This window comes from Sturnira hondurensis, unplaced genomic scaffold (genome assembly GCF_014824575.4).
Source record: "Sturnira hondurensis isolate 20B ecotype Veracruz unplaced genomic scaffold, ASM1482457v3 Scaffold0007406, whole genome shotgun sequence".
Classification (NCBI taxonomy): Eukaryota; Metazoa; Chordata; class Mammalia; order Chiroptera; family Phyllostomidae; genus Sturnira; species Sturnira hondurensis.
Window position 1 is genome coordinate 4,694,568 of NW_028080037.1, and position 70,082 is coordinate 4,764,649.

General features: G+C 50.8%; 2 protein-coding genes across 3 annotated transcripts; one reads left to right on the plus strand and one right to left on the minus strand.

Moving 5' to 3' along the window:
• The first annotated feature begins 11,041 nt into the window (after positions 1-11,041).
• Positions 11,042-44,394, plus strand: CCDC63 (coiled-coil domain containing 63). Of its 2 annotated transcripts, XM_037052088.1 has the most exons (13): positions 11,042-11,438; positions 12,754-12,788; positions 14,876-14,972; positions 15,348-15,517; positions 21,806-21,995; positions 26,617-26,736; positions 29,096-29,277; positions 30,091-30,272; positions 30,971-31,191; positions 35,678-35,752; positions 39,371-39,563; positions 42,152-42,355; positions 44,279-44,394. In XM_037052088.1, exons 3-13 carry the CDS (start codon positions 14,964-14,966, stop codon positions 44,392-44,394), a joined length of 1,662 nt encoding a protein of 553 aa, XP_036907983.1. In that variant the 5' UTR covers positions 11,042-11,438; positions 12,754-12,788; positions 14,876-14,963. The 2 variants fall into 2 exon arrangements, with proteins under 2 accessions (XP_036907983.1, XP_036907984.1); XM_037052089.1 differs by lacking the exon at positions 11,042-11,438 and having other exon boundaries at positions 12,733-12,788.
• Positions 44,395-46,577: 2,183 nt separating this feature from the next.
• Positions 46,578-54,225, minus strand: MYL2 (myosin light chain 2). The gene is made up of 7 exons (XM_037052609.1): positions 54,167-54,225; positions 52,774-52,863; positions 50,482-50,557; positions 49,199-49,303; positions 48,583-48,661; positions 48,444-48,492; positions 46,578-46,922 (listed from the first exon to the last, which is right to left on the minus strand). The coding sequence occupies exons 1-7, from the start codon at positions 54,167-54,169 to the stop codon at positions 46,824-46,826; spliced, it is 501 nt and encodes a 166-aa protein (XP_036908504.1). The 5' UTR covers positions 54,170-54,225; the 3' UTR covers positions 46,578-46,823.
• Between the last annotated feature and the right edge of the window lie 15,857 nt (positions 54,226-70,082).

Sequence of the window (70,082 nt, forward strand, 5' to 3'; positions counted from 1 at the left end):
CCGTTCCATTTTGCAGATGTAGCCACTGAGGCTCAGAAAGGTACCGTCATCACTTATCCCTCTTCGCTTCAAAGGCTGAGCTGGCCTTTGAACCTAAGACTGTCTGACCGTTAGGACACCCCTCTCACCAGGGAACAATACACGGAGGCAACTCTCTGGTCCAAATGGGAATTCAAGAAATAGGCAGGCAGGAGTGGGTCAGCCCAACTCTGGTCTTGGGACCAGAAGCCGTTGGTGGCACTTCGTTTGCCTGGGTGGCAGGATGCCAGGTGCGTTGCTCTGACACGATGCCCAGGACCACGGGCTCCAGTCCCAGCTCAGCCACTTCGGAGCCTTGTCACCTTGGCAAGTCGCCTAACCTGTGTGTGCCTCGACCTTCCAGTCTGTGATACGGGCATAACCACATTACCTGCCTCGGAGGTTTGTTGTGAGGGTTGAGTTAACGTGGTAAAGTGCTCTCTCTGCGCAGCATCTGGTAAACAATGTGTGTTACGTTAATGTTCATTCTCATCACCAACTCGCTGTCTATTGCAAGCCCCTGGGTGTGTGGGGCTGAGAAATGGAGCACCTTTGGTGTGAATTCAGTGGTCTCCCCGCTGCCCGGGTCTGAGCTGGTCTCTGCTGACTCATTTTACTTCTTTGTCCTCATCTGCCAGATGGAGACCTTTCCCCCACTCTCTGGCCTTCAGACCCTCGCAGGAGAATGTTAACCTTGTCTGGCCTTGACATTCCGAGTCCTTATGTTTCAGGATGGACTCAAAAGCTCTTGTGAAACACCAGCATCTCCTGGAGGGCCAGCCTGGGTCAAGCTCACTGCCATAAGCTGCCCTAACACCCCAAGTTCTCATTCACTCATACACATACTCAATGCCTTTATTAGCACCTATAATGTAGCAAGGGAAATAGAAGACAAGGTCCCACCCTCATGAAACTCATATGCTGGGGGCAGGGAGGTGATAGGCAGCAGAGCTGTAAATAACAAAGAAATGAATATATAATAGCAAAGTGAAATAATGGCAGTGAAAACAAAAACAAGGAAAAGCACAGAAAGGAGTAAGAGCGTGATTGGGAGTGGGGAGAGACAGGTGGTGTTTGAGTATTTTAGGCTCACGTCAGTGCCTCTTCCTGGGACGCTCTGAGGTGTTCTGAGATACCTGGGACAGCCAGGTAAAAGTTCCTGCAAATTTGTTGCCGACACTGCTGTCCTTTCTAAGGAGTCTCCTCTCAGTGCTTTCTCCCCACTCCAATCCACCCATCCCACTACGGCCAACATGGTCTTTTCAGGTACGATACATTGCCCAGTTGCTTCTCATTGGCTAGGATGAGGACTAAAGTCCTTCCGGCAGACTGTCAAACCTCCTTTGTCCAGTCCCTGTGGCCTCCGGCCTCAGCGCCAGCTGTGTACCCTCCCCTGGTGTGGCCCAGCCAGTGGGGCTGTCCCACAGCTCCCTGCTAGGAATACCATTCCTGCTGTTTGCCTTGTTCACACCCATTCTTCATCTCAGGTCAAATGTCCCTTCTTCCAGGAAGCCTTCCAAAACTAGGTCTGATTCCAGTCATAAACTGCTACTGCCTTTGGGACTTGCGATCAATCTGGCACATAGTGAATGCCATATACGTATTTTTCTTTTGACAGTATTGAAAAAAATGATTCCTCTTTCCACTGTTCTGTGGATTTAGAACTCTTGGAGCTGATCTCTGCCACCTGTGTTTTTAACAAGCCTCCAGTGCCTGCTACGTCATGAGACCTGCCCCCCAACCGCCAACTCCAGGGTACTTTGGGTCCTGTTGGGTCCTTGCTAGTGGGTTGGCATCCAAGCCAATTTGCCACTTTTAAAATCAGAAGAGTAAATTGCCCTCTTCCAAGAAAAACTTGCTCAGCTCCCGAGAGGGGATTTCTTGCCCGGGTTCGGAGCCCCGGCACTGAAGGTCTCCCAAAAAGGCCCAGAGTCCAGTCCTGCCAGGGGTGTCCCCGTTGGCTGTTGAAGCTGTTGGGAACCCCACCCCTATTTACCATCATTGGACCCTGCCCTGTTTCAGGGGAGGTGAGGACAGGTTGGGGAAGCAAATGAATTGTGCAAGTGCATTCAAGGGCCACCTTTGGCCTCTTAGGAGCACAAATTGTTCTGAGCGTTTTGGCTCCCTTCCCAGAAGTGAAGGACGACACCAATTTTCCTCTGACTGCTTTCTGGGCATTACAGCAGGTCCTGATGTTCTTTCTGGGCAGCTCCTCGTCATTTACCCAATCAGTGAACCGGACTGAACCCGGGCACGTCCCACTTGGCATAGAAAACAGACTTCTCTTTCTTCCCTCTTATATGCTGCTGGGATGTTTTACCAGTCATTATACTAATCACTAGCATTTAGTGCCAATTTACTGGGCTTCGTCTACCCATCAGCTTAATTCTCCCAAGGACCTTAGAGGCAGAACTAGTGTTACCCCCAGTTCACAGAAGAGGAAATTGAGGCCGGGAGAGCTGTGGCTAAAACTGTTGTGGGTCCCCCAGTGACCATTCTAAAGCTTCCCTCTTCTAAAGTGAAAGAAACCCAATTTTTAGCAGGAAATGTTAGTAAGCTAAAAAGCATAGAATTGTACAGTTTAAATGGGCGAATTGTGTGATATGGAAACTATACGGCAGTAGAGCTGCTTGGAAAAAAGTCAGTAGTGTGGAGGTGGAGAAGTGCTGGATTAATAGGTGATTATTGATAGTTGGACAGAAGAAAATTGGGGACCAGTTTAGGGGACCAGGGCAGGCTAAGAGTTTGAACTTCATTACCACTGATGTGTGACAAGATCAGTAGATTCATCCCTGGATTAATAAAGGTCCATATTTCAAGATTCTTTGAACACCTACTGTGTGCTGGGCATTTTCATGGGCATCATCCCATGTAATCCTCACGATGACGGATCTGTTGTTAGGCCTGCCATCTATTGTGGAGATGAGTAACCTGCGGCTCAGACAGATTCACAGACTTGATTGAGGTGGCAAATTGTAGGGCTGGGGTCTGGATGCACTTGGATTTGTCCTAGTCCCCATGGGCTTTCTAGGCTGTGTAGTGACTCTCAGTGAGCTGTCTGCCCTGGCTCTCTCCTTTCACAGCCCTGCTGGGGGTGCCCCAGCAGGCCCTCCCCAGAATGCTAAGGCTCCTTCTGGGCTGCAGTTGGCAACTGGATGGGGGGGGCTGGTTGCTTAGCAACATGGATGCAGATTCTGCTCTGTTCCAAGGGAACCTTCTCTTCTGAATCTTGACTGTGGGAACTTCAAGGGGAACTTCCTCGGGAGGGCCTGAGGAAGCCAGAATAAGTGGGGAGAGCAGAACAGCTATGCCCCTGGTGGGGGTGGTTTCTGGAGATTGAAACCCTCACTAAGGGGAAGACTTAATTTTAGGGGACAGTGAATGGAGAGACTTGATTCAATCCTCTTGACATTATTACTTTTTAAGATTATTTATTTTTAGAGAGGGGAAGAGGGAGAGAAACGTGTGTGAGATTGATCTGTTACCACTCACACACCCTCAGTGGAGGACCTGGCCCGTAACCCAGGCATGTGCCATGACCAGGAGTCGAACCTGCAGCCTTCCAGTTTGCAGGCTCAATCCACTGAGCCACACCAGCCAGGGCTGACATTATTATTATAACCACAGCTATGTTTCCTGAGCACTGTCTATGAGCCAGGCACTGTGCTTAGTGCTTTATATTCTGTAATCCAGCCCTAAACCTATGCAATTAGTTATTATTCCCCCTTTTCAAACAAGGAGCTGAGGCTCAGAGGCTAATTGACTTGTCATGCTGCAGAAAGTGGGGGAGCTGGGATCGAATCCCAGGCCTCTCTGACACCCCCAGCCTGGCCCTCTTTGCAGCCCTGGCTGCGCACTTGGTGGAGAGAATTTACCGTGTGGCTTCATGACCCTGCGTGGCCCACCCCACTCTTTCTGCCACTCTGCTTGCCCCAGACATACTGTCCTTGCTTCATTGCCTCAAACACGTCAACCTTGTTCTAGCCACAGGACCTTTGTACTTGCTGCCTCCTCTACCTGGGAAACTTTTCCATTCACTCTGTTTACTTGGTTTACTCCTATTCCTCTTTCTGGCCTGCAGGGGAATGTTGCTCATTAGTCCATTGATCTACAGCCACTGAGTGCCTCCAGTGTCAGGTAAACATTAGTGAATAAAATATGGACGATCCTAGCCCTCTTCCAGCTTGTAAACTAGTGAAAGAGAAAAGCCGATGAAGACGATCACGGACTCCTGCTTCCACTGGGAAACAGTCCCTGACTCCCCTGCGGCAAGAAGAGAGCAGAGACCCCCTTTGGGTGCATTCGTGGTCTTTCATAGTGTTTGGCCCACTGATAATTAATTAACCAATTAATTATATAATTATTTATTTAACGCTAGTCTCCTCTGCTGGGCTGTAGATTTTGTGTGGCCAGGGACTATGAGGCTGTGCTGTGAGGGTTGTGACCACTGTCATCAGAGGAAACTGAGGTACAGAGAGTTTAAGCAGCTTGCCCAGGGTCACACAGCTGGTAAGTGGTAGAGCTGGGATTTGAACCCATGTTTTCAATCAGTAGGTTGTGAGTAGATGAGAGAGAGAGAGAGAGACAGAGAGGAAAGGAAAAGAAAAGAAAGAAGAAAAAAATAGGAAGAAAGGAAGAACTGAGATACACATCAGGGTAGCCCCTCAGTTGTCATGCCTTCCCTGGCCAGTCAGATCCCCCTGGAAGTTGTCCGTTTCAGAGCCAGGCTGGGCCAGCTGGGTCCCTGCCTTCCCCGCGGCTGCGTGGCAGCCTAGGGTTGCACCACAGGCCAGAAACTCCTTGTATGCCACCCACCAGCTTGCTTTGGGCTACAGGGAAGGAGAGGGAGAAGGCAGCTTTGAATGTCAGAAGTGCCTTTTGGGATCAACATTCCATACTCTGCTTCTTAGTCGAGCAAACTGAGGTCTCGGGAGTGTGATCTCATAGCACCTGAATCTGGCACAGGGTTCTAGAAAGCACTTGGTTACTCTGCTCCAGTGCTCTGGAGGGTGCATTTTCACAAGTCTGTGAGCCAGCACCCTGGGATTTCTGGGACCTTCTGTGTTCTCCTATCAAGGAAGGGCTCTGACCAGAGAGCCCTAGAGGACAATGTTATGCAAGGGCTGGGACCAGCGAACAGACGTCTGGCGTTGTGTGCCGAGCAGCGTGATAGGAATTTTACAGGGCCCCACATCTCCACTGGCATATAGTGAAGGAGATCCTATTGCCTCTGTTTGACATCATTTTGTTCCCTTTCTTATCAGTTTTGTGACCTTGGACTGCTCATGTTTCTGAGCTGCCATTTCTGTTTCACATTGGAAAGGGGGAAGGCGCTTGCCCAAACACATGCTAGTGAGAAAGAAAGCCAAAGCTGTCCATCCACAAATTCTCTGAGTCCTTAATATACTACTATTACTTGTTACTATTTCTGGGCAGGTTGAGGGCAGAGCTTATTATGACTCTACTTGTACTCTCAAGGAGATTACAGTCTTGGGAAGGAACAGCATATTCTTCCCCCGGATGGTTTGAATCATTTGGTAATAGCTGCCTGCTGGATTGCCGCATCTTAGGTCTGTGGGGGAAAGTGCCAGCATTGATTAGTAACGTTTGCCGTGCCATCAGACCTGGAGACTTCAGTATTCGCTGGGTCTTGGGAGGGAGAGAACAGACGTGTGTTTGGAAAGGCCTTTTAGGCGGCCAGACAGAGACTGATCAAGGCCAAGTGGGGCTTCTACCTCGAACCCTGCAGGAGTGAGAAAGGAGGGAGGGGAAGCAACCACCTGCACTCAGGGACAGCATCAGAAGTGTGTGCTGAGGGCGGGGAGTGGACCAGGGCTGAGAAGATGGGTGATGTAGCAGCCCTTCGTACTGGAGGTCTGGGGGGTGGGGGGCGGAGACTGTGGGTTACGAATGCACTGGTTCTGGAGGAAGAGAGACTCAATCTGAGTCCTGACTCAGTCACTTACTGAATATGTGACCTGGGACATATCATTTAGCCTCTCTGACCCTTGGGTTTCTCTTCTGTAGAGTGGGGGATGGTTGCTGGAGCAATTGCTGAGTGAAGCATGGCCACAATGACCCAGGGAGCTGGCGCTGTCACGCCACTCCTTGTGGGACACAGGGGTAACCTTCACTCAGAGGTCTGTGTAAGGGGCATCCCCTGGCGCTCCCACGTGAGTGGTGTCTCCTGGAGCTGTGGGCCGGCAGCCTGGGTAAGCAGACGGAGGCCCAGAGAGAGTAAGTTGCTGCCTAAGTCTCACGGCAGAGGCTGAATTTAAGCGGGGTCTGCCTGATTCCACATGCCCTCCTGCCAAATCCAGGAAGAGGTTTATCCACAACTAAATTTTGGGAGACTGCCGAAGCCCCGTAACTTCCCCACGTGGATTTCCCTTCAGGGACACGCAGCAAAGAAGTCATACCAGTGCAATCCCGAACACGAGGCCTGGTGCAGAGTGAATGGAATTCAGAACACTGAGGAAGGGGGTGGCTGGGAGATTGAACCCCACTCTGAAGCTGAGTGCGAGAAGGCCACCCTAACACAGAGAGGGTCACAGCAGCATTGCAATGAAGGAAAAGCAGGGGAGTCCTTGGACCCAGGATAAAGAGGTAAAGGGGGCTGAGAAAACAGATTTGGGGCCGAGAGGACTGATCAGCTCTTGCAAAGGGCTGCTGGGGTCTCCACCTCCAGGTGTATCGGTCAGTCAGGGTCCCTCTGGAGACATGAGGGGACTGATGAGCATTAATGCAGGGACTTGTGACAGAGCTGCAGGTAGGGGCAAGGGAGCCCGCTGGGGGAGCAGATGCTCCGGACCAGCAGGAGCAGGGACCCTGGTCCTGAAGGAGTGAGGGGAGAGGCTCTTCTGGAATCCAGCAAGAGCTGTAGCCTTGAGACAGAAGCTGGGCTGAAGGTAGAGGAATTCGACTCCTGTTGGCCAGGCTGCCTGCATCCCAACAGCACGGCGGGTGGGGGGGGGGGTGCCGGGGAGCCGCCAAAGCTCTCAGACTGAGAGTGGACCAGCCCTTCCCTCGTGAGAAGGCAGGGCCACTGGACAGACGTTTGTCACATGCCCCTGAGCATGTGAATGATTTCAGGACAATGAGCGAGGATGATTTCAGGACATCTGGCCACTCTCAAATTCTTTGACGACCATTGACTTGATCAGCTTTTATTTTCTGGGTCATTACATTATGTGGAATACGGTGGAACCTTCAAGTGATGCAAATTCAGGCCGGGGTGGGTAGCCGATGGTGGTGAGGGCAGGGTGGGGGGAAGAGGGTGGCGGCTGTGTTCAAGCCAGAGATATTCCCAGAAGGTGGAAAAACACGCCGTTCCCGAACTCCCTGCTGTTATTAATCATGCAATGTCTCAGGAGCAGGTGTGCAGGAGTGAATTTGGGGGTCACGGCAGGTAATCCGGTCTGGCCAGGCTGAAGCAGGTGACCCGACTGTCTGCCTGATCCTGAGCCACTGGATAAGGGGATTAATCTAAATCCCTCAGAGGAGAGGATGATTTCTGAGAAAGCCCAGGACCCCAGAAACGGCAGCTGGACTTGGCGACCTCAGGCACACTCACTGGGGTCACTCAGGAAAGCTGCCATTGTGGTTGAAACCCCCTAGAATGTGTGTGAGTGGCGGGGCGGGGGGAAGGGAACCCAAGGGGGCCTGGGAGGAACGGAAATGGAAACTCAGGGGGGCGGGCGTGGAAAAGTGGGCAGCTCATGCCCTTCTCAAGGGGGCAGTTAGGACCCAGTGCTGGCTGGTTGTCACCAAACAGAGCCAGCTGAGCTGCATCTGGGCCTGACTGCCTCTTACTGTTGTGACCTGGGCACATCACTCCCTCCCCACCCCCCCGCCCAAGCCTCAGTTTTCTCGCCTGTAAAATTGGACAGTACGAGAGCCCACCTCATGGAGACATTCTGAAGGAACTAATGTTTGCACATGCCCAGAAGAGTGCCTGAAATGTAATGAAAAGCACTGCATGTGAATATTTGCTGAATCAAAGGTAAATACAAATGTAGGTCCTCTGTGGCCAGATCTTCCCACCTTTCAAGGGAAGTAAATCTGGAAATCCAAGTTTTAATGATCATATTAATGGCAAATCCTCAGGCAGTTTAGAAACACCTTATAGATGGACACAGCTTTTCTGCTCATTCACACTGGACAGCTACTGTTGTGTTGGCTGTTGTCATTTTTGTATTTGACAATCTAAAGGAAAAGTGGTCAGTGGTCCTGACTAAACAGTCAGGTGTTGCGTGTTTTAAAAATTCTGTGGCACACCGGTTGAAAATCGCTGCCCTAGGCACGACCCACCATTAACTCCATTTCCAGTCCCTCTGAGGAAAATGGGGATAGGGTGGGGGGGACGCTGAAAATGCCAAGCTTCTAATCGTGGCTCGGTCTTCCTGGTGACTATCCCCAGTTACTTACTTATTCAAAAAGACGGAAGCGTTTGGCCCGGCTCCTGGTGCCAAATTGAAATTAATGCTGGCTGCACTCCCAGGCTGGCTCCCCGCTCCTCCGGAGGGCCCAGTGTCTGCCACACGGAATCCAGCAAGGTCACGGCTTGTCACATGGGAAGGTGGGGAGGGGCTGTGACAGTGAAAACCCCGGAAGAATACTGAATCCAGCTTAGATGGGCCAAGGGACTTAAAGATGTAAAGAACGACTTCTCTCAGAGGGTGGGCAGGGTTACAGGATCAGAAGGGAGGTTGAGGCACCAAGTAATTGGCAACAGAGGGAAGCCATTGCCACGGGAAAGGTAGGAAGAGGCAGGGGAGGGAATGAGTGTGACTGAAGCCCAGTGGGGGCAGGAGCGGGGCAGAGGGCCGTCGGGACAGGAGCAGTGGCTGTCGAGGTATGAGGGACACAGCTACCACCAGAGACCCCGTGCTGCAGCCAGGAACTCAAACCCCCCACTACGAGGCCCCAGTGCTTCTGCTCGTGGGTTCTGTGACTGGACAACCAGCCAGCACCTCCGCCCCCAAATTCTCCAGCAGACCTCTGCCCTCATCATGTCGGTCACTCCAAGACCTCAGATGGGCTCACTTTCTGTGCTCACTTTGTACAAGATTCAGTGTTTTCCACTCAGTTCTGGAACATGAATCAGGATTTTCCTAGCAAGGCAGGCATGAGGTAGGGCTTTGTGTGTGGACAACTTCTGAGCGGGGTGTACGGACACTGGGGGAAAATCTCTGCTCCAGCCCTGACTCCACGCCATCTCTTGGCTCCAATGCCCAACACCTATTAATCAGTCTTTTGTTTCCCAGGGAATTTTGTGTCCAAATTCCATTTCCTGAGAAAGAGATTCTGATTGGTCTAAACTGGATGAGGTACTCTCTTCTTGTCCAATCAACCATAGCAGGAGGGAGGCCCGGGCGACGTGACAGGCCGCCAGCATGGAGGTTGGGCCGCCTGGCAGGGCTGAAGGAGATGGAGCAGGGCTGGCACATGGGTGGCCTCCTTTGCCGAGTTCCCTAAATGCAAACTAAGCCGGTAAGTAGCAAGGGCACCAGTGAAGGAGAGACACCCCAAATTTTTTACCCCTTAATAATTTGTTATTTAATTTAGAAAGCATCATGGCAGAAGTTAGAAACCTGTCATACTGCCTGACCTTTGTCCGTGGGTCAGTACTGTTCTTATCTTGAACATAGGTGGGGTGAAATATTTTATAATCTTTCCAGGCTGTAAAGTTCTTAATTTCTGAAAACATTAAAGCTCAGAGAGGTCAATTTACTTTTTAAAGAGCACACAGCATATCAGTGGCAGAGTCAGGGCTAGAACCTGGATATCTGAATACTGTGTCCTGTGTTCTCTTCATTGCACCACTGTGTCCTCCCTGCCTGTGTCCCATTTTTTGAGAATAATTTTCACAGTCCCTGAAGAGGGGCTATTGTGCCACCTGATCATGGCCCCCTGGTGATGGGGCCAACAGTGGACATCGAATCCAGACTGGGTGAGTTGGATTCTCTTTCTTGGGAAGTTGAAATTAGGACACTGATCTTTAGAAACTGGGCTCCAAAATGGGAACTCATCAGAAGTAAGCTGATTGGGAGAAGGGAGAGCAGAGAAAATAGTTTTTAAAAATAAGAGGCCAGGTTGAGAGAGCAGGTGGTTCCAGAGAGAGAGCTGGAAAGAGGAGCTGCCTTGGTTTCTGACAGCCTTCTAGTTCTTGGTTCTTGTTTCTCAGGGGGATCTGTCTCCAGCTTACATTCAGTAACCTTAGTCTTCATATAATTTAGCATGCGCTGGGCTGCAAGTAATAGAAATTGCAATCCAGAGCATCTTAAACAAAAAGAAAACTTATTCATTCCTTTAACAAGTGTAGAACCAAGGTGGGCTTCAGGCATATATAATCAGAGTTCAAAGTGGGCTTCAGGCATGTATGATCAGAGTTCCAGCTACATTGTTCTGCAATTCTCTCTAGACTCTTCCCTCCATAATGTGTAGGCTTTGACCTTACATTGGCTTTCCTCATGCTTACAAGAGGGCTGCCAGCAACAACAGGGGAAACATAATTCCTTGTTTCCATCTGTGGAGCCAGAAAAAGCATCTTCCCTTCAATCCTGGACTGTAGGTCTTTTCTTTCTGTCTGATTAGGCCACTGTCACTTACATGCCCATTCCTGGACCAGTTGCAGTCTCTAGGAGAATGCTGTGCACAGATTGGCTTAAACTTAGGTCTAGATCCAACCATTGGCAAGGGATGGCTGCGATTGGCTAGGAGTAATTGAGATCTATCAATTCTCAGTCGTAAGGAGATGTGTGTGTGAAACTTCTGGTCATGTAGGCTGAATGGGGAGGGATGGTTACCTGAATAAATTGGGATCTTCTAGGAAGGAGGAGGGGAGAACAGATGCCGAGAGGGGAAAAAATCACTTTGAATTATTTCGAGTGAGTTTCTGATCTCTATAGTCACAGGGTCCTTGGACGATCAACTTCTTGGTCTGAGGCCAAACGCCTTTGCCCAGCACCTCTGCAGCTTTATTCTCATTTTCTCCTCCTTAGAGTCTCCATTCTGTAGACTCTGCTATCGCCAACGTTTCTCACTGCTAGCTCATCATTTTGGCAAGCTGACATCTCATTCTGCTCCAAGCCCCACTGATGGAGCTAAAGATCCCTTTAGCAGAATTGATTCTGGCGTGTTCTAATTTTAAAAGCCTTGCACTTCTCTGCATGTGGGATGCTGAGATCTATGCTCATAAAGGCAGAAAGAGTAAATTCTTCTGAGGAAATCCTATTTTTAACAAGTCCTGAACCTAATTGAACTTAATCATTTTTCAGTTGTTGACACTTGAAGTATGTGAGTCACTGGGCTATGTATGGAGCTGAGGGCTTGAGTGGCCCTTTAAATATCAGCAAGATGGTGCATATCAATCAGCTTCCAGGAGAGCTTCTGAGGTTTGGAGCTGCGGTTGCACTCAGGTTTGTGGGAAAGCATGGAGCTCTAGTGACGGAGAGCCGTGGGTTCGAATATTCACTCCTCCACTGACTGCAAACATCACTCTGTTTCTCTCAGCCTCGGTTTCCTCATCTGTAAAATGAGATGGCTTCCCTGAAATATCTGTGGACTTTGAGAAGAAAAGTCTCCTTGTGGTTAACTTGGTACAGACTCATAACCGGAGTCTACCAGCTGTTGCTGACAGAGGCCTCCCACCCATCCTCCATTTGGGGGAAAAGCCACAGACTGAGCTATCAGCCTCAGGGCCCTGTGTTCCTGCCGACTCATAAGGAAACTCCTGATGCCCTCTTTCAACCATTGGGCTGAGATGCACTCTTGACCATCAGAACTGCTCTGACCAATCAGGACAGTGCTATTTGGACCAATCAGACTGTGCAAATTTGGATTCCTCATTTGCATAGCACAGACCAATCAGGAAACAGGGTGGGAACTTTCTGTAAAAAGCAGGCTCCCCCTGGCCTGGAGAGAGCACACTTTTGGTTTCATCCTGAAGTGGTGACTCCCTGGGTTTCCAAACCCAAATAAAGGTCCTCCATTTCCACACCTCAGATTGGGAACTGTTGCTGACAACTTTGTGTGAGTCGTCAAGGCCTGAAATAAGGCTACTCATAATCTTTATTCTGTTGGCATTAATTGGTATACATGTCCTTGCAGAAATGTTAAAGTGTTTGATTTTTGACAAGTTGCCCAAACCCCGTAGGTAATAAATATACGTTCACACTAACATCCTTCATGGTCGTAATATGGCTGCCAGCAACACTGGAGGCAACAGCCTTCCTCCTGCACCATATTACCTTCCTGAAACCCCCAAACGTGGCAGTTCTAAGACATTTGTTCCGAGAGTTTAGGGGTAAGAGAATGCAGATCTTCATATGAGCGAACTACACAGTTCCCTCAAGGAGCTGGGAGGCAGGGTGGAAGTCACATGAAATCACAATTGCCCTAGGAAACCAGCCATTTCCCTCCAGCAGTGTGCTGGCTTCTTGAATTTAGCCCCAGAGGAAGCGGTCGGCTTGTATAATATTCCAGGGATGTTTGTATAAAAAAATGTTTATCTTTAAACTACTAAACTCAGACTGGGAGTCAGGTGACTTGGTTCAGACTGGGGTTCCCATTTCCTGCTCACAGAGAGCAGGGCGGGGCGGTGGGGGTGCCCCTGAGGAAAACCAATGGGCAGATTCCCCTGTACTGGTGAAATGCTCTTAACTTATTTCTCTTCCCACCCCAGCTCGCTCGCTCTCTCTCTCTCTCTCTCTCTCTCTCTCTCTCTTTTTGCAGGGCAAAAAGAATTGGGTTTCTTTGAGATAGTGCAGGTAAAGTACCACCTGGCAGGTGGGCACGAGTATGAGAGGGGGTGAGTGGGGGCGGGGTCAGGAGATGGTGAGTGGTGATGCCAGTGAATGGCAACCAAAAAGACGGTGCGATTCGAAGGGTCAGGGAAGCTGAACGTCCATTGAGTCAAGAAGTTAGTGCCATGAGGGTCGAGCTAGTTTTGGGGTCGCTGTGTCATCACCCCTTCAAACACACAAGGCAAAAAAAAAACACCTTTCCATTCACCAGATGTTTTATGATCCCCACCTAAGAGCCTTGTGCCTTCCCAGTGCGTTCCAGGGGAGAACGCCCCATCTGTCCGGGTCACAAAGGCGCCTGTTCCAGGGGTCCGAGAACACCAGGGCTTGCGGCGAGGGGGGAGGGGGGGTTGGTGCAGCGCGGGCGGCGAGACAGGGAGGCCTCCGGCGCGGTGGGACACGCCACCACAGCGCTTCTGCAGGCGCCCGGGTAAATTTCCCCGCCTGTACGGTTGCACCTGCTGCTCCACAGCGTCCCCTACTGGGAAAAAGCAAAGATGGGGCTGTCCGCAGCCCATCCCAAGTTTGGGCTCTCTAAGCTTGGAAAATACATGACCCCCTCAGTTAAACCCAAGAAAGTCCAGCAAACTTTCACTTCACCCCGTAAGGATCCCCCAGTTTTGTTTTTAACTTGTGGGTGTTACTGCATCCCTGCGAGGCCGGTGCCCCAAGCTTGGCATCCCACCAGGTTCTGCAGCCCTGGCCCTGTTTTCACAGGCGCCTCCTCTCCCAGAGCTGGCATTTATAATCTAGGCAGTGGCTTCTCCCAGGGCCCCCGCACGAGTCAGGCTCTTCTTTTAAAGGCAGATTGTTCAAATTTAGCAGCAGAGGAAGCACCGGCCTCCTCGACCCCAGCTAGTTAGATATTAGACAGTAAAGATTGGGGCGGACTTCATTCCTGCTCAGAGCTTCTTACATGCCCAACACTGCAGATACTGTAGTGGGTAGACTGAGGCGCAGGGAGTGAGAGGCACTTGGGTGATTCCCCTTGACCCGGACCTCTGGGTTTCTCAGCACGTTCCATCACACACAACCAGAAGTGGGCAGCTTTGAGATTCTTCCTTGGAACTGCAAACTCAGATTCCTGCTGGCTCCAGGCAGCTACAGGAAATGGGGGGGAAGGAGGAGTAAGTAGGGAGGAGTGGAGCCTGCAGCCAGGAGAGTGGGTGCATGGCCCTCATTCACATTTTAAAACATTGCCTGCTCAGTGCTAGGCCGAACTGAAGGCAGGCTGAATTTGCCCTGTAGGCCTTGGGTTTGAGACCCCTGAATGAGACAGGGGTGGGGTCCAGGACATTCTGGGGCCTTCTGAAGGTCTCGCTGTGAGAATGGGGGTGGATTTGTTTGCAGGGAGCAGAGTGGGCCCAGAGAACTGAAGTGGCTTGCCCAGGGTTATATGTGACTGAACAGGAATTTTTGCTGAGATCTGATGATTGACCCAACCAGTGCTCAAACCCCTGCACTGCAGAACCCCTCGGTGGGCAGCAAAGCCGAAAGTTCCTGCCTTAGGCATCTAGCCCCTGAGGTCCGGGAGCAGAGGTGCAGGGGGTCTCACGGCCCCGGAGGGTTTGTAGGGTTAAACATTGTGGTCCTCTCCTCTGGATACCCCCAGGCCAAACGAGTTTCAAGTTATAACCCAATAAAACACCTTTCAGTACCAATGGCTCCCACTTTAGAAGACAGGGTCCCACACAGCTGAGACTGGACGAATCTCACTTTAGCCCCATGGGTGGACACATTGCCCTGGCCCCATTCACTCACTCTTCTTGGGGAACGCAGGGAGCAGGAGGGTAATGGACATGTCGGAACCATCTGCCCGGCTCCTAATAATAAATCGCAAGAGGAACAGGTTTGAGGCAAATGTTGCCTAAAAAAAAAAAAAGAAGCCTATTTTCACACCCGGGCAGCCATCTGCCGTGTCCTCCTCATGTGCCAAGCTGTGGGAGGAGGAAGGGACTGTGGGGGGCAGGGAAGGGAGACTGCGCCCCTAGGTTCCTGCATCACCAGCAGGGATGGCTCACCAGTTCTCTCCCTTTTGCCACTGTGGACAGGGTGCTGCTGAGAGAGGAAGAAGTGGTCGCTGGGTTGAACCCCCCTGGGTCCGGTGTCTGAGCAGCGGGAGGGCACAGTTCCTTCAAGATGCCTATGGTAGGTAATAATAGCTCCCGTGTAGAGAGAGCTCACAGTGGGCCATCCAGTGTGCCCACGTCTGCCTGTTTAATCCCAACAGCCAATGTGTGGGAGCCCCTTTTGTAGGTGAGAGACTGGAGGCTCAGGGAGGTTAGTGACTCACCCGAGGTCGCACAGCAAGTCTGGGTTGTCAGGGTGCAAGGATGAGGCCCAGCAGCCTTTCCTTCCTGGCGTCCTCTGCTGGGAGGTAGCAGATAAGCAGCTGACGTCGCCCAAGCGTAGTCTTCCACCTTCAGCCTTGCCCCAGGCGCCCGCTCCTGTCCTCTGCCCTTGAGCTGAATTGGGGGCTTCTCTAGTCACCTGACCTGTTGCTCACACCCCCATCGCACGCAGTCGAAGAAGCACCGGAGAAAAAACTCCAACGGTCTCCAGGAACCTTCAGAGAAGGCCAAAGAGCAGCTAGCTGAGGCGGAGCTTCGAAAGCTGAGGCAGCAGTTCTGGAAGATGGTGGAAGGTCGGAAGTCCTTTAACTTTCGCTCTCAGCAGATGATTGCAAACCAGCAGTAAGTGGGGACCGGAGTTTTGTACCAAATGAACTTGGAGAAAAGACTGGTTTTGGTTCCCTGGGGCTGGCCTTCTTACATGGCCTCAGGCTGCGGACCTACTTCTGAACTCAGTCTGGGAACGACTTGGGATAACTTCAGTGGGGAGGGGACATTTATTCTCGGGGTGTCTCGGGGACGCCAAGAGGAGCAGGGCATCAGTGTCTCAGGCAAGGACCCTATTGAGAAAACCATTTCTGGGTCTTGTTTCTTTCCACACATGGGTTTTCTCCCTCTGAATGTCAGCTGCGGCTGGTTGGAGGTGGCTGCCTGAGCTCCCGAGGGCCACACAGAGAGACTGTGGTGAATCGGTTCCCCTTCCAATTTCCCGAGAGGGAGAGAAACTGATTGGGTCAGCTTGGGTCAGGTGTCCACTCCTGGAACAATCGGCTGTGCCCAGAGCTGGGGCTGGGGCACAGGGTGCACAGTGGCTGTGGGTATCCTCCCCATGGTTCTGGCAGTGGAGGTGGGAGTGCGGAGAGGAGGAGAAACCACCGGGCTACGGACACCCCAAAGGATGTTTCCAGCTTGTGCATCCTCATGGGACCTGCAAGAAAGAATATGTGAAATTGGGTTGCCCAATTTAGAATGATGGTGTGTAGAGTTTCTTTGGGCAGTAGGAAGGTGCTCCCCAGGGTTGAATAAACAAGCAAAACAAAACAAAACAAAACAGGTGCTCTTAGATTCCCTCCAAGGGAATGGACTTCCTTAGCTCCGCCCATAAGGTTTGCCCAGGCAGAGACCACTGTTGGAGAGAAGATCTTACCGTTAGATGATGCGTGACGTTCAGAGGACAGGAAAAAGGGGTCCTGTAGATTTTCCGTGGAGGTGACTCACTCACAGCCACTGCTAGTCCGTACAGGATCTTCCTGGCAGTTAGAAGGAGGCGGGGTACGCCTGGTCAAGGTGACAGTAAACACAGCTCGCCTTTTCGAACACCCACATCAAAATCACAGCTTAAACTGCAGAACAGCCATCCTTCAGAACCATCAGAAGTCGAGCTGAATGGAAGTCCTACAACAACGGAATTAAAGAACCCACTACATGGTGACTGGTAGGAGGGGCAGAGATGCGGAACGGGCTGGTCCCACACTCACCTGTGGTGGATAAACATCGGGAGGGATATCTCAGGATCAAAGGATCCCAGCCCCACAACAAGCCCCCCAGCCCAGGGTTCCAGTGCCAGGAAGAGAAGTTCTGGCTGTAAAAACGAGTGGGGATTGAGGCTTTGGAAGATAGAAACTGGTGGAATCCCTGGAGGTTCCTCTTAAAGGGCCCATGCACAGACTTAATCAGACTCACTCCGAGCTCCAGCGCAGGGGCAGCAAATTGAAAGGCACCACAGACACAGGGGGAGACAATGAATCGTCTGGCATCAGGGCAGGAGCTGGGGAGCAGCTTTCTCCCAGAGGGAAATGCCCGAAGAGACCACTGTTCGTTTTCCGAGCCCTCCCCCAATAGAGCCAGGGGCCCATCAGTCTGGCTCCACCAACCTGGCTCACACTGTTTGCCCCACCCTGCTGATTCCGTGTGGCCCTGCTCCACCCAACTTTCGGGCCAATCTAAGCTGTTTCCTGGGGCTTTTCTGTATGAATGGCTTGTCTTGGCCTATGCCTCACATTTTTCTAAATTCTCTCAGACAATCAGCATCTGGCCTCAGCGAGCCCCGTACCTCTTGCTAAGTTGCCTCAGGCCTGGCACTAGCAGCAGCCAGCCTTGGTAAACAGCTTGACCTTGCCTGAGTCCCTCCAAGCCCAGCACCAGTGGCAGCCATCCGTAGACCACTTTGTAGCTTATGCTGTGTGACCCTGGACAGAACACGGGTGGTGGCTGGCCTTGGACATGCCAGGAGCATCCGGGGCTCAACTACAAGAGGAAGGTGTACTCAGCCCACACAATGGGCACACCTAAAGTACCCAGCTTGCGTAGTAGGGGGGTCTGTGCTACTGTCCCTACAGGACACCTACTATATTAGGCCACACTAACAAGCTTGGGACACATAGCCGCTCTACCTAATACATAGAAACAAACACAGGGAGGCAGCCAAAATGAGGAGACAAAGAAACACAGCCCAGATGAAAGGGAAGAACAAAACTCCAGAAAAAGAACTGAACAAAATGAGACGAGCAATCTACTAGATGGAGAATTCAAAATACTGGTTATAAGGATGCTCAGTGAGCTTAGGGGAAGAGTAGGTGAACTCAAATAAACTTCAACAGTATAAAAAAAGACATGAAAACCATAACAAAGAACCAGTTAGAAATGAAAGATATACTAACTCAAGTGAGGGACAATTTACAGGGAATTAGCAGTAGAGTGAATGAAGCCAAGAATCAGATAAATGATTTGGAACATAAGGAAGCAAAAAACAACCAATCAGAACAGCAAGAAGAAAAAAGAATCCCCCCCCAAAATGAGGACAGTGTAAGGAGCCTCCGTGACAACTTCAAGCAATCCAACATTTGCATCACAGGGGTGCTGGAAAGAGAAGAGAAAGAATAAGAAATTGGAAACCTGTTTGAAAAAATAATTAAAGGAAACTTCCCTAACCTGGTAAAGGAAATAGATATACAAGTCCAGGAAGCACAGAGAGTCCTAAACAAGATGAACTTAAAAGGACCCACCCCAAGACACATCATAATTAAAATGCCAAATGTTAAAGAGAGAATATTAAAAGCAACAAGGGAAAAGCAGCTAGTTACCAACAAGGGATCCCCATAAGACTATCAGCTGATTTCTCAAAAGGAAAAATCTGTTTGCAGGCTAGAGGCGAGTGGCAAGAAATATTTAACATAATGAAAGGAAGGACTTACAACCCAATTACTCTACACAGCAAAGATATCATTTAGAATTGAAGGACAGATAAAGAACATCCCAGACAAGAAAAAACTAAAGGAGTTCATTATGACCAAACCAGCATAATATGAAATGTTATAGGGTCTTATTTAAGAAGAAGAAAATCAATGAACAACAAAATGTCAACAAAGACATATCTATCAACAAGTGAATCTAAACAATGACAACAACAACAAAAACAAGCAGAACACACACTGAACCACATAGATACAGAGAACATTTTGATAGTTGCCAGATGGGAGGGGTGAGGGGAGGTTGGACAAAAAGGGGAAGCAATTAAGAAGTACAAATTGGTAGTTACAGAATAGTCATGTGAAGTACAGCCTAGGAAACAGAGTAGCCAGAGAACATACAAGGTCTGTCCAGGAGGTATCCAGACATGCAATATGAAAACTAGAGACATTTATCAAAGAAGATACAAGATACGAGAGACATTTGTACATAGGACAATGACCCCTCAGTCCCCTTCAAAGTAGGCACCTTGAGATCTCACACAGTTCTCCCAGTCACCATCAGCTGCCCTGTTGTATTTTCCTGAATCTCATTGATGGTTTGAAATCTCTTCCTTTCAAGCTAGTTTTAGTTTTGGGAAAAGCCAGAAGTTGTAGGGTGCCCAATCTGAGCTGTGACAGGGCTGAGTCACCTGGGTGATTTGATGTTTTGCCTAAAAAACCCTGCAGGAGATACAATGCATGAGCAGGTGTGCTGTTGTGGTGAAGCTGCCAATCACCAGCTGCCCACAGCTGCAGCCTCTGAATCATCCCAGTAGTCTCCATGAAGGAATGTTCAAGCTTAATGTAAAATTTGGTGCAGATTAGTTGTTCTACTCTCAGTCATTTTGAATGCAGTGGCCACACAGTACACACGCTCACTCAATGGCACCTCCTGCCCCCACTGACTAGTACAATGAAGTCATCACTGTTCACCCACGCACATCCCAGGCCACTGTCCTTGGCTGCCAGATGACAGGGATGTCATGCAAACCGTTCTCATTATATTACCAATGGCTGGACTTTTTCCAGACTGACCTTGTATGTGCATGACCCATGAATGTGGACAACGGACTGGGGCCGACTGAGGCAGTAGGGGTGCTGGATGGAGGAGGCCAGAGGGGGAAAATCTGGGACAACTGTAACAGCATAATCAATAAAATATAATTAAAAAAAGAAAAGTAAAAGGCACCCTTTCTCAAGACACTTTATTGCCATCCGTTGGAAACATTGTCATTGCAGAGGGATTTTGTTAGAGCAAGGCAAAGTGTCTCCCAGAAAAGTGTAGTAAGTCAACAATGAGGTTTTTTCCCCCACAGACAGGGCTGCTCTGGGCTGTACCTGCACTTCGGAGCCTAGCGATCCTCATTCCCAGTGGACACCGGGAAACGCCTCTTTCCCGGCGTGTCTCGGGCAGTTTTTCTGGAGTCATTCTTTTGTGTCTCCAGACACAAGAGTGGGGTAGAGAGTCACCCCACCCTCCCCTGCCCCATCTGTTTGGTCTGGTGTCGCAGTGGTAGAGCCTAAAGGGAGAACATGGAAGAGCTGAGGTTTTCAGTTCTTCAGAGCGGAAACCCCCGTCCATAGAATTGGGGTGCGGTGAGTGAGGTGCCTCGGGGCGTAACAGTGAAGCAAGTGCTTTTTCTCATTGCGTCCCCCGCTCCTGAACCACCCGGAGAGTGACGACCTCCTCCAGCTTCTGTGTGCCTCCCATCCATCCCCTCACCCTGCCTATGGTTCAGACGGACCTTCCCCTGGCTGTGACCCCTCCCTCTGACCCTGAAAGCCCTGGTCGGAGAGACTCTTGTGCTCCCTCGGTCTTTTCTCTTCCCCTTTCCAAAGACCCCCTGCCAGGAGGGGCTTAAACGGGAGTCCCAGCGGCCGGGTTTGGAAGACTAGACAGTGTAGAACTGAGTGCGCCCTCTGGTGGTCCCAAGCCACATGCGGCTGTTTACGTTTGCAATGAATTAAATAAAATGTACAAATCAGCCCTGGCTGGTGTGACTCAGTGGACGGAGCGCAGGCCTCAGAACCAAAGGGTTACTGGTTCGGTCCAATTCCCAGTCAGGGCCCCTGCCTGGGTCGCGGGCCGGGTCCTGTGGTGGGGGGCGCGGGACAGGCAACCACATACCGATGCTTTTCTCCCTCTGCTTCTCCCTCCTTTCCCCTCTCTCTAAAAATAAATAAATAAAAATCTTAAAAAAAATAAAAATCAGTTCTTCAGTTGCACTGGGCACCTTTCAAGTGCTCAGAGGCACACTGCCTGGTGGATGCCATCAGATGGATCAGCTGCAGGCCACTGGCCTCACTGCAAACTGTTGTGGTGCATGGCGCTGCTTTCGAACAGTGGTGGGCAAAGGCTGGCCCTCCCGGGAAGTCTGGCCGGGTGCCTGCTTTTGTAAATAAAATGTGCCTGGAGCACAGCTACACTTACTTGTTTACGCATTGCCTAGGGTTACTTTGTTGAGTAATTGCAACAGAGAGACGTCTGGCGGGGAAAAACCTAAAATATTTATTCTTTGGCCCGTTATAGAAAAAGCTCTGCAGATGCTTACCCTAGAACATTCTTTGCTGTTCTAGCGCGGTGCTTCCAAAACTTTCAGGGGCACAGGAGTCACTTGAGGATCTGGTTACAAAGCAGATTTGGATTCAGTAGGTCCTGAGTTGGGACCCGGGCTTCTGCGGTTTTCCAGGCTTCCAGAGGGTGTTGAGGCAGCTGGTCTGCAAACCTCACTGAGCATTGGGTGTAGGAGGAGGGTGCCCAGAGTTTGCCAGAAACTTGGCCTTGGGGCCATTTTCTATTGTTGAGTCAAGCGGTCTCCTGAGCCTTTTCTCTTTTCTCTATCCCCATCCACCCACGGGCCCCACCCTCTCTCTTCTCCAGAGCAGACAGAGGGAGAGAAAGGAGGAGACCCATGTCCGCCAATTTAACAAATCATTAGCACCCCCCGTAGAGAAACTGGTGGAGGTTAGAGGTTACTGTGCATCGCTGTGCTGACGCAAAATTGCAAAATTCTGCCTGATGGGTTTGCCTCTCATTATCGGAGATAATTGGCTGTAAAGTCTGGAAAGAAAGCTTGCAAAATCAGACAGATGCCAGTGAGCTGGGGGCGAAAAGAAAATATGGGGCCTCCCGCCTTGTCTGGGTAATGGGGTTTTGACAGGCACAGCTGCAAATTGTTCCCTAGGGGGAAAAAATGCCCCTCAGAGAAAGGCAGAGCGGGAGAAGTTGCATGGGCTCTCAGGTGATCCGGGTTCTAGACCTGGACCGAGGATGTGGGCAAGTCCCTTCCACGGCTTGGGTGGGATGTACCTCTCCAGTCTCCCTCCACAGCGGAGTCTGGTGTGCCTGCTCAAGGTGAATTCAAGCATTCAAGTCAATCACACACTGCTTCCCCAACAGGAAGGAGATCAAGACCCTGCAAGAGGAACAGGACGAGATCACCCTGCTCTTGAGTCTCATCAAGTCCTCCAAGAATTTAGATCGGAGTGAGAAAAACTACCTAGAGCTGCGTTTCCTGCTGCAAACCAAAGAGGACTATGATGCCTTGATTAAATCGATGAAAATACTCCTGGCTGAACTGGATGAGAAGGTATGGTCTTTCTCCTAAAGGGTTAACCAGGGCACAGAGCAAAGGGAAGGGCTGGGGGGAGTACCCATGATGCCTCAGGCCAGATCTGACTTTCCTATTCACTTTCCTAAACAGGACCGTGGTCAACGGTCACCATCTGCACCACCTAGTAGCCCTGATCTCCCAGCTCTATTGATCCATTTCTCCACTGCGAACTGTGGTGCTTCCCATTGCACTCGGAATAAATCCCCAAATTCTTCTGTGTCAGTCAGGAGATGTTTGGCTATGCTGCAGTAACAAACATCCCTTCCCCCAACTCAGTGGTTTAAAATAAGAAAGGTTTCTTCCTCATTCATGCTTCCTGTCTATCAGGGATTGGCTAGGGGCTCTGATATCTTCTCATCCTGGGGCCAGGTCGATGGGATGGCCACTGTCTTGGCCATTGCCAAGCATTGTGGTAGAAAAAAAAAACAGCCTCACACCGGCAATCGAATGCTCTAGTGATATATGTATCACTTCTGCTTGTGACTGATTGGCTCAAAATGGTCTACCAAACCCACAATGGCCCCCGATACCCATACTCAAAGCAGTCCACTTTACCCGTCCTCAGGAGTCCAGGACGTGGAGCCCTCCCACGGATCTGGAAGACAGAGAATGAGAGGTGTTTGCCGAATAGCATTAATGACTCTACCCCTTACAAGGGCTTGAGAAGCCCTGTGCGATCTAGCCCCTGCCTACCCTCTGGCCACATTCCAAATAATATCCTCCTTAACTTAGCTCACCCTACCTGAAAGACTTTTTCCCCCCCAATAGGAGAGGCCTTTTTTCACCTCAGGGCCTTTGCACATACTGCCCCTGCCCCCAGTCACCCTGGCTGCTTGTTTTTTAGGTCTCAACTGAAACATGACTCTCTCAGGGCCGGGGGACCTGTCTGTGCCCTCTCCGCAGATTGCAGCCTGTCCCCCTTGTGTTAGTCAGGTTCCTGGCCGGGAAGAAACAGCGCGCTCAGTGGGGCACGTGGAGAAGAGTTTTATTATGAAGGGATGATTTTCAGGGCTGTGAGCGCAGAGTAGGGACATTGAAGCACTGGAGGGTTAGCGACAGTAGACAGGAGGGTCAGTCTGGAACTTGGAGGCAAGGAGCAAGCCAGGGGGAGTAAGTATCCCAGCCTCTTTCTCTTCTTACCCGCTGCTCCCCAGAGCAAGGTGTCACTGTGGATTCCTTCCAGGCCAGTCTTCGGGGAACAGGGCTGGGCCGGTGGAGCAGAGTAAAGATGGATATTGCGGGGGGGGGGGGCAAACAAAAGATCCCAGCACACCCCCCCACGCTCTTCGTGATACCACATGGCTCCTCCTCCCTTGCACTCCTCCCTGTGGTCATTAATACCAGTGTCACCTAATGTCTCCCTCACCTGTCACCTCCAGGAGGGCAAGGACCATGTTGGGTTTGGACCATGGGACCATGGGTTTGGACCATGTCGGGTTGGACCTATGTCTATTCCTGTGCCCAGAACATAGTAGGTCCTCCATAAATGTCTACTGATCGTATGTACCTGGAAATCCCAGTGCAACTTTCCTCTGCTTCAAACTCTTCAGTAATTCCTATTGTTCTGGTGAAGACCAAGCCCCCCAGGGTGGTTTGCCGGCTCTGTTGCCTCGTGCGCCCCCTGCCTCTGCCGCCTTCTCTCTGGTCCCCTCCTCCTCTGTGTTGCGGCCACACTGGCTGGCTGCCTTCGTGACCCACGGTGCTCTCTCACTTCAGGCCTTGGCACACGTTGTTCCCTTTTGCTTGGATGGTCCTCCCTTGTCCTCTTGGCTTGAACTCCTGTTTATTCTTCCAGTCTCAGCTCAAATGTACTGGCAGCTACTATAGATGTGTGCCTGGTGTGGACAAACGCCACACCACAAACTAGTTACGCACACGGTTGGCAGTGTTCCGAGATGACTTTATCCACAGTGTTTGTATGCGGAACAATGAAGTGAGCTCTTTGCAAAGGTGACAGGGGGTGTTCGGGCCCAGAGAACTTGGCTGGAGTCACAAGGATAGAGAGAGACACTGAAGTTCTTTCTTGCTGGCTGTGGCAGGGTGTATTTCACTTACCTGAAGCCAGGATCCATTATCCTTACGGATAGTCTGTGGTGTGTCAGGAGTGCTTCTACTGACTGATTATTTTTAAATAGACTTTAAAATTGGAAATCATTTAAAATTGACAGGAATGTTGCGAAGACAGTTCAGAGTTTTCACACACCCTTCCCCCAGTGTCCCCTAACGCGAGCAGTTACTGTCTCCGCTTGAACTGAGAAGTTAGCACGGGCACAGTACTGCTCACAGGATGGCAGACTTGATTTGGATTTCACTGGTCTTTTCATGAATGCCCCTTCACTGTCCCAGGGGCCAAGGCCGCACATTGCATGTAGGTACCACATGTGTTCTTCGCTTCCCAAGAAGTCCTCTGGACATAGTTGGCTCAGGGTTGTTTCACCTGCTTTAAAAGACTGCGGTAGCCACGCCTTCCCCTGCACCCCGACCCTGCATTCTTCGTCTCCGCTCCGTGGGCGTCCTCGGAGGAAGGGGCGCTGTTGGCCTTCTGCAAGGTCAGGCCCCTCCTGCGTTAGGTGCCCTCGGTACCCTTCCCCCATGAAGACCTGGCTTCATCAACGAGCATCCTTACTGTTCTCTTTGCCACCCTCTCTTGCTTTGTCTCTTTAATCTTAAAAAAAAAAAATCTCAGAGCCAAGCACAACCAAAAAGCAAAATGAAATACAACACTTCTGCAATTCCAAATCATTGCCGGCTTTTCCTCTTTCTAGAAGTATCTAGAAGGGATTGTCTGTGTTCCGTGTCCCTTTCTCGGGTAGCCACTGTCTCTGGTACTGCCCCTAGTGGTCACAGCAACTTCTGTGCCGCGCTCCCCACCGAAACTGCTGTTTCCGGACTCACCGAAGCCAGGGACGTGGAATCTGTGTATATACTCATCTCTCCCTTGGGAAGCAACCTGCCAAACACACAGCCCATCTGTGGGTCTCGTAGGATGGGGGTTCTTAAACCTGTCACTCCCAACACCCATTTCTTTGCCTTCCTTCTTAAGGTCACTTCCTTTCTTCCTCCCTCGCGCCTTCCTCCTTCCACTGAATTATTAATGATGCCCAGTCAAGGGCACACATTGTAAGGTGCACCTGGATGAATTTTTACACTTTTATAGACCTGAGTAACCATCACCAAGATCCAGATATAGACCATTCAGCACCCAGAAGGCCCCCTGGGTGCCCTCCCCCATGACCCACCCTTCGAGGCGGGGCCTGTCCTCTGACCCCGAGAATCATAGACTTGCTTTGCCTGAACATGAAACTGCCTGCGAATGGCCCCTTCTAGTGGTGGGCTTCCTGTCTGATTTCTTCCACTCAGCGCTGGGCCTGCCAGTGCCCGTGTTTTGACAGTAAATACCTTGTAACACCAGCTTCACAGTCCTGAAATAAAATTCATGGACAACCTAATCCTTTGCCCTTATTCTTTGAAATCATTATGATGCTCTGAAGATAATGTAAAGGAGAAATAAACAAAAGTGATTTATGCTAAGATTATTGATTTAAATATTTTTAAAATTGTTTATCTCAATAAATGTAGAAGTGTGTATTTTGATACGTGAGTGTTCTGGCCTGACTTACCCAGAACAGGGCCTGCGAACTGACCCTGCGGCGGGGAAGGGAGCAAATAGATTGGCTTTGTGGGCCAGGTCACAACCACTTCACTCGGTCTTTGTAGTGGGAAGACAGCCATAGACAATAGATAAAGAATGGGCATGGCGGTGAGCCAATAAAACTTTATTTACACGAACAGGCAGTGGGCTGGCTATGGCCAAGGGGCTGACCTGAAAGGTAGAGTCAGAGGCCTGCCGTTGATACACAGACTCACGGGGCATCATCGCACTCTGCCGACTGCTTCTCACCGTATCCTCGGCTCGAAGAACACGCTCCAGGTTGTGCTGGTCACATGACTTCCCCAATGGTGGCCAACTCTTGGGGACGCCCCAGACAAAGAGCATGCTCTCGATGTATCCAGTGACTACATTCCTGGATAATGTAGCGTCTTTTAGAAAAGAATGAAAAATATGGTGTGTTTTGATGTAGAAGGCAGTTTGATTGTAGGTACAGAAAATCATACAGGTTTTTTTGTTGTTTTGGGGTTTTTTTTTCCACCTGCATAACATCCTGAGGGGTACTGGGCAGTCCACGGGGACAATCCTTGGATGTCTGGGGCCGTCTCACGTGTTGCAGGATGTGTGACACTTCATGCCTCACCCTTGAAGTGCCAATGGTGTCCCATCGTTGCAGGAGCCCAAAGGGGCCAGCGGGAGCGTTTCCGCTGGGAAGCAGGGCTTTCGTTCGGGTTAGGTGGAATGTATGCCCACAGTGAAGTGTGCATATGGAGGTGAGAGCCAAAACGCTGAATGGCCTCATTTTACCCGAGACTGGCCAAGATTAAGTTGAATCGAGCAGGCACCGGAGAGAGAAATTAAAATTCCACTTATGGGAAAAGAAAAGTTGCAGCTTTTGTTTTAGCCCAATCAAGCTAGTGAGCTGTTGAACTTGGACCCATATAGACGTTAACACAGCTGGGTTTTATCTTTCTTTTTTTCTTTCAGATTATTCAGATGGAAAAAAAAGTTATAAACCAAAAACAGATCTTCACAAAGTTACAGGAGGCCCATAGCCCCCGGAAACTGCAAAAACAGATCCACGTGTTAGAAACTCGTTTGAACCTTGTACGTAGAATGTTCCCTGCAGCTGCACAAACAGCTCCGCCTCCCTTTGCTCGGAGTAGAGGGCGATGTCCGATGTCCGGGGTGCCCTTGGCAGAATACACTGGTTCAGTGGGTCGGCTAAGGAGGCGGAGACCTAATGGTGCACGTCTAGGCCGGGCAGCCTATGAGAATTCAGCGTCCGCTCCCTGTGTTCTGCCCACTCTGTCCCACGTGTTCTGCTTGGCCCACGGTTACCCAAGCTGCCTTTCTCCTTCATGCCCCTGTACCTTAGCACATACTGTTGTCCCCACACTCTCTGCCAACCCTGCCCTTCTGGGACGCGGACTCCGAGTTCCCTGCTTCAAAAACTCCTACTTGTTTTCAAGAAGTGGCTCAAATATTGCCCTTAGCCAGGCAGAGTCCGTTAGACCTGCCCCGCCCCCACCCCGTGCCAGTCTGCGCACGCCTCTCTATTCAGCTAGTACCTTTTGGTTGTCGTCGATGTTTCTGAATGAGATTAGGCACAAATGCGCGTTACTCGATCAGAAGAAAAGTGTTTCTGCCGGGACTTTGGCATTAAGCAGGAATCACGTGCAAACTGGTTTAAACAAAAATAGGTGATGGATTGGTCGTAGAAATGAAAAATTCTGGGGAGAAGTAGTGCCTTCAGCTGTAGGTGGCCCTAGGGGCTCCAAACCTGTCTTTAGGACACTGTATCTGTCCATCTAAACTCTGGGTGGACTTGATGCTTGGGGGGCCCCCAGTGTGAACAAACACCAGCAGACAGGGAGCGTCTCTGCCCGGAGAGTTCAATCGCAAGTTCCAGGGCTCCCATTGGGCCAGCGTGGGTCATGTGCCCATTCCTGACCCAATCATTGTGGTCTGAAGAATGGACTAGCGGACTGGAGTCACGTGACTGCCTTGGACTGCTGTCCCTGCTCTAGGCCGGGGATGGCAGCCTTATCCAACTCCCTGGCCTTCGAGTCGGGGGAGTAGTTCCCCTATAAAAGCAAAAAGAAAGGGAAGAGGCACGCTGGGCAGGTACAAAGCACAAATTCCAGTCTGGCTGGTGAAATTACAGCTCCCAGCACATGACTCAAGCAGAAGGAAAGTGAATTGGTTTAGAGGGAAGCCTGTAACTAACTCACTCCACTAGGCTTACAGCTTTGCCAAAATTCTGACCCCCAAGCTTTAACCTGGAGTGGCTGAAGCAAATGTGATCTGATCTCTGTCCGCCTGCCTGAGAAGCCTGGAAGCTGCAGGAGGGCAGGGCAGTGTGTCTTTCATATCCTTGCACAGTGATTTGCAGCCTCCGAATGCATAGGATGCGTGTTACAATGCAGGTTCGTGGGTCTGCTCTACAGTCGCTGAATCAGAACCTCCCAGGCTTGTACGCAGGCGTCTGCACTGTCGTTAACAGCCCCGGTGGGCCTAAAGGTCCCCTTGGTTAAGAACCATTAATGCCTGGCCTGGTGTGAGGCTCAGAACAGGTGCTCACCAAACATCTGTCGATTGAATGAATGAATAAATGCATGCATGGTTTAAGGATGGCTCATCTGCAGAGGTCGGCTTGTGTGTTAGAGGTCTGTTCAGGTTCTCGGTTTCTCCCTGGGACAGTTCAGTATTGGCTTGCTTCTCTACTGCTCTGCAAAGCACAGGACGGCCCCCACCACAGAGTCATTGGCCCACGATGTCACAGTGCCGGTTCGAGAAGCTCTGCCTTAAAGTGCTCCCCCCTCCCCAGCTCTGCCCGTGTCACCAGTTGAAGAACCCGGGTCAGTCGTCCTGTGGAAAGTTCTACTTTCTCCACTTGGCTGATTGTTCCTCATGGTGTCATTTAGTTTGTTCCCCTCTTTCCTGTAATTACGGAAAACTAGAAATTAGGTGTAAAAGTAGGTGAGAAATTCACCCTGGCTGGTGTGGCTGAGCAGACTGTGTCAGCCTCCAAACCGAAAGGTCACCTGTTCGGTTCCCAGTCAGGGCACATGCCTGGGTTGCAGGCTGGGTCCCCAAGCGAGAGGCAACTGATTGATGTATCTCTTGTACATCGATGTTTCTCTCCCTCTCTTTCTCCCTCCCTTCCTCTCTTTCTGAAAATAAATAAATAAAACCTTTAAAAAAGTATCACTGAACACAGAATATAAACACATGTAACAAAAATAAAAGGATGTGAGAATTTTGAAGTCCAGAAAAAGTAACTTGCCAAAGGCCACTGAGCCGGTTGGTGGCCAATTTAAGCCTCTCACCCAGTGCTCCAAGCCACGGTTTGGCGGGCCTGGAGTGAGGGGTGGGGAGAAGACCCTCCACCCCGGGGCGGGAAGCTTACCTTAGGCCCGAGGGATGAGCCCCGTTTTGAAGCACCACCCTACCCCCACCTCAGGTCACCGTGCAGTTTGACAAGGTGCTGACCGCCAATGCTAAGCTCCGGAAGGAGATCGAGGACCTACGATACGAGAAGGCTGCTTATGACAACGTCTTCCAGCAGCTCCATCGGCGCCTGTCAATGCAGAAGAAAACCATGAACGTGGCCATCGAGCAGTCGGCGCAGGCCTATGAGCAGAGGTGGGCTGAGGGGAGGGGTCCCCGGGGCAAAAATGCCTCTCAGCCCCGTGCGGAGCATCTGCCTTCCTACTCTGGGCCACCCCTGCCCCTGTGCTTGTAGGACCTTAAATCATCATCGTAACTCTGAGCACTGAATGTGTGCCAACGCATGATGCTGGGTGCCTTGGGTAAACAGTCCAACCCTTAAAAGTGCCATAGGAATTGTACCCTCATTTTACAGACCAGGAAGTGAAGGCTTAGAGAGGCCAAGATGCCTGAGATCCCGGTAAATGGCCTGTAGGGTGGAGTTGAGAGTCAAATCTCCGTGCTGTACGGTCTCCTCCAGGTGCCCCTACCTCTAGTCCTAGGGGTCTCTCTCCGTCCGGGCCGCCTCCTGGTTTTACACTCACGGGGCAAAGACATACAGGTTGGCTGCGAAGGTCACGACTTTTGGGGTTAGTGAGATCTGGGTTCAAACCCCGGCTCCCACACAACAACATCGTGATAGGGCCTCTTTGGGTGGCCGTGAGGGGTAAATAATATCCGTGCATTCTGGAGAAGCTGGGACATAGTAATGGACAAGTGGTGCCGATGGTGATGGCGGTGACGATGATGGAGATGTGTGTGCTGGTGACGATGGTGATAGAAAAAGAATTTCCTGAAGGTGGGCTACAGCTGGGAGCTCCTGTCATTCAGGGAAAGAGGGCTGTTTTTCCACCCTCGGATTAAAAGAAGTGGTGACCGTTGGCAGACAGTCCCCCTGGGCTGGTAGGGAGAGGGGCGCGGAAGGGAAGGTCCTCTGGACCCCCAGGCTCTGTGGCCCCCTTCCCCCAGACTAGAAGCCACGGCGCGCATGGGGGCCATGAAGGAGCGGCAGCAGAAAGACATCTCTCAGTACAACCTGGAGATCCGAGAGCTGGAGCGCATCTACGCCCACGAGACCAAGCTCAAGGCCTTCCTGCTCACCAAGCTGAATGACCGCACGGAGTTCGAGGAGCAGGCCAAAAAGGAAGAAGGTGCACCCTCCTGAGGGTGGAGGGGACCAGATCTTAAACCATGCTCAGGGGCCTCCACTCCGTCCCAAGGACAATGGGGAGCCTCGGCCTGGAAAGGGGTCATGGGGCCAGGTGTGCCTAGGAAGGTCTAGAAAGATCCTTCTAATGGCCACACGGGGACCAAATCAGAAAGGTAAGGCTGAGTTCCGGGGAGTTGGCCATTGCAGGTGTCCAGGCTGGAGCTCTCCTTTGTTCTGATTCCATGGATTTACCAAGTTCTGAGCCTGCTGCAGGCCCTTTGTCCCCAGGGCCTCCTCGAATTTCATCCTGCTCAAATGGCACCTCCTTTGAGAGGATGTTCCTGACTGTCCAGCTGCTCCGTGTCACAGCACCTGATGGGTCTCCTCCGTTGCTCAGGCCCCAGTGGGGGTCTGTTTGGGGTCTGTTTTTCTTTTTTCCTTTTTTGTTTGATTCCTCTACCAACTCTCCGCGGGGCAAAGATTTTGTGTCCACAGACCCCAGCTCAGCACTTGGCACATAGTAGGTGTTCAGTTTTCTATTCACGAGGCAACGAAGGAGGGAAGCCCCTGCTGCGTCTCCTGGGAAAGTGTGGCGTCCTGCCCAGGGCACAGAGGGGACCACACAGGGCCTGTCTCTGCTGGGCCCCGCACTGAGCACCTTCCTGGTCAGATTCCCTGTTGCTGCTTTTCCCTTTCTAGCTCTCAAGGTGAAGACGCCCAGGAAGAAGAGCAAGGGTGAGAGTTTTGAGAGCTACGAGGTGGCCTACCTCCGGCTGCTGAAGCTGGCCGAGAATGGCAGCCTGAATCAGCTCATCCAGGACTTTCTCGACAAGGAGGAGAAGAACTTCGCCCGGTTCACATACGTCACGGAGCTGAACAATGACATGGAGATGATGCACAAGAAGATCGAGAAAATCCAGGTCAGGGCAGCTCTTCTCTCCTAGGCCTGAGACCCAGCGGCTCCCAGAGCCTTCCCCAGAGGGGGCTCCGAGGAACACTGCCTGGGGTGCCCTGCAGCCAAATGGGCCTCCGGGTCAAATCGGTTTGGGAAACGCTGCATTTCCCTGTGCTCCCCTGGCCTTTTAACCTTCCTGAGGCTGGTATTTGTCTTTCAATGTATATACACACTTAATGTGGTCCTGCCCCCTCGCTGCAAGTGACATTTAGAATCCAGGGTTCAGGACACGGTCGCCAGGGCCAACCATGGCTTGTGGCCTGTTTTTTTGTGCAGCCCATGAACAAAGGGTGGTTTTTACATTTTTATAGGGGTATAAGAAAAAAATAATAAAAGGGGACTATGTAAGACAGACCAGAAATATTTACCGTCTAGCCCTTTGCCTTAAACACTTGCTGACCTCTGTCCACCAACAGCTTCACGGAGTTGGGAGGAGAAAGCAGCTCATCTTGGAGAGACTCAGTGGGCGGGAGCAGAGTAAACATTCTGACAAGTCCTGTTGTGAAGGAACCTGCTGGCCTTGGTTGGTCTTGTTATCTCCCAAGTTCAATACTCTCCAGAGCATCCATAAGGAGCCTCTGGGATGTCTGCAAAGTCCAGAGTCTGAACTCCAGGCTCCTCAGAACTTGCCTTCGACCTGCCCCTGCAGACTCAGCTCCCACTGTGACCCCCCGTGACCCCTCAGCGGCTGCCAGTTACGGCTGTCCCACACACAGGGGACTGTGCCCTTCCCTCCTCCCCATCCTGATGCTTTACTTCTGGTGAAATGCCACTCATTAGTCCTCACCCCGCACAAGTGTCACCACCCCCCCCCCCGGACATCATTGTTCCTCCTTCTGAGGCCCCAGTGCTCTGTTTACCTGACGAGAGAAGCCACTTCCTTTTGTAATGACACCGTTTCCTGAGCAATGGGTTTGTACGCTGGCTACGGACAAGTAGACAGCAGCTAGAATGGATAGGTGACACTTTTAGTTTACCAGCGAGGAATTAATTATCATGAGGACTAGGAAACATAGCTCGAGAGCCAACTTGTGACTTGGATATTGTTAGTGTGGTGAGTAGTAACAGCAGACAAATAATGATCAGCACAGTAACATGAAAGCTCTGCTTGACTTAAAGACTATTGCTAGATAATGATAGATCGATAGATAGTAATAGTGCGGGGCACACGGCCCGGAAGAGGTGGAGGTGGCTGTCGCAGGAAACGGATGGCGTGCCCTCAATGGGCAGGCTGAGGTGAGTTCTTTCAGAGGGACCGTTTACAAAGGTCTAAGGGACACTGAACAGGGAGAACGCAGGACCAGCGAGAAGAGAGGGCTCCAGACCTGGAGAGGGGAGGGAGCCGCTCCTGGAGTCAGGAGAGCGGTGTGTAGAGAAAGGTGTCTGTGTGTCCTTCCGGGAGGGATGTGACCAAACAAGTGGTCTGCCCAGGAGTGGGCAAGTACCCCCCCCCCACCTCATTCTCCTTCCACGGTGTCATCCCTCACTAGTGTGTCTCATGGGCCGCGCCCGACCAAAGCACAAGGCAAGGATGCCCCCCCCCCGCCCCCGGGGGCAGAGGGTGGCCTGGGGAGGGGAGGATCCTGGGACAGATGGAGAACGTCCAGCTCACCGCTGCATCCCTGATGCCCAGGAACGCCCTACGCCCTGCACACCATGGGAGGCACTGGAAATGGCTCCCAAACAGCGACTGACCTTGGCCCTGCCATTCACCTTGAGTACTTTCCTTTCCTCCTTTTGCTGCACAGCCCGTCCCTGGCATTGGGACCGACCATGTTCTCACCCTTTCTGACCCTCAGTCTCCTGGTCTGTAGAGTGACTACTTGGACTACAGCGGTAGTTTCCAAACTTTTACCAAAAAATCCATAGAACATTTTTTTTGTGTGTTTCAACCCGGGTCATGAGGAAACGCCACTATATAGAACGTGACGTAAGTGCGGGCCTGCGAACCAGAGGATCGCGGTTCGATTCCCAGCCAGGGCACATGCCTGGGTTGCAGACTGGTTCCCTGCGGGCCAACTCCCAGCAGGGGACGCATGGAAGGCAACCATACATTGATGTTTCTCTCCCTTTCTCCTTCCTCTCTGAAGATAAATAAATAAAATCTTTAAAAAAAAAAAAAAAAAAAAAAGAAAGTGAAATGGGATAGTCCCAAATGAAGCGGTGGGGACAGAGGGGTCTGAGACCTTCGCGTCCTGCCTTCTTGTGGCACCTCTGCTCAAACTAGGGTTCAGATTTTTTTTTAAGTTGAACACAATTAGAATTCTAACCTCTGGCCTCACCTCTCCCTGGAGGACTGTGATCAGAGGCCCTAAGCCGGACACATGCAGCCTTCGTTCTTTGGCTTGTTCTTCACCACCTCCCAAATTTTAAATCGATTGGTTGCCAGCATTTAAAAATCAAGATATTGCACATGAAATTGTGGATTTCTGATTTCTCTTGGAAAGTCAGATTTGACGACNAATGGCTCCCAAACAGCGACTGACCTTGGCCCTGCCATTCACCTTGAGTACTCTCCTTTCCTCCTTTTGCTGCACAGCCCGTCCCTGGCATTGGGACTGACCATGTTCTCACCCTTTCTGACCCTCAGTCTCCTGGTCTGTAGAGTGACTAGGACTACAGCGGTAGTTTCCAAACTTTTACCAAAAAATCCATAGAACATTTTTTTTGTGTTTCAACCCGGGTCATGAGGAAACACCACTATATAGAACGTGACATGGAGCAGTCCCGGATGAAGCGGTGGGGACAGAGGGGTCTGAGACCTTCGAGTCCTGCCTTCTTGTGGCACCTCTGCTCAAACTAGGGTTCAGATTTTTTTTTAAGTTGAACACAATTAGAATTCTAACCTCTGGCCTCACCCCTCCCTGGAGGACTGTGATCAGAGGCCCTAAGCCGGACACATGCAGCCTTCGTTCTTTGGCTTGTTCTTCACCACCTCCCAAATTTTAAATCGATTGGTTGCCAGCATTTAAAAATCAAGATATTGCACATGAAATTGCGGATTTCTGATTTCTCTTGGAAAGTCAGATTTGACGACTCCGGCCCACTTTCCCACGGGGAGCTGAGCGCCCCTGCCCCTATAACGCTCCCCATTGCGGCCTCCTTCCTGCAGAGCAGCTGGGTTTGAGTTTAGGACCTCGCGTTTCGGTGCTGCGTCACTGCCCTCTGGTGGCCATATTTAGTATCGCAGGGATGGTCTTTGCAAACATCTGAAGGAATGAGGGAAGGAGTTGGCAGGACCCCGAATTCTCATGTTCCAGGAAGGAGCACTTACTAGTCCCAGTGGAGTGACAGAGTCAAATCATAGAGAGGGATTTGAGGACCCCATTTGTAAATTGACCGGCCAGGATGTTCCCAAACAGAATGCGCGTAGATCTTCCCAGTCACCATGATGGTATTTTTTCTCAGCTACACAGCCTGTCTCTGGCATTAGGATGGCCATAAACTCTTCTCCCAACAGTTCATCCCAGGTACCTCCCGACACCTGCTATGTTCTTTTTAGTGGTTCTGGGGGGTCCTGGATGCTCTGTGGTAGAATCACAAGATGCTTCTTAAAAATGCATTTTCCCCAGGCCCTATCCCATATCTACAAACCTAGCTTCTCTGAGAACGGGCCACGACTCGGCATCTAACCATATTCTTATTTGAGACCCTTCCGCTTCATGATACGAATGGACCATCATTGACTAAACTGACCCCCTATCAGTAGACATTTAGGATGTCCCTAGTGGGGGCCATTATAAATAATAACACAGTGGACAGCCTTGAGCGACCACCTTTGCCCACTCATCCTGTTATTTCCATGGGACAGATTCCCAGGGATGGACTTGATCGTTCAAAAGGTGCGCACCTTCTGTACCTGGGCATGTTGGTCTAGCCCGGGGTTCTCAAATCTGGCCTCTGAACAGCAGCTGTAGCAGCAGCAGCAACAGCACCATCTACTGGGAACCTTTTAGAAATGCACAATCCTGGGCGCCCGCAAAGCTGCCGGATCTGAGCCTTCGGGAGTGGGGCCGGCACTCTGTGTTTTCACAGGCTCCCAGGGGATTCCGATTCGAGAACCCTGCTCTGGAGCCACCTGTCCATTACAGTAGCCATGATTTAAGTTTAAATTAAAATTAAAAATTAGTCCCTCAGGGGCACTAGCCACATTTCAAGTGTGCAATGCCCACACGTGGCTGGTGCTGTCCTACTGGATGGTGCCGACAACGTTGATACCATCTCAGGAAATTGTGTTGACCATGCTGTTCTCGATATTTATCCAGAAAAAATGAGCCACCCACCCTCCCAGGCCCTCGCTGTTGTATTGATTAGGGGGGCTCAGGGGTCCTGGGCTCCTTGGGTGGGATCATTTAAATCTTCATCAACTCCTTGAGGCACAGGCTCCTTTCCAGGCGTGGCGGGGAGGAAAGCACCCGCTTTTCCTCACGGTCTGGTTTCCTCCCAAACAGAACGAGATCTCCCTCCTGCAGTCCCAGCAGAAAATGTCCCAGGATGACAACTACTCTGTCCTGAGGGAGCTGGAGGTGAGACCAGGATGGGGAGGGAGGGACGCCGGGCTTTCCGTCGTCTGTTTGTCTGTCAGGCAGCCTGTCCGTTGGTTCTCAGAAGTAAGACACCTGCCCTGTGACTGTCTACTGGCCTGAGTCAGGACTCGACAGGTTCGGACCCTTTGTCACAGGCAGCCTCTGCAGCAGGCATCACAGCTGAGTTTTGTCTCTAGGGCCTCTTCGTCCCTGTCCCCGTTAAAGGCTTTAGGGAGCTTAGCCCAGGGCGTGCACCCGTAAACTCACCCCAGGCTGGCGAGTTGCAGACAGATGTCTCTGCCTCGGGCTCTCCTTCCTTCTCCCCCTTGTCCTAGCTGTAGCCCATTCTCAATCAGTAATAGTTATTACAAACATTTCTTGGGCAATTACTACATACCAGTAATACTAGGCGAAGGGCTTTGCTTGCACTATTTCATTTAATCCTCTCAACAGCCCTGTGAGGCACCTGCTGTGATCTCTCCATTTTACAGTGAGGAAACGGAGGTTCAGAGAGGCAAAGTCGCTTGACTGACAACATGGATCTGGGCTGCAGGAACTTTGCATAGTATTTAGCTGCTAATAATAGAGACGAAGAATAACTGTGGCCCTAATCAAGATAGAAGTTTAGCCCTGGCTGGTGTGGCTCAGTGGATTGAGCGCTGGCCTGTGAATTGAAAGGTCACTGGTTCGATTCCCGGTCAGGGCACATGCCTGGGTTGTGGGCCAGGTCCCCAGTGTGGGGGGTGTGTGAGAGCAACCGATCCATGTATCTCTTGCACATTGATGTTTCTCTCCCTTTCTCCCTTTCTTCCCCTCTCTCTCAAAGTAAATAAATAACATCTTTTTAAAAACATAGAAGTTTATTTACTTTGTTAAGAAATAAATCCAAAGATAGGCACTTCAGGGCTGGTCATGACATCATCAGTGACCCATGCTCCCCTGTTCTGTTTTGCCACCCTTAGTGTGCAGCTTACATTCCCAAGGATGCCTCATAGTTGCAGTATGGCTGCTGATGGTCCAGCCATAACATATACATTCCACATAGGAAGAAAGTGGGAAAGAGGGAGAGGCAAGACAAAACAAAACAAAACAAAGGCCTTGCTGGTGTGTCATTTGGCTCAAAGTTCTTTCCCTGAAATCCCTTCCAGGGACTTCTGTATTTACACCACACTGGCCCTCCCCATTGCGAAGGAGAGTTGGAAATGCCCTGAGTACAATCAGGGGTTTGTTATCCAGGTATAAAGGAAGAATAGGTAGCAAACATCCGCCAAAGATGTGAACCCAGGGAGTTGAGGGCAAAGGCGTTTTAACCCAGTAGTTCCTGGCCCAGGAACTGTGCTCGTAGGTCATTTCCCTTCCCTTTTCTGGGGCTGCTGTTAGCCTGCACCTGGTACACAGCCATGGTGGTGCCATTCTCCGATGGGCCACTGGAGGGCAGCAAAGCACATACTGCCCATTGAGCTGCTGCAGCTCAGATAGTCCTCCTGGAAGAGTCCAGGAATGAAGAATCAGATTTCCAGGCAGGGCCCAAGTTCAAGGAGACCCTCCTCAAGTGAGGCACGGGCCTGCGGTCCCACGTCCTCAGCTTAGGGTCATCCAGCATCCAGGTGCCTTCTTGAGGTTGGGGCTAGTGCTGCCCTGCATCTCGGGATTTTGAAGGTCTAAGACCAGACAACCCCAAGGATGTCTCCCACCACCAGCTCTTCCTTCTCTGGATTTAGCAGGACTCCTGGAAGCCTTTTCAAATGCAAATACTCTATGCAGGAGAATTTGTCTTAATAACCATGGGCTCACAAGATGTGTGCTTAGCTCCTGCTAAAGGTCACTTCCATCTGCTCTGTTCTTGGGCCCTTTCTGCACACCTTCCGTTTTGCCATTGGCTGCCCCTCCAGGAGAAACGGGGCCAGTTTCTAAGTGGGTTTTGCATAGGAGTTAAGCAGCCAGGCCCTGGGAACCAATGCTCGGGTATGAGTCTCAGAAAAGTCCCTTCCTAGCTGTGTGACTTTGAGAAAGTGGTTCAACCTCTCTGAGCCTCAGTTTTCTCACCTGTAAAATGGAGATAATAATCATGCTCACCTCATAGGACTGCTACTTTCCCCTTGTCCAAATAAAGAGTTGAGCCCAAGGTCAGGTAGTTAGATGACTTGATACGGGGAGCTATAAACAAGTTCACCTGTCTTCTCTGACCTCAATATTCCTCATCTGAAAACAGGGACCATTGTACGGATAAATTGAGATGATGCATATAAAATGCCTGGAGCATTTTAGGTGTTGGACACGTGTCATACAGTCACATCAGGCTTTTAAAAAAAATTTTGATCATGTGAACTTCTGACTCACTTTTAGAATGAGAGGGCAGCTCTTGCTGTCCTATGAGGAAAATGTGGCTGGACCAGGAAGCCGCCTGGTGTGGTGTTTGAAACACAGTTGGAATCCTGGCTCCCTTCTCCTGGCTGTTTGCCTCAGAGCCTCAGTTTCTTCACCTGGAAAATGGGTGTGTGGATGGGGCCGACCCCTGGTAATCATGACCTGAGGCAGAGCCCTGGGAAGTGCGGTTGGTCCCTGCTGGGCCCGGTTCACCTTTGCCAAGGGAGGACTCAGAAGGAGACGAAGGAGTCACTGGGGCACTCAGCCTGGAACGGTGGTTCTCAGCCTGGCTGTGAGTTGGGACGCCTCGGAGCCTTTAGCATTCCCGACAATGCCCAGGCTGCACCCCAGACCAGCGGCTCCGGATGAATCTCTGAGGCTGAGGTCTGGGCAGCAACGATGTTAAAGCTCCTAGGTGACGTTACCTTGAAGCTAAGACTGCAACCCAGTGGACTCACAGAGGTTCTTAAACTTCACTGTGAGTTAGAATCAACTGGAGGTTCATTACACCACGGATTGCTGGGCCGCCCCCAGAGCCTCTGTCTAGACCGCAGCCCCTAACATGCATTTCTAACAAGCTCTCCACTCAAGTCGAGGCTGCCGGTCCTGGGACGCCACTTTGAGAACCACCGGGCTAGAGCAATCAATGTGTTTTAAGCTGCGAGGGCTGAAGTCGGTTTGTTGGATTGCAGCCAGCATTTAAAAATAACAAGGCAGAACAGAATATAATAGAAGATGTTAGAACATACAATAGGAATATTGATTTGTGAAACTTTAATTTCATTTGATTAAATAATATATAAACACACACGTGTGTAGGTGGGTAGGTAGGTATTAGGCTGCAAATGTAAAATGTATTTTTTTCTGTGGGCCACCGTTTTTTAAAAAATGAGTCACCAGCTTTTAATAAAAACAAACAAATCCAGCACACATGTAGGCATACATACATATGTGTAAGTAAAATAAAACCTACCTTAAACAATACCCTCGTAATAATACCCTTATTACCTACAGTGCATACGAGTATTTTTCTCTTCCTTTCTCTTCCGTTCTATTAATTCTTTTTTTTTAATGCTGATTGAGGCTTATTAAATTGATCTCCCACCCCCTCTGAGGTTTGAAAACCTGAAGTTTGGAGACCCTGGCCTCACAGGGTCCTGAACCCTCATTCCCACTGAAAGTCTGCAGGGGTGGGCTGACCCCAGCGTGGCAGCCTGGCTGACCTGGGTGGGAATCGGGGTCTGCCTCCAGGAGAAACTGAAGAAGACCACCGAGGAGGCAGATATGTATGAGAACAGCTACAAGGAGATCAGCAAGACCTTGGAGGATCTCAAGAGCTCAGTGGAGAATCTTTTTAAGAAGATAAACTGTGATGCCACCAAGATCCTGGTGCAGTTAGGGGAGACGGGGAACATCACCGATACCAACCTTTCTCAGTACTTCGGTGAGTCAAGCTGGTCCCGTTGAACTCTTAGGAACCATTTCCAGAGCTTTCTGTAACCAGGCATGAGGACTTGTTTTTTTTGGTGGCAGTGAGCCTGGTGGTGAAGCATATGAGCAGTCATATCAGCCTGCCTGGGTTCAAATCCTGGTTCTACTCTTGTAAGCTGTGTGACTTTGGGCAACTTTCTGAACCTCTCTGTGCTTTAGTGTTTTTCCACAAAAAAAAAAAAAAAGGAAAGAAAAGATATAAGAGGTAAACCCAATACCTACCTTATAAGGTTGTTGGGAGGACTGAGTAAATTAATAGTTCTTAGAGAAAAACAGCGTGATCATTACAACAGAAGCATTTGACAAAACTCAACATTCATTCATGATAAAAACTCTCAACAAAAACACCTACAAGTAGCTGCATACTTAATGGTGAAAAACTGAATGTTTTTCCTCTAAGATCAGAAATAAGGCGAGGATGTCTGCTCTCTCATCATTCCTATTGGATGTTGTCTTGGTTGTCCTAACCAATGCAACAAGACAAGAAAAACAAAAGAAAAGCTTACAGATCAGAATGGAGGAACTACAAGCGCTCAGAGCAGTGCCTGGCATGTGGCCAGTGCCTATTAACCAGAACACACATTTCTAGTCATAGGCCTTGGGCTCGCTCAGCATAGAGAGGGAGGGTTGCCCCTACACAGATGATGACGATTTGGAACGAATGGCTTCCACTGCTCTTAAAACCTAAGGTTCTTAGTGATACAGTTTGTGTTTGGAAACTCCCTAGGGTGGTCCCCTCCCGCCAGGGTCAGTGAGTCGTGAGGAGGGCTCACACACGTAGCATACAGTTGTACTCGTGGCTAGGACTTACTGCAGTGAAAGGATCCAAAGCAAAATCATCAAAGGGAAAAGACGCTTGGGGTGAGGTCTGGAGGAAACGAGGAGCGAGCTTCCAAGGGCGCTTTCCCAGTGGGGTCAGACAGGACACAGTCCCCCAGCCACGAGCTGTGACAATACGTATGAAATGTGTCAACCAGGAAAGTTCATTCGAGACTAGTACACACCCAAATCAGACTCCCAAGGAGGAAAGCAGGAGTTTAGCATAAAGCACTACTTTTTTTTTTTTGCACACACAGTTTAGGCCAAGTGAGCCACTCTTATTGGTTAATGGCGGTAGGCACCTTCCTGTAATCCAGGTTCCCTGATGCCAGGTATGGGCCTTTGGAAGGATGCCAATGAGGACATCTGTCATCTGTGTTAACTCTTTCCTGCCCACAGCCTATCTGGTTCTCTTGCATTTCTCATCTCCTGTCCTGCTCTGCCTCCTTGCTCCGCACCTCCACCGTTCTCCTCTCTCTACTTCCAACCCTCCTCCCTCACCAACTCACTCCCACCCCTGGGCCTTTGCACAGGCTGTTCCTGGAATAACTGTCCCATATTCGGTTCTTCCTCAGCCTCAGATCTCGGCTTAAATGTCCTCTCTCCAGCAAGGCCTCCTTCTGCTGCCTTGTCAGGGGCTGGGTACCCCGTGCCCTACTGTGATTTCCTCCCATGGTAGGCCTGGCTCTGAGTGCTCACCCAGGTTGTCTCTAGGTGGTTCTCACTCTCAGAATCTATGAGGTTCTTGAGATCTGAAAGCCAGTCCCAGATGCAAATGTCTGGCCCCTGATTTACAGCAAGAATAGCAGCAGTATAGGTACTGTGAGATTTATCCTTAACTCACCCAAATCCAGGGGTTACCGAATTCAGATGATGAGCGTCTGGGTAGTGAGGGGGTCCATGTGTTTATCTGTTGAACTTGTCTTTCTCTCCATCTTCCCGTAAACACTGGGAAGCTTATGATGTTTATCAGGGTAGGGGCTGCCGGTTTGTTATTGGGTTTTCACCTTCCATGTATTCACGATCTCTAGTACAGTGCCTGGCATGGGAGGCATCCAGTAATCATCTGAGAAATGAATGAATGAGTGAACGAATGAATGACAGACTTCAGGGGCTGCATGGGACTATGTAAGACAGTGAGGAGGACAGCTCCCCCGACTTGGGCAGGTCAGGGAAACATTCCTGCAGGTGGCAAGGCCTGACTTAAGTCTTCAAACATCGGTAGGGGTTACTCTGAGGAGAGTGTAGGGAAAGGCATTCTAGGCAGAAGGAACAGCATGAGTGAAGGCCTGGAAGCCAGGGACAGAGCGAGTGCCAAGGAAAAATCAGTGGTTTAAAGCAGGGCCGCCCACGGCTTCCAATTTTTACTGTATACTTAGTATTTCTCAGCCTTCTAAGGAGCCTTTTTAGATACGTTTTTCCTAATTGCCTCATCCTCATAAAAATTTCATACTGTTAATACACTGCATAGTTGTCTATGTCCTGTATGTCTATCTGCATATTTACATTTATACTAAGTTGTACACTTTTGGGGTGGTAATGCCCCCCTCAGGAATACATGGTGAAATCCAAGAGAAAGCCATTGTCCTGACAGGAGCTCACGACCCGCCCCCCCACTTCCTGTCCCTTCCCTTCCTCTGCAGCAGGAAGGGGGGCACCACCCCGAGATTGCCCGCAGCCAGGTCTCCTGGCAGTGACCTTCATCGCCTTGGTGTTTCCCAGCTGTCATTGAAAGGAAGACCAATGACCTTCTGCTGTTGGAGTCCTACAAGCGGATCCTGGAGATGGAAGGGGCGGAGGCCGAGCACCCGCCGCACTTCGCCAACCCTTTCTGGGGCGGCGCCACCCTCCTGAAGAGCGCAGAGCCCCTCAAGGTCCTCCCCCCAGTGCTTGGAGCTGACCCCTTCAGCGACAGGTTGGAGGAAGGTGAGTTCTCTTTCTCCTCCGATCCCCGCTGGTTGCTGGGTTAAGGGTTCATAGGAAGCTTTTGCTCTCGAGGGTCTGCAGTGTTGAGCCTCAGTTTCCCCCCTTTTAGGAGTCTCGTGGGCCCATCACTTTCACTGGGTACCATCTTGGCTGACAACATGGTTCTCTGGGGACAACATTCCCCCCCAACCCCGTGGCCCTGTGCCCAACCCATAGATCCTAAAGTTTAGTTAGCCTGGATGTTTTTAATTCACAGCTACTTTGTGACCATTTACAACGAACCTTAAACTGTCCAGAAGTTTCCAAATTGGCAAGTTGTGGGCTCACAAGGTTCCCCGATCTCATCTCTCACCCTCACCCTCTGCTCTCGAGTCTCACGCCATCCATGACCTCCCGGGGCCCTGTCCCATTCGAGGTCCCCAACCCCATGGCTGAGGAGGTGCACTGTGGTTCATGCCGGAAGCCTTAACTCTGGCCCTTTTGGCATTGGCCCATTGGCCTTCCTTCCTCTCTGAGGCAGAAGCTCATGGCCCTCGCCCGTCACAGGGGGGACCCAGCCCTGATCTCTGAAGCTGGGGGTAAAATCGGCCCCACCTGTTGTTGGAGGGCAGTTTGGCAACATGCGTGGGAAGCTTGAGAGACAAATGCACCCAATGAGCCTGTAATCCCACCTGTGGGAGCTGGTCCTCCAGGAAAAACGTCTTCAGGGGTCTAAGATGCAGGTAGGGGGAGGTTCACTGTAGCCCCAAACTGGAAGTGTCTGAATTGCCCATCCATTAGAGAGACTGGTTGAATAAGGTACGGCTCATCCCTACATACAGTAGAATATGAGGCAGCTAGTAAACAATGCAATGTATATAATATAATATATATATGATATATACATACATTCAGTGGTTCTCAGCCAAGGGTGATTTCGTCCTCAGTGGTAAACTTAGCCAGGAAGTTGGCACAGCCCTGCAATGCACGGGACAGGTCTTCATAACCCTGATGTATGACAGGGAGAGAGAGAGGGAGAGGGAGGGAGAGAGAGAGAGAGAGAGAAGAGGAGGAGAGCAGGAAGTACCACGATTATGCCAACGAGAACAATGAGGGTGTTTGAGCTGACTTATAGGGGATAGTTCTGGGCAGAAGTCTGCAGAGAGCTTTACATTTCTAAGCTAAACAGTTCTGTGTTGTTTAATTTCTTCTTTTACAATGACCTTGTGTCCCTTTGGTGATAGATTCTGAGAAAGCTGCCCCTCTTCTCTGAGCAGCATTTCAAGCATGCAGGGGCGTCGAGGAGGGGGGAGGGGGCTGCCAACACGCACGTGCGCATGCGCACATGCCTTCTGTTTGGTTTCGGTGAAACAACTGAAACAGAAGGGGAGTGGAAGCCGGGTCTGGCGTCAGCCGCCTTCGGACAGCTCCCCCTGGCCCTTCGAGTGCCTAAGGAGGAGGCTGGCGGGGCGAGGCTGGCGGGGGATGTGTTCAAGGGGAATACTGCTGAACACTGGGCTCTCTAGGCTCACTAGCCTCTATGGTTCCTGTGTGTGAACTGGAAGAGGCAGCCCCTTTGGGAACAAACATTAGACCAAAGTGCCCCATCTGGGTAGACGTGGTTTGGCAATCAGGTGGGGGCTGAATTGCAGCCCGTTCATTCACCGGACTCGACCTGGTCCTACATCCTGAACAACCTCACAGTGGCCCTGTGTCCTGGAGCTTAACTCAAACTCACCTGGGAGAAAAAAACAGTTTGGGTCTGGGCGCCCCTGAGCCTATCCTCTTCCTCCCTGAACCCCGATAGTGGTCACACTCCAATCCCCTGTGCTGTGAAGGACCCCCAAACCAGGTGTCCTTGCCTTGGGCACCCGTGAGTGGGGCCGGGAGGCACTGGCCCTGGGAAGGAAGCCGGCTGGATCTGACGCCCCCTTTCTGGCGCAGTGGACCAGCCCCTGGACCACGGCAGCCTCCGGCAGATGGTGCTCAGCCACAGCACCGCGCGCGAGTCTCGAAGGGAGTTAAGCTGGGCAGCATCGCTGAAAAGGGGGACGACCTGAGGTCCGAGAAGAAGTTAGCGGTCTGACGTGGATGGGGCCACATTGGTGCCACAATCAGAGAGAATNCCCTGTGCTGTGAAGGACCCCCAAACCAGGCGTGGATGTCCTTGCCTTGGGCACCCGTGAGTGGGGCCGGGAGGCACTGGCCCTGGGAAGGAAGCCGGCTGGATCTGACGCGCCCTTTCTGGCGCAGTGGACCAGCCCCTGGACCACGGCAGCCTCCGGCAGATGGTGCTCAGCCACAGCACCGCGCGCGAGTCTCGAAGGGAGTTAAGCTGGGCAGCATCGCTGAAAAGGGGGACGACCTGAGGCCCGAGAAGAAGTTAGCGGTCTGACGTGGATGGGGCCACATTGGTGCCACAATCAGAGAGAATAAACATTTTGTTCTGTAACCCCGGTGCCTCTTCACACTCGCTACCAGGAGGCGGGGGCAGTGGGGGCCACCCTGGAACAAGGCCGAGGAGCAGGAGAGGTTGCCCTCCAAAGCCGGCACAGGACGCCAGAGCTGAGTGAGGTCACCATGGCCCCTGAGAACCTGAGAGGGTGCCCGGCACCAGTCACCCCTGGACCACTCCCCTAGGTGAAGCAAGAATGAGTGAAGCCTACAGGGTTGGGGTGAAGCCAAAATGTTGATCTTCATGCCCCAGAGTCACACGGGTGCAGCAGCCCCTCACAGGCAGGAACTGGGAGCCACGTAACAACTGTGTCTTAACACACGTAAACCCCATGTGTGTTTGTGTGTGTTAAGGGTGAATGTGTCCCTGCAGAGCCATGTCCAGGATGCTGTGACCCAAAACACATGCAGCACGTGACTGACTTGAGCTGGGGCCCCTCTGAGGTCTCCCAGGCCCCTGGCTAGGCTTCTGCAGGAGCCCCAGGTAGCAGGTTCTGGGCAGCGTGTGGAACAGGGTAGGTCACCCCCCATGGGGTGGGGGGTAGGGGTCCCCCCATCACTGCCTGTCCAGCTTGCCCTTGGCTTTGCCCTTGCCCCAGGTCCCGGAAGCCAGGGGCCGGGTCATGGTTTGGGCAGAGGGAGCGGACCCAGAGCGCCACCTGCAGGGCCTCTGCTGCTGTTCCTGAGCCTGGAGGACTTGCTCCAGCTCTGGCCCCCCAGCCGCCTGGACCCCATCGTGCCTTCTGGGAGACCCCAGCTGCTGCTCCCACCCCGCCATTCGCTGTGGCTGTCCTGAGTTCTTGGGATTCTCTTGAAGACGTGTGAGTGTGATGTTCACGCCCCTTCTTCCTGAAGGGCATCTGGCTTGCCTTTGGGGGACAGCCGTGTGGTTGGGGAAGGGGCTGATTTTAGCCCCAGAACGAGGGTTCATCAAGTGACCCAGGTCTGCCAGTCAGAGCACTACACCTGTTTCAGGTTGGTGAGGTACCCGGGAGGCCCTTTTCTGGGACTGGAAGGGAGCTGAGGGGAACAGACGGTCCCTCTTTCCAGGAAAGTTGCTGAGGGGAGAGAGGGGAGCTATCTTGCTGCTGCTGAGAGCAGAGCAACATGACAGAAAGTAGCAGCGGTGAAGCCCCCTCAGGGACTGGTGGCCCTGTCTGAGCTCCTAGATGCAGCTGTGCCTGAAGCCCTTTGGACTCCTTAGTTATGGGAACCCATTTGTTTCCTAAATTGGGGTTCTTACAAGCCCAGGTAGACCCAAATGCATTAATGATGACTTTGATCACTTAAAATCAAGAGTGAATTCAAGCCCAGGCTTAGTTCTCAGACCTCAGACAGGGTCAGAAATTGGTACCCCTCCCTTAACTTGCCAGGAGAGAAGTAAAGACAAGTTCTACTTTATCTAAAATTAGAAATTGACCTCCTACAATAGCGGATGTGATTTTTAAGGGGAGGGGCGGGGACAAATGTGCCATATCCTTATGCATGCGAGGCCTCTTCCTTTTAAAACATCATGGGGCCTGTCGAGCGCATTTGGGAGGAGCGCTCTACTGGTGCCCTAGAGGAGAGGGTGTCGGGAAGCTGAGCTCCGCAAATGCTGGAGCTCTTTGGGAGAAAGGGCTGTGCTCCCCTCGTTAACATTCCCGTAAAATGTGACCCTGGATAGCGACAGTCTTGAATGGCTGCGAAGGGTCTGTGTTAAATAAAGCAGCACTAATGACAGTTGTTCGCTGTCTCCGTGGGAACTAGCAAAGGGCCACCCTTACTCCAGGCACTTCGGTCAGAGAAACGCTGTGAACAGATACACAACCTCTGGTTTATTTGAAGAGGCCCCTGCGTGGATTTCCACCTGCAGAGTGTGTGGCCTCGTGGCATTGCTGAGCCGCCCAGGCTGCAAGGAAGATGGAGGTAGATGTCCGAGGCAGCTGTGAGGCTAAGAGGACAGGGGCAGGGATGGAGGCCTTTCTGGGCCAAGGGGGAGGAGAGCAGGGGCCACCCTCCCCACAAAGACAGGCCCAGCAGTGAGCCCCTCCCTTTAGTCCTTCTCTTCTCCGTGGGTGATGATGTGCACCAGGTTCTTGTAGTCCAAGTTGCCAGTCACATCCGGCGGGAAGGCGGCAAACATCTGGTCGATCTGAAATGAACCAGCAAGAGGTGCGGAGGATGATGGGACGGGGAGTGGGAGGGCGATATGGGATGGGGCATGAAGGGGCCGTGTCAGGGAGGTGTGGGGGGGTCATAGACGAGGAGATGCGCTACTAGATCCCCCCTCCCCCCGGGGAAGTCCTTGTCACCCAGCTGCAGAACAGAGCAGCAGGACCCAAGGTCACAGCCTCCACCTGGTCAGTGTGGAGCTCAACTTGGGACATCTCAGACGGGCTGCTCTAGCCCCAGGGAGTGCTGACCAGGACGTCTGTTGGGCCTGAATCTCAGGCCCGCATCTCCCTTGAGCCCTTCTGCTCCCTTGCCCTTCCTTCCCAGGGGCTGAGCCCAAGGGCCACTTTGCAGGAATGTTCCCCAGAGCCCAAGCTGTGGTGGGTAAAACAGGTTGTGAGGGAGTCTGGTGGGCCTGGTGGGGACTGTGGCAAAATGGGGACACACCGGCCACTTACAGAAGTGGCAACAGCTGAGGGCCAGCCGAATGTGGCCATGTGGGCAAGAAGGTCAGACTCTGAGGGATTCAGATTCTAGGAATCTAGATTTTTTTTAAAATGCAATTTCCACATTTAAAAAATGACTGGTTATTAAAAAATATATACAGACTATTAATAGCCAACAGGGGATAACACTGCCCTGATCACATGTCAGCACTTTGCACATAGGACCTCCTCTCACCCTCACAGTGCTATGAGGTGAGCCATGTTACTGGCCTTACTTTACAGATGGGGAAGTTGAGGCCCAGTGAAGTCAAGGAGCTGGTGCAAAGTCACAGAGCTGGTGGGAGGCAAAGGCAGGCTCTTTCAACTGCCTAAGTGTTGGGGGGGAAAATCTAAATGAAATTGTCAGTGAAATGTGGCACTCGAAAGGATCAGGCCTGCGAAGGGCCTGTTTTAAACATTAACAGTGACAGGACTGTTGCTTGTTCATCCAGGACTTGTGGCGAATTATCCAATGTCCCTTCTTCCAGGCACATTACTGCCCCCTGCCAGAAAACTCATATAGTCTGATTTGAAAAAAAACAAAATTATAAAAGACACTGTGCTGCCATCTGCTGCAACAATACTGCAACAAAGACATACTCTGTGATACATGTTACAAGAACGGCAGGCGTCCGGGAGAACCGTGCAGGGCGTAGCCTACACAACAGTAGCCGGTACTCTGCACGCCACCTTTACTCCCTCAGATGCCCGAACCAGGCGCTCTGCATTGTGGGAAGGCAGACCTGGGGTCAGACAGACCTGCAGTCAGCATCCGTGATGTCCTTTCAGGCAAGCGACTTTACTTTCCTGGGCCTCAGTTTTCCATCTCTAAATGACAGTCATACTCATTCTGGCCTCACGGGATGACTGAGAGAATGAAACGCGCTAAGGGCCCCATAAACAACAGTGGGCTCTCTCCCAGCGTGGGGTCAGGAGCGCTTTAGAAAAGAGGGTGACGCAGCCCCTGGAAGGGAACTGGAACTGGGGTGCAGAGGGCGCCCAAAGGGCTCTGTTACCTCCTCCTTGGAAAATCTCTCCGCCTGTGTGGTCAGCATCTCCTTAACGCTGCAGAGAGAGAACAGTGTTGGTACCACGTGGGCCGGGCTTGGGGGGAAGCAGGGAGCACCCACGTCCGCCCCCACAGATCCCACTCACTAATCAGCCTTGAGCACCCCTTTGCCTTCAGGGTCAAACACTTTGAACGCATTGAGAATGGTCTCCTCCGGGTCTGCCCCTGAAACAGAAAGCAGGGTTGAGACATGCCTGGGGACCTGTCGTACCCCAGGAAGCGGGACCCCAGCCCCCCAGGGGGAGGGGTGGGCAGTCTATGCTGCCGAGACCCTGCCTTCCTCTGAGCTCTGAGCCTTGATATTTTAAAAGAGTGAGCTGCAAATCCGATTACTTTTGAGCAAAACCCAAGTTTGAACAAGGATCTAGAGAATCCAGACTCCAGCACTTGTTAGGTACGTGACTCTCTGTCTCTGAGCCTCAGTCCCCCGTCTGTGCACTGGGGACGGGAACAGAACCTGCCTCCCAGGTGCTATGAGGTGAGGTTGCGCACGTAAGTGCTTAGCCTGAGGCCTGGCTCAGGGCAGGCTTGGAGCACTGTTAGCTGCTGGTGGTTTTGTTTTGTTTTTCCTTTTTTTCCCCCAGCGTCCCTCTGCCTCCCCTTCTGGTCATCTTTGTCTATTCTCCTAGGGCTTGAATTCATACCCAAAGAGGAAGGCACGTAAAGACAGACACACAGACACACAGACGCACACAAACGTACCTTTAAGTTTCTCCCCGAACATTGTTAGGAACACCGTGAAGTTGATGGGACCTGGCGCTTCCTTGATCATGGCGTCGATTTCATCATTTTGCACGTTCATACGCCCTAGGACAGAAAGCACGCACTCAGGGCCCCGGGGGGGGGCGGGGACAGAAACGGCTCTCGGGACGCTGGCATTTGCTCTTGGAATTCCACTCCGGGGCACCTAGTCTGAGAATCATCAGAGACCGAGTGGGCGGGCCAAAGATTCACGCGAGAAGATGTTCTCGACAGTGTTATTTATCATAGACACCTGGAAGCAACCCAAACTCCAGTGTAGGAGGGGTTAGTTATTTTTAAAGTAGTGTCTTTAGAACCTGGGGCATTGTATACAGGTATTTTAACATTTTCCTCAAATGAGAAATGGTCATCTTGTAAATTAGCTCTTCCCAGCTGGAGGTGGGAGAGGCAGGTCAGAATCACTGGAGGGAGCTTATTCGGGTTACACCTGCTATCACTCACACAGCCGTGGGGATTCTGGTCACCTGCCTAGGCCAGCCCTTCCCACAGGCCCGGAGGGCACCTTTGTGCAAATCAGAAAAATACCCCCCTTCTTAAGACAATCGATGTTTTGACTATGAAAACCCACAGTGGCTGTGCTGTAGAACCAGGTGGGGTGCTGCCTGTGCCACTGTCCACGGTGGCCCTGAGTTCAGGGAGTGGGGGGTGGGGGGGGTGACATTCGGTTTGTTCCACAAACCAAAAGGTTGCGGGTTCAATTCCTGGTAAGGGCACATGCCTGGGTTGCAGGTTCAGTCCCCTGTTGGGGCGCGTATAGATGTTTCTCTCTCACATTAGTGTATCTATCCCTCTCATTCTCTCTCCCTTCCCTTCTCAAAATAAAATAAAATCTCTTAGCCAATTTGGTTGATAAAAAAATCTTTTTTTAAAAAAAAGAATGATTCCAGAAAAGAATGATTCCAATTATTAACTCCCCACCCCATTTACCTAGAAAAGACTGGGAGGCTGAAATGTTAATAGCGGGGAGTGGCCTAATGGGTAGTGTTTCTCCTTTATACTTTTCTAAACTTTCCAAGTTTTTTATTGTGAGCTACCACTGCATTTAAATCGCACAAAGAAAGAGTTACTAAAAAATGTGAAGACACTCAAAGAGTAAACCCCCCTTTGCTATCCTCTGAAACCTGTCTTAAATGGCAGTCATGCCTGAGCGGTTTCTCGGGAAGATGACAAGCTCTTCACCTTTGCGACGGCCCCACCTCCCGGCCCCAGAGTGGGCAGCGTACCGAGAGCAGCAAAGGTGTCCCTCAGATCATTCTTGTCGATGAAGCCGTCCCTGTTCTGGTCCATGATGGTGAAGGCCTGTGAAAGGGAGGTGGTTGGCTGGTCAGGGTGGGAGACATTGTGGGGAGGAGCCCCAGAGGCTGGGCCACGGAGAAGGGGGGAATGGGATTCTGGGATTTTCACGGAACACCGAAGGACATTGGATCCAGAGTCAAAGGCTTAAAGCAGCCTGGGTGTGCCTGCAAATGTTAGGCATAGAGTTACCGTGTGATCCAGCAATTCATGTGCCGGGTTTCTAGTCAAGAGAATGAAAGCATCTGTCCGCACAAACACCTGAACGTGAACGTCCATTGCAGCACAATTCGTTAAAGCCTCAAGCTGCAAACAGCCCGCATGTCTAGCAGGGGAGCGATGGATAAACCAAATGGGGCCTCTCTCTGCAGCCGGATGCTCATCAGCCAGAACAAGAGGGGAAACAATGACATATGCTACCGTGTAGGAGAGCCTTGAAACGGGATGCTAAGTTGAAAGAAGCCAGGCACAAAAGGCCACCTACTGTGTGATTCGACTTCTATGAAATGTCCAGAACAGGCACATCCATCAAGACGGAACATAGATCAGTGGTCCCCAGGGGCTGGGGGAGGAGGAAAGTGTGGAGTGCCTGCTGAAGGGCATGAGGTTGCTTTTGAGGGTGATGAAAATGTTCTGATAGGAGGCAGGGGTAACAGTCACGAAACCCTCTGATTGACCTACATAGCCACTGAATTGCACACTTACCTAAAAACTGCAAATTTGTGGTAGGTGAATTATGTTTCTATAAAGCTGTTGTTAAAAAAAAACAAGTTGAAAACTAGGGTCTCATGTCTGCTCCCCAACTTGCCAGCCCATGTCGTCTGGGGTGATCTTCCCCAGACAGCAGGCGGGGAGACTCTCAGTGCTCTGCGAATGCCCAGGCGCTTTGCAAATGGCGCGTCGTCTTGACATTTTCTGAGTTCTCTGACACAGCTGATGTTGAAAGTGTTTGTAGCCCCTGCCCACCCCACTGGGAGCTGATCTCTTCTCTGAGGGTGGGAGGGGGTGAGGGAGAGGGTGACTATTTCAGGGTCAGATATGACATTTCATCCCAGGAATTCCTCCTTCCCTGGTGGCCTATGGGGCATGACATTCCTGTGATCTGAATGTTAGTGGGGGACAAATGGTGCAAGTGTGCGCGTCCAATTTGGAAGTCCTGCTGGTTTCCCCTTTGCTATCAAACACGCTGGCATCTAGCGTAGCTTAGCATGCCTTCCTCCGCAGGGCCAGGAGGGAGTGAGGGTGACTCGGGGAGCACCGGTCACCGCTGCTGGAAAGCGAGGGAACTGTCCGTCCCCCCAAACCTTCAGGAGGTGGCACGCTTTGGCCCAGCTGGTAACCTGTTTGCTTCAAAAGGCAGAGTCTGGCAGCAGGTGATTGGGTTTCAGGCCCCGCTGGTTTTTAAGAATCAAGGACTATAAAATTTGAAATCCAAGAGACATTGCTTTTTACCTCACAGAATGGCAAAAATAATAATTTAGACTATGAATGCCCAAAGTTGAGAGAGATGTGGGCGGGGAGGGGGGGCATGTTCTCCTCTCGGGGCCAGTAGGAGTAGGAATTCACATCTCGTTTCTGGAGGACAATTTGGACCAGGGATTCTAGTTGTTTTTAGTTCCTTTTTTAAAAAAAAAAAATTCCTTTGACCGAGCAGGTCTGCTTTTAGGATTTTACTCCAAGGAAATAACCAGAGATACAAGCAAAGATGTGTTATGCATAAGAGTAAAACATTCTAAGCACATGTAACATCCCACCATAGGAAGTGGTTTCAATAAACCGTAGAGAATATTGTTACTGAGTTGCTCAGAGAAAAACACCAGGCACTAATCAGCATGTGCAGAAGGTCATCACTTTCATTAAGAAATAGATACATATGTAACCAAAGTGATTGGAAGGGTATGTACCCAAATGTCAGCGGACGGTCTATCTCTGGGTGGTAGAATTACAGGTCATTTGTGTTTTCTGAAGCTTTCCTACATTTTCAACAACAACAACAAAAAAAGGCTTTACTTTAATGACTAGAAAAAGTTATTCAAAATAATTTCTTCAAGTGGGTCACACGCGCGTGCAGATTGAATCTGGGGTTGTTTGGAGGATAAAGACATCTAAGCCAGAGGTCCCTTCAGGGAACTTGGAACGGAAGAGGGGAAGGTACTCCCAAATTGGGGGAGGCGGGGATGGGGAGTCTGCCTCCAGGCCGATGATACCACAGCTGCACCCACCTCCTTAAATTCCTGAATCTGGGTCTGCTCAAACATGGAGAACACGTTGGAGTTGGCTCCCTCTATTCTCTTCTTGGCTTTCTTGGGTGCCTGGGGTGGGGGTGGGGGGAAAGCATCGGTTAAAAGAGTCAGAAGCTGGAAATGAGAAAATGGGGTCAGGCCTTATCTCTGTTCTGGGCGAGCCTCAGCTGTTCATCTGTGAAATGGGGGTATGGCGTCCACACTCTTCCCAAAACAGTGATGCTGGTGGGATGAAAAGACACCAAGTGACATTTCCCAAAGGCCCCCTGGCTCTCGTGGATCATAAGAGATTGTGGATCTTATGGCAGCTCCTTCTGAAAACTTGGAGAGGTGGAGATGTGTCTCCGAGGATGGAGGCCACCCTTTCAGATCAGCCCTGGCCGGGTCCAGCTGCTTCTGTTCCAATAATGCACTTCACAAAAAGTTCAGCAATGCACAGAAGGAAATTGATTGGTTGGGGTGGGCGGGGGGAGTCAGGCTCACAAAACCATGAGGAACGCAGAGATGAAATGACACTCTTTCAGGGTGTTACAGCTCCCCCACCCCTACACATGATTTTTCCTTGATCCAAATGGCAGCGAAATCTCTCTAAATGTTCTGGCCTTGCACCGTGCAAACGGCAGAGAAGAGCGAGTTCACATTTCCCCCCACACTCTTCTCTCTGACTTTAAATAGTTACAGCAAATGCTTAGAAACTGTACATACATTATTTCATTTAGTCCTCACGACTCCTCTGCCAAATGGATGCTATTGTTTCTGCACCATTTTACTGGGGAGGCAACTGAGTCTCAGAGAGGTTGGGCCACTTGCCCAAGGTCACACAGCCACCAGAAAAAGCAGAGCTGGAGTTGAACTTGAGCAGTCTGGCTCCAGAGTCTGTGCCCCTCTAACCCGTCTCCTATGCTGCCCCTAATTTGAGGGCTTCCTGCTTCGGGAGGGAGACACCTAACCAAACAACACATGGAGAAAGATTTTAATTTTGCAAGTTCAAAAGGTGAAAACAAAAAGATCTTTTCCCCAGCTGCCTGAACAAGAGAAAAGAATTACAATTTGATCCTTAAAAGTGTTCAATCCCATTTTGCCAGCCCTGGGAGTTATTGATTCCTCCAGAGGTCAGTAGACAAGCCATAAAAAAGCCAACTCTCTTATTTTGTTTTTGTAATTCCCCGGGAGCTGCTGTTATTTGTGGCTTATCAGGGCATTGACTGGGGTTCCTCGATGCACACACAGCAAGCAGCACTTTTTCCACCAGGGCCTGGGGTCCTCGAAAGCCACCGCCCCCGGCTCCCCTTTGGTCCTTTGCCGGTTGGTCGGTGGCATCCCCTTCTCTCCCACTGAGCATCACTCCGCTCCCAGAGCCCTCGCTACTCACCATGGTGGAAAGGACAGTGCTGGTTCCCTAGAACAATCCCACAGGCTGCCCGCCCTCTGTGGCCGGAACAATAAATACTTCCTCCCCGTGCTTAAAAATAACCCCATGACCACTTTTGGCAGTAATAGGTGGGGCGGGCGCCACCTAAGGTCCCCCCCACCCCCGCCCATGCCATTCTTCTGAAGTAAGGGCAGCTCACTCACCACCTGGTGACACTTGAGACCCAAAAAGGCATTCAAGGTTGAAGAGACAGGCGGTGGGGTCGTGGAGAGAGATGCTGTCAGCAGCGCTTGGGCGGGCAACACTTGTGCTTGTCAATTTTGAGAGAGAAAATGGCAGGGAGAGGGGACTTAAAATTCTCTAACGTTATCAGGCACAGGCCCCACCTCAGGGCCTTTGCACCAGCAGTTCCCTCTACCTGGAGTGCTTTTCTGCCCAACACCCTTCCCCTCCTTCAGACCTTTGCTCCAAGGTCACTTTCCCACCTCCCTTAGCAAAGCAGCCATTCTCGCCCTGCACTTCAGCCCCCTTCTCTGTTTTTCTCTGCAGCATTTCTCACTCCCTGATATACTATGGAATCCACTTATTTCTTTCGTTCCCAGCTCATGACCAGGTCAAGGCAATGGCTCCACAAATGCTTGTTGCTTGACTGAAGAAATAACTCACTTACCGAGCACTCACTATGTGCTGGTCACCAAGAAAACAAGTCTTAGGCTTGTATTGANCCTTAGCAAAGCAGCCATTCTCGCCCCTCACTTCGGCCCCCTTCTCTGTTTTTCTCTGCGGCATTTCTCACCCCCTGATATACTATGGAATCCACTTATTTCTTTCGTTCCCAGCTCATGACCAGGTCAAGGCAATGGCTCCACAAATGCTTGTTGCTTGACTGAAGAAATAACTCACTTACCGAGCACTCACTATGTGCTGGTCACCAAGAAAACAAGTCTTAGGCTTGTATTGAATTTTCCAGCCACCTGTGTGGGGTAGGGACTGCCTCATCCTCTATGTTCCCATTTCACAGATGGGGAAACTGAGGCCAGGAGGGGAAGTGAGCTTCCCTGGCTGGGGTCAGGCAGCCGTGGAACTGGGAGTGGATATGAGGCCCATTTGCTTCCAGAGTCCAGGCTTCGCCTTAGTCTTGGAAAAAGCAGCTTGCTGTCAGAACACGGGATTTAGTAGTCGTTGGTTTCCTCCTCTGGCCTGAGGGCATCCTTGGGATCAAGCCGTGGCCTTATTTAGTGGGTGTGGGTGCTGGGCCCAGAGTTCTTGCCTCTAAGGAAGAGAAAACCAAACAAAATTTAGGGAGACACACGTGAAACCCAAAATTGACTTCCTGGATTTTAAGACCTGATTTTTGAACTAGAAAATTAAGGCGATAGATTGACAAAAAGGGTGGTCTCTTTTGCAATCCATGTAGTGGCCAGGAAAACGATGTGCAGGGAATCATACCTCGGAGCCAAATCACAAAGAGAGGCGGATAATAAATAAATGGTTCAGAGGGAGAGGCGGAACATAAATCCGTACAAGTTGGCCCTTGAACAACGCGAGGTTTGGGGCGCCAGCCAGCCCCCCAGGAAACCCGTGTGCAACTTCTGACTCCACAGCCGGCCCTTCGCCTCCGCAGATTCGACAAACTGCGGGTGGAGCCGGCGTTCACCCCGCGGGTGGGAATCCGCCGCTGCGAATGCGAAGACAAGTTTCCCCGCTGAGGCTGGTGGAATCCCCGGATGTGAAGCCCGTGGATATGAAGGGCCAACGGTGTCTTGGGGGCAAGAACCCGTGCAGAAGTGGACCCCTGCGTTCAAACACGGCTCGTGCAAGGGGAGAAGGGCACCTGCAGGACCCCCACGCGGGGCAGGCCCCCCACGCGCGGCCCCTGTCCAGGTGAAATCCGCCAACTCCGGGACTGGGAGGCAGCCTGGCGGAAGGAACGAGGCTCCAGCCGCAGAGAACTCCGACAGGCCCAGGCTCTGCCTCGGTCACCCCGGATGCGAGCAGGCAGCGAACAGGGGACTGCGGCCCACGGAGCCGAGTCCCCCCCCCCCCCCCCCCCCCCCCCCCCCCCCCCCCCCCCCCCCCCCCCCGGCTCCCCTCCTCTGCCAGCGGGAGGACAGCAGAGAGATTTCCTTTTGATTCTCCTGAAAATGACCTGGCGTGGCTGCCCCAGGGTTTGGGAATCGGATAAACCGAGGCATGAAGCCAGGCCAACTGTGTGGCCTCAGACAGATGTGTTCCCCTCTCTGAGTCTCGGTTTCTTCATCTGTAACCTGGGGGTGTCAGGAGGATGCAATCAGATGAACGCATTGTGAGTGTCAGGCACTGGGATTATTTTGGGGCGCTTGACTGTTAGACCTGGGCCCCCCTCCCTCCTCCCCCCACCACCTCCGAACTTGGGACCAGGAAGTTACTAACCTTTTGTCAGGCCTGGAAAATGTGGCCTTGACCGCGAAAATCCTGGAGGAGCTTCTCTCCAACCGCCACGTGGAGCCTGACGGGAGCATCTCAGCACCGGTTCCTTCATTTGAACCTGGATCCAACGCCTTTGCCTGAGTCCGCAGTGTTTTCCGTGTGATGGAAGGAGGGCTCGGCGGGAGGAGAGGAGACAAGTAAGGAACGTCTGCATTTCTGTAAGCCTTCGATTTCCGCTTTGCAGATCACTGCTCTGATACTTTTCGAAAGTGAACGTTAGCATTTTCAGTCGCACAATGATAACTGGCAAAAACGAGTCTGGCTGTTAGGCCAGTGGAAGGAAGTAGACGTCAGGGGCCATTGGCAGTGAGTTGTCAGGCTTAGCGCAAAAAAAAAAAGCTTTGTACAGAATGCCAGTTAAATTGGAATTTAAGGAAAATGAGGAGTAACTGGGGGCACTGGGATTGTATCTGGGTGTGGGTGCTGGCTGCCCCTATAGGTTACGTGTGGGAAGATTCACTGAGCCGTGCTTCTATGATCTGCCCCCTTCTCTGCATGCATGTTGCATGTCTGTGCAATGTTCAATTAATGCAATATAAGTGGGAATGCCTTCTTAGCATAAAACAGTTTAAAACGTTACAGAGATAGTTTGACTGCTGATAGAATACTTCCTTTCTGTCACTTTGGCCAGATCTTCCCCAGAGGACACTAGTGTTTGTGATTTGGTGTGAAATCTTGACCAGAGTTTTTATTCTTTGTGCTTTAAAAAAACAAAAACAGAGCTACGCCTGTAGTGAGGTGCACAGCCCCGAAGTGCCCAGTGTGGTGAGCTTTCCCATGTACACACACCCTGTCACCACCCCCCAGGCGAGACGCAGGACACTCCAACTCCCAGAGCTTCCCACGGTGGCCCATACCCACCAGCAGCCCCCACAGGGACCATTTTTTTTTACCTCAAGCCTGTCGATTAGTTTTGTCATTCAGGAACTTTATAAAATTCCTTCCAGACTTTTTAAAAATAAAGTTTTAATTTTAGAATTTACAGAAAAGTTGCAAAGTTCTCATATACCCCATACCCAGTTCCCCCAAGTGTTAACATCTTCCGTTACTGTGGGACATTGGACAAGCTAAGGGATGGATGTTGGTACATTACTATCGACTGAAGTCGAGGCTTGATCTGAATTTCAGTTTTGTTTTTTCCCCTACTATGGTCTTTGTTTCTGGTCCAGGATTTAATTCAGGATACTACATTGCATTTTCTCACTCCCCCCCCCATTTGCCCATAAAAATATGCCTTGTTTTCACATGACTATCATACCATGTGCATAAAAATGCACTTTTTCACAGAGTAATGGCATCAGAACTCATGCACATACACACATTGGCCACCTGGGCCTTTTTACTCGATGACTGGTGAACCTGTAGACCTTTCGAGGCGTCCTGAGCCCTCACCTCCCTGATGAGGGTGGGATGCATGTCTGGGATGCGTGTTCTCCTCTCTGGCCGGGGAGGCTGGTGGCAGAGGCAGCTCTCACAACGGGCACGGCTCACACATGCTAGAGCACCAGCTGAGCCAGGAACAAAATAAAAACTGAACACACCTTTTCCCAGAAAGGATTAGATACAGTTTTACAAAGGAGTGACACAGTCACCGTCAGGAGATCGGAACATTGTGGGAAGATCTGCTGCTGGTTTGGCCATTTCAGACTTTGCATCTTTCATTTCATACAAGGAGGTGGGAATCCACATCTCCAGTTTTGGGGGTTTTAGATGTTTTTGTCCAGCTTCAGCTGGAGGCATTTTTTAAAATTCCTTTCTTCTGAAGACACTTTTTCCTCTTCAGTTCCCTGAGTTCAAATCAAAGGCATTGGATCCGACCTCGTAAGGTAAAAAGGAAACCCTTCTCCATATGGTTGTTTTACGAAACTCTGCGGCAGAGCAAATGAGTCCATGCACTGACATCGGGAAATTGAAAGTTAACTTGGTAACATTCATATTTGGGAACGTGTGCAGAGGTGTTCAGTCTGACACCATTGGAAGTAACTACCTTAGGGGGTCTGCTTGCCTTGGAGTGTAATGCCCCTTTAAGGCGGGTGGGAAGTCAGCCCTCCCCGAACGGAACAAAGGAATACCGGGCCCTGCCAGCCCCAATCCGGGTGACGGATAGACTCTGTCATCAAGAGATAGTGCCTATCTCCCTGTGTCAGGGCACCCAGGCGTCAGCGAGAGCTGCCAAGGGGGAAGGCTGCTTCTCCAGGAAGGGGATCAGGCCTTATACCCAGGGCAGATGGGCCAGCCACTTTGCTGGGGCACCCACTGTATACCAAGTTCAATTTGGCCAAGCGACATCAGCAAACTGCACCTCAGTTTCCTCATCTGTGAGATGGGGCTGGTAGTGGTTCCTGTGAGGGTCGGATGAGTTCATTCATACGTGTAAGTTGCTAGGGCACCGCTGGGCGCACAGTGAGTGTTCGTTCAGTCAGTGTCAGCTTATTCCAGAGTGCTGGCTGTCACCTGTGTCCCGGGGGACAGGGGATAAAAGTGATAGCAAATGCAGATTCATTTTCTTTCCTCTCCCTTACCCTTTTTTTCTATTAATGGCTTCTTGGCCCTCTTAGGCACCCAGATCAAAATCCTCAGCCATCTTGATTCTGTGCCATTGGTGACAAAATCTGTCTACTCTGCCTCTACAGTGTCTTTCGAATCCTTTCCTCCCCACCCCTCCTCGTCCTGCCCCAGAGCTGGCTTGTACTAGTAGCTCCTGATTGGTTTGGGGCCTCTCCTCTCTTGCCTCCAATAGACTCCAGATACTTTCCCTGATACCCAGTTCTGATGATGACCCATATAACATTCCAGAACACTCACTCGGTGGTTCCCCACTCCCTCAGGAAATCTCCCCTCCTCGGCTTGGCAGTTAAAATCTTTGGCCACCTGACCCTGGCCCACCAGAATGGTACAGTGATTGAAAGCTGGGTGCCAGGTCAGCTCTGCTACTTCCTCGACAGTGGATCCCTGGACAAGTGACTTAATCGGAGACCCTAAGCCTCCGATTCTTTACTTGATAAATGGGGGAAACAATGGTGCTGACCTTAGGAGAGTGTCTTTAAAGTCAACCTAGATAACTGCAACACTGATGGTAGCAGCTAACGTTTATCGGGCGCCAGGCACTGTTCCAAGCGCCCTCCGTGTGCTGACTCATGTGGTCCATGTGAGGGGCTTTGTGCAGTGCCAGGCACAGAGCACCCGCGCCACGGGTTCAAGTGTGCATGTGTACACACACGTGCCCATTTGTGTGTGCTGTTATTATTGGTGACCTTTCCAGCCTCATTTCCTGCTCCTGCCCCACCTCACCCTCCAGGTCGCTCATGCAGAGCTCCTGGGAAGATGCCCTGGGACCCTTGCTGGACACTTTTCACTTGTGGACATGTCCCTGCCTTCAGTGATCCCTTCATGGCAGAGGAAGGATGCACACGAGCTGGCCGAGTCTTGGGGGGGGGGGGTGATATTAAGGCTTGTGCCGGATCCCTGGGGGAAAGTAATGAGGACTGGGGACAGCCTGCCTGCCCACCATGGCCACACCCAGCTGCCGCTCTGTGAGCTCACCCAGCTGAAGTCCCCGAAGAAATCAAATGGCCACTGTCCCACTTCTCTAGAGCCTCCTGTGTGACAGGAACTGTGTTGAGTGCTTTGCCTACCATCTACTTCATCCTCACAACATGGCGAGGAAGGAACCAGTATTAGTATCAGAACATTTTTCAGGTGAGGACCCTGAGGCTCAGAAGAGCAGTCACTCTGTAGGGCCCCTCTGCCGGTGCCTGTCGGACCTGAACCCGGAACATCAGGCTCCACGGCTGCATGAAGGTTTCCACACCCTAGTATTGGGTTTCAGGGCTCGGGGACAGACCCCAGCTCTCGCCACTCCCAGGGAGCCCCAGGGGTCCGATCCAGCCCCAGGCAGCCAGGCAACCCTTTGATGGCCTTTTTGTTCCTGGTATTTTTAGCCCTGGATGATCCGCTTTGCCTGTGTGGGGGGCAGAGGCACCCAGACAGCTCCATCCTCTCCAGTGCCCTTCACATGCCTGCCCCCCGCCCGCCCACCCCGCAGGCTCAGCTGTCACCGTGGTGTGCCTGGCATTCCGGGGACATTGTTCTTCTTGGTGAGGCTCCTATTCCAACAACAGCTGCTGCCCTGGCCAACCCCCACCAGCTTGTCCGCACTCTCCTCTGCCCGCCTGTGGGCGCCCCTTTGCTGAGACAAGGCATCCTGACAGCTGAACCTGCACTAATTCCCTCTCTGGAGCTGTGTAAAGGTCATGCTCCCAACTCGTTGGCCCTCCGACCTGAGGTTCTCAGGTGAAGGATCTTTCAGCGTGTCTTCAGCTAACACGCTGCACTGCAGGGCCTGCCCCCCTGCCCCCCCCCCCCCCCCCCCCCCTCNCCCCCCCCCCCCCCCCCCCCCCCCCCGCCGCCTTTCTGGCTTGGAGGCTGTGGTCCTGGAGCAGGAGTTGCAGCCGAAGGTCTATGGACATTTTAGGCCAGGTCATCTTTGTCACGGGGCCCGGGGTTGTCCTAGGCCTTCTAGGGTGTTGAGCACCATGCATCTACCCAGTAGATGCCAGTAGAAACCCCTCTCCCCCACCAAAGATGTCCCCTGGTATTGCCAACTGTGCCCGGGAGGGAGAAATCAGCCCCAGTTGAGAACTGCTGACCTCGGGTATGACTGTGAAGTATGACTGTGAAGGGAGAGACCGTTCCCTGCCAAGAAAGAATTGGAGTCCGTCTAGGTGCTGAAGTCCGCTGGGCACCTTTGCCTTTCCTGCTGGTGTCTCCTGCCTGGTCCAGGGGAAGGAGGGAAATTTGGGGGCATGTCTGGGACAGAAGGCCACTGCTGTCAACTGCTTGCCAAGGACAGAGGGCAAGTGGCCTTTTCTTGTTGAACCTGCCTTTTCTCATCTGTGAAGTGGGTTGGGTAAGAAAACCAGCTGCATGGGGGCTGCTGTGAGGCTGGATTGAGTGATGCTGAGCAAAATGCAGCTCTGCTTTTGCCTTCCACTGTCTTCATAAATCCTGTCTCCTCGGGCAATCTATGCCTGCCACTGGAGGAGAAGTCGAGACTTTTCTGCTTGTGGCTTTTCTGCTCACTAGATGGTCATTTAGCCATCTAGTGAGCAGAAGACGTACAGTCTTACTTCAGTATTCAGAATGTCCAGCCCCAAATGGTAACCAAAATTCAAAACCTGTCCCTAGAATTCATGTTGAGACTTCTGACCTCTCTCACCGCAGGCCTGCACGGGGCACACAGCTAAATGATCAGACTCCTGTGGCTACCCACCTGGGTGGCTCCCGCAGCCTCCCCAGGTGCATCCTGCGTCCAGTCCTTGGCCCTCTGTGGTCTGTTGGCCCTTGGCGGCCAGCGAGACCTTTTCAAAGCCAGTTGTCATTACCCACGCTTTTAAAGGGCTGCCCACTTTGCTAGGATAAAAGCTCTTCCGTCATCTGGACCTTCCTTCCTTCTTTGTCTAGGTCAGGGTTTCTCGGTGCCACCGTGCATGGCCCTGGAACTTTGCTTCCATGTCAGGTCTCAGAGGACCCCTACAAGGGAGGGATAGCACATACATGGCACCTGGCATGCACACACCACTTCCCAGCCCACTGTCCATGGCAGACATTGCTAATCAATCATGGATGACCATGCTGAATTGGAATGGGCAGGAGAGATGAACAGACAGACATCCTTGACCTCTCAGGCATGTTGAGGGGTGGGGTGGTAAAGAGTGAGCTCATCAGCACTATTGACATTTGGGGTCAGATAATTTTTTGTGGGCTGGCTGACCCTGTGCATTGGAGGATGTTGAATAGCATCCCTGGCTCCTTCCCACCAAATGCCACTCAGTCACGACAATGAACAATGTCTCCAGGCATTGCCACGTGTCCCCTGGGGGTGTAAAATCACCCCCTTTGGAGAACCATTGGCCCAGTTAGCTTTGGGTGATTGTTTCCCAGCTCCTCAGAGGACGGTCTCCAGCACCTGACTCCCCTGCCCTTCTCTCCCCACAGCCCCATTTCTCATTTATTCGTCTGATGATTTGATAAGCATCCGACTCCTGCAGATGCAGTGCCACAGGGCAGAGACCGTGCCCTGCGAGCTCACCATCTTCCCCAGCACAACACCTAGCACGTAGTAGGCACTCAATAAATACTTGTTGAATGGCTGAGTGATGCTCTATTGCGGCATTCACTGCACTCACTCTGCCTTATCATCTTGTCACCTTCGAGGCCAGAGGCCAGGATTTACTCACCCTTTCGGGGCTCTCAGTCCTGGCACACAGTAGGCAATTGCTATAGTCTTGTTTCATGGAACTGCATTGAAAAAGGACTGAGGATGATTCCAAAGGGAGTCCAGAACACAGGTGGGAAAGGCCTGGGCAAGCTGCCGATGCAATGTCTTGGGGGCTGACGTCACTGCTCCTCACACCTACCCGTCCAAGGCTTCAGGCTGGGCCCCCTGTGGCTGAGTAACAAGCGTCAGGGCGACAGGCCTCAAAGAAATTTTGAGCTGAGTGTGGCTAACACTCTTTATCCCTTCCCCCCAACCTTCCAAGAGAGGTCGAGGATGTAGCTCATTTCTCCTGAAGCCCCAATTGGGCTGCAGTTGATTAGCAATGTCTGCCATGGACAGGGGATCAGGGAGTGGTGCATGCATGCCATGTGCCATGTATTTGCTATTCCTCCTTCGTAGGGGTCCTGTGAGACCTGAGACCGAAAGGAAGTTCCAGGGCCATGTGTGGTGAGGAGAATAGGAGAGAATTTGGGCCTGGCTCACATGATGGAGAGTTTCATTTCCCCAGGAAAAGCCAGGCAGAAAAAGCTACATTTGCCCTGTTCTCCTGCGTGACTTTAGACAAAGGAACAGGAGCCGGAGGGATTAAGGGAGAGTGTGTACTAATACCTCTGTATCCTGGCCAGGGGCCAGGGCATTCTACAAAGAACAAAAATAGACTGGTGGAATGAGAAAGACAAAGAGGGGTGGGTCATGGGATCCGATCTGGAATGAAGGTGAGAGGCCAAGAAGGGCCTCTGAGGTGAGCCGTGCTTTCACGGAGAGAGAGGCAGGGGGAGGGGGCAGTCCTGCCTGGTACGTGCCCAGAGGCTGTGCTCAGAGCACATGAGGGGGCGTGAAACACAGACGGAGAAAGCGAGGCTTGTCCAAATCCTGAGCAGGGAGCTGGGGCCCCTGGAGCAGTAAGGAACCCTTTGGGCTGCAGTTGACAGAAATCTGTTAGTAGCTGCTTAAACCAGTGGGGGATTGTTGTTCTCTCATGACAAGGAGCTTGGGAGTCACAGGCAGTTCTCAGGTTGTTCAGCAGCTGGACGTGAGCAGGGACCCTGGTGTTGCCTTGTGATTCTATTGACTTCTCTTCGTGCTCCCGAGCCGCCAGCCGCAGATCCAGGGACCCTGGGGTGGGGGTGGGGAGGGGGTGGGGTGGGGCAGTGCTGCTTTACACACACATCTGCTGTGTGTGTGCACCCGTGTGTGATGCACAGCCATGTATTTGGCCCAAACTTTCAGGGGAAAAATATTTTGTTTTAATTTGTTAATTCAATAATGTGTTTACTTATATTTAGATACTTGTTTTTTATACTATAAAGGAGTATTAGCATTAATTTTGAACCTACTACGGCATAAGAAATTTTGTGAGATAATTTTGTGAGAGAAATTTTGTGAGACAAAACCCAAGAATAGATACAAAGTATTTCAGGTATTACCCACACAGCAAAGTATAGTACTTTTTTTTACATTTATTTTTCAGTGACAGTTGACGTACGGTATTACATTAGTTTCAGGTGTGCCACATAATAATTAGACATTTATATACCTTACCAAGGGCTCACTCCAGAAAGTCTAGTCCCCACTGACACATGCGTTGCTATCGATGTATTGCTGAGCATAGTCCCTGTGCTGTGCTTTGCATCTCTGGGACCATTTTTATGCTTGGCAGTTGCACTTAATCACTTCCACCTTCTCCATCCATCCTGCAACCCTTCACTTCTGGCAACTGTCAGTTGCTCTCTGTATCTGTAAGTTTTTTTCTGTTTCATTTGTCCAGTTATTGTTTTTTTTTAGATTCTGTATACAAGCAAAATCATGAGATGTTTGTCTTTTCCCGTCTGATTTATTTTACTTAGTGTAATACGCTTTAGGTCCATCCATGTTGTTGCAGATGGTAAGAATTCATTCTTTTTTATGGCCGAGTAGTAGTCCACTGTATAAGTGTACCACCTCTTTACCCATTTGTCCATCAGTGAGCACTTAGGTTGCTTCCATACCTGGGCTATTGTAAATAATGCTGCAGGGAACACAGGGCTGCGTGTGTCCTTTTGAACTAGTGTTTTGCAATTCTCCAGATAGATACCCAGAGTGGAATTGCTGGGTATTACGGTAGTGCTATTTTTTTAATTTTTGGAGGAGCACATCGACTTCTTATCAGGGAGATAAACATCTTTCTCAGAAGCCTCCAGGAGACTCCCCAAACATTTCACTGGCCATTACAAAGTGAGATACCCTTGTTTAGACCAAGCCTGGCTTATCTTCTTTGAGATCAAAGGCTTTTTAGCCAAATCTTGAACAGAGTTCTGTTAGTAAGAAAAAAGATGGCAAATGGATTTGGGGCAGGCAACAAATAGTGTCTGCTTGTCCCCTGCACCCGGTATTGCTGAAGTCATTTTTCCCCAAAATACAGTGCTGTGCAAAATGTTCAGCAGCCAAATATTTCTGTAGTCAAAGAGCAAGTCTAGTTAAATAGGATCTTAATTTTAGAGCTTCTCAGAGCCTTTAATAATAATTAGCATTTACTGAGCACTGACCACTTGCCAGGTGCACACCAGTTGTTTCATCTGCATTATCCCAGTAAATCCTACACTGTATCAATGGGACAAGGAAGTGGAAACCAGCAAAGAGCGGAGCCAGGATGTGAACCCAGGTCTGTGAACGTAGACCACCGTGCCACAATACCGTTCCCCACAGAGCAAACATCAGTAAAATGGAGCAAACATTTAGTAAAATGGACCAATTGTTCCTCTCTGGGTCGATACTTTGCCAAGGCTGAAAACCTGGAAGTTTCCTCTCTCCCCTCCACACTCCCCTGACCACTGGGAGGAAAATTCAAACTTAAACATGTCCTCGAATGGTCTTCCCCAAATGGAAATCTACCCCTGTTGCTCTTTTTCACAATACCCTGCTCTTCTCCCTCAGAGCACTTAGCACAGTTTTAAATTAGGTACATATTTGAATTTATTTCTGTGCTAAGCATCTGTCCGCCACACTGGAATATCAGCTCCATGGAGGCTGAGATTTTGGTCTGTCTTTCTCTGCCGTATCCCCAGCACCTAGAACTATGCCTGACAAACAGTGACTGCTCAGCAAAAATGCTGACTCAGTGAACAAACTTGGCCTGGCCGATCCATTTCACTTTCTGTAACTGAACTTGCATGTTCGTTTTAAAGTCTTGGTAAAAACCGGGTTGGAAATTTTCATTTTGCGGGGTGATAAAAGACACAAAACCTGAGAAATACCTTAGACCTGGAATGACCCCAAGGGAGCCAGAAGTTCCAAAAAAGATCCCTGGAGAGTGGACTCTGGACTGCAGCCTGCTGATTTCCTTCCAGGTCAGTCCTGGCCAAACTTCTCCACAGGGGAAATGTACCCACTGGGACAGGCGAACTCAGGACCCTGCATGCGAGAGAGTGGGCCCTGTTTCCTTCTCAGCTCCTCTTCCAGCCAGAGAGGCCTCCACAGATTTATCTGGTTGGCAGAGGAAAACGCGGGGCTTCACTCAATAACCTTCCTACTTGGTTCCTTTCCAAATTCCCAGGTTTAAGAGTTTGAAATGTTACAGGCCACAGCAGAACATTGCAGTTCTTCAAACTTCCCAGAAGGGGGCGGTGCTGCGTTAGGGCTGAGAACAGCTGTCTACTCCCTTGCGAGTGAAGGGAGAATAATCTGAAAAGGGAGAGGGACATCTTTTCTGCCACCTGTCCCTCAGCAGCCTGCCAGAGCCATCCCATCCACATCACTTTGGAAAATCAGAAAGGCGAGGATGGAAGTCTTTGTACAGGAAAACCATTTGCTTATTTATATTCCATCCTTCCTTCCATCCGTCCATCCATTCCTCAAATGCTTACTGCACTTCTGCCGTGCGCCAACCTCAGTTCTGAGTTCTGGGAAGCAACAGGGAACAACACAGACGACAATCCTTGCCTTCCGGGGGCTGACCTTCTGGCTGGGGACTCTGGGGGAGGGGAGGGGATTACAGATGGTAAACATAGTAAATATGCAAATGATGTGTCAGGTTAAAAGTTGATCAGTTCCATGGAATAAAGGAGGGGAATACAGCATGGGAAGAGAGAGGTGTGTGGTGGCAATGTTAAATAGAGAGGTGAGGGAAGGCTCCGGGAGGAAATGACACTCGAGCAAAGACTCGAAGAAAGTGGAGGATACTGGGGAAGAAAATTCCAGGTGAAGGGAACTGCGGGGGCAAAGGTCCCCAGGTGGGACTGAGTGGGCATGTTATTTTGGTTTTAGTTTTAAAAAGTACAAAGTAATACTCACTTCTTGTGGAGAAAATCAGATATTGAAAAATAAAAATGTCATTTGTCATTCCTACAGAAAAATAACAACTGTTAACATATTGGTGTATACTTTGCAGTCTATTTTTAAGCATACAAATATATACTATATATACACACATATGCAAAATATATTATGAAATGGGGCCATCCATACATATGGTTTTATATTATAACCATATATTTGCTTACTGATATAACCAGAAGATCATTTCTTGCCGATAACTATTCATCCACACCTTTACTGTAAGAACATTAAAATCCCATCATATGGATGTCCTGTGTTTTCTTCAACCATCTCCCCCTTTAATGGGCTGTTTCCCTCTTTTCTCAGTTACGAATGGTGACGCAGCCACCATACTCGTAACAGGTTTACATTGTCCGAGTATCCAGTTCCTTCCCTAGGGAGCGCTTCTGCAAGCGGGAAGGCTGGGCCGCAGCTCCTCGCACTGTGAGCACTTTCCTACGTGCGAGCTGTGTGTTTCCTGAGAGCGCCTTTGGGACCGTCTCCGGCCCCCTGCAGCGGCCTGAGGATGGCCTTCTTGGTACAAAATTGTCTTTTCTGAAGAGAAGCTAGTTCCCTACTGCAGGCTTGTCTCTAGGGGCTGGCCATATGGACAATTTTAATTTTAATTTTATTCTTTATGCATTTCTATATTAAATTTTTTATTTTGGGGCATGCATTGCTTTTTATATTAATTTTTCTCACAAAAGGAATGTGGGCTTTTTATAAAAGCTAAACACAAGACAAGTATGTAAAGTCGAAAGGGAAGGTCCCCAGAAATTGCCACTGTGGATTGGTGTGTCCAGCTTTTAGACATGGTCCAGCCCCCGTCCACATGTCTGGTTTTACTGACGCATCTCTCTCCCCTGGACTCACTCTGCCCCAGCTGCATTGGCCTTCTCCCTGCACCCAGAACACGCCAAGCTCATCTGGCCTCAGGGCCTTTGCACCAGCTGCTCTCCTTGCCAGGAGCCTTTCTTCCAGATCTGTCCGTGGCTGGCCATTTGTTGTCTCTCTCTCTCTACCCACATGTCCCCCCCGAGGGAGAGGCCTCCCCTGGCCACTCGGAGGAAAGAAGTCCTTCTCTCCTGCCTTCCCTTCACCTTACCTTACTTTCTTCTCAATGCTTACTGTGACCTGAGTAGATTTTGCTTTATTTGTTTGCTTCTTCATTTGCAGTCTCCCCTGCTAGACTAGAAGCTCCCTATAGGCAAGCATTTTTGTCTGTTTTGCCCACCGCTGTCCAGTGGCTGGTACGTGGTAGGTGCTCAGTAAACATTTGTGAATGCTGTTGGGTGAATGACATGCACATACTTACAAAACCAAATGGAGAACTCTTGCAACAAAACGGCAAATGACCCTACTTAAAACTGGGCCGAAGACCTGAATAGACATTTCTCCAGAGGAGATATGCAAATGGCCAAAGAGCACATGAAAAGATGCTCAGCATCTTTAGTTGTTTGGGAAATGCAGCTCAAAACTATAAAGAAATACCGTTGCACACTTATTAGGATGGCTGCAACAAAAAAGGAAATAAAATAAAAAGTGTTGGTGAGGACACGGAGGAACTGAAAACTTTGTATGTCGCTGGTGGGAACAGAAGACGATACAGTCGCTGTGGAAAAACGGTCTGGCAGTTCCTCAACAAGTTAACCACGGAGCTCGTGAGGGATCCAGCAGTTCCGCTCCTCAGTGCATACCCCGCCGAGCTGAGCACGGGTCCTCAAACAGACACTCACAGCAGCATTATTTGCATTAGCCAAAAGCTGGCAATCACCCACACGTCCGTCAGCTGATAAATGGGCAGGCAAAATGTACTTTTCCAAGGCAGTGGGATATTACTATTTAGCTATTAAAAAAAGAATGAAATCCTGATAACCTGCTACAACACAAATGAACCTTGAGAACATGATGCTAAGTGAAAGAAGCCAGGCATAAAGGTCACATGTTATATGATCCCGTGTAAACGAAATATCCAGAATAAGTAAACCCATAGAGACAGAAGGCAGATTAGCGGCTGCCAGGGGCTGGAAGAGGGGGGAGCAGGGAGTGGGGAGGGACCGTTTAGTGGGGAGGGGCTTCCTGTGGGTGAGATGTTTTGGAACCAGATAGAAGAGACAGTTGCACAACATCGTGATGTACTACCTGCCCCTGAAGTTTTCCCTTTAAAATGGTTAATTTTATGTTTTGTGAATTTTACCTCACTAAGAAAAGATACTGTCACAACAGTAATCAGTCAATCATCAATGAAATTAAGATCATGCTGTGCATTTTAAAACAACCGAATAGGCTCATTTCAGACATGTCTTTTGTTCTGGCTTTCTTCACTTAATAATATCTCGTAGACACTGCTCTCTAAGGCAGCGATTTTCAACCGGCGTGCCGCAAGAATTCTTAGAACAGGCAATACCTGACTGTTTAGTCTGGGGCACTGACCTCTTTCCCCTTAGATTGTCAAGTAAAAAAAACGACAACAGCCAACACAACCATAGCCATCCTGTATGAACGAATCAAAATTATACTTATTTTTTGTCGGATCAGCAAAAAATATATTTTTGGTGTGTTGCAGAATTTTAGCAATTAGTTTACGTGTCACGAGATGAAAAAGGTTGAAAGTCGCTGCTCTAAGGGGCTGCTTTGTTGTCTGCCGTGGCTGCAGAGATCTCCGTTGTGTAGCGGTCACGTTCGCTCCCCCACGGGGACGGACAGCCGGTTGTTGCGCCATTACAAACAGTGATTCATGAAGTATGTCTGAGCTCTGGTCTGCGGCTTCCTCAAGGGTAGGATCAGACCGAACAGGGCTGGGTGGGCACACAGATTCTGATAGGCCCCTCTTCCCCCGGCCGGTTGGGTATCATCCTGTAAACAAAAAGGTCG

Bases quoted from the DNA above. Each gene is read 5' to 3' on its own strand.
- CCDC63 (XM_037052088.1), top strand. The intron at 15,518-21,805 runs GTAAGTGGGGAC...CTTCCCCAACAG, and splicing joins CAGATGATTGCAAACCAGCA to GAAGGAGATCAAGACCCTGC. The intron at 39,564-42,151 runs GTGAGTCAAGCT...GGTGTTTCCCAG, and splicing joins CAACCTTTCTCAGTACTTCG to CTGTCATTGAAAGGAAGACC.
- MYL2 (XM_037052609.1), bottom strand. The intron at 50,558-52,773 runs GTGGGTGCAGCT...TCCCTTTCACAG, and splicing joins AGATTCAGGAATTTAAGGAG to GCCTTCACCATCATGGACCA. The intron at 48,493-48,582 runs GTGAGTGGGATC...CTCTCTCTGCAG, and splicing joins GGGGTGCTCAAGGCTGATTA to CGTTAAGGAGATGCTGACCA.